At 48.5% G+C, this 70096-nt stretch overlaps 4 protein-coding genes across 5 annotated transcripts in view; 2 read left to right on the plus strand and 2 right to left on the minus strand.

Annotated features, from left to right (window-relative positions):
- The window catches only part of RPA2 (replication protein A2), a 17745-nt gene extending 16583 nt beyond the window's left edge, over positions 1-1162 (minus strand). Inside the window, exons 1-2 of the mRNA XM_026516908.4 lie at positions 849-1162; positions 504-610 (exon numbers count right to left, since the gene is read on the minus strand). Coding sequence (XP_026372693.2) covers positions 504-610; positions 849-858 — 117 coding nt within the window. The 5' untranslated portion in view covers positions 859-1162. The remainder of the gene's footprint in view (positions 1-503; positions 611-848) is intronic.
- Positions 1163-12557: 11395 nt separating this feature from the next.
- Positions 12558-36011, plus strand: SMPDL3B (sphingomyelin phosphodiesterase acid like 3B). Its single transcript, XM_026516540.4, has 8 exons — positions 12558-15722; positions 25109-25322; positions 27586-27683; positions 31259-31402; positions 32275-32447; positions 32850-33030; positions 33118-33251; positions 35640-36011. Exons 1-8 carry the CDS (start codon positions 15644-15646, stop codon positions 36009-36011), a joined length of 1395 nt encoding a protein of 464 aa, XP_026372325.2. The 5' UTR covers positions 12558-15643.
- A 759-nt stretch (positions 36012-36770) lies between these two features.
- On the plus strand, positions 36771-42723 carry XKR8 (XK related 8). Its single transcript, XM_026516906.4, has 3 exons — positions 36771-37184; positions 39353-39549; positions 41135-42723. Exons 1-3 carry the CDS (start codon positions 36892-36894, stop codon positions 41842-41844), a joined length of 1200 nt encoding a protein of 399 aa, XP_026372691.1. The 5' UTR covers positions 36771-36891; the 3' UTR covers positions 41845-42723.
- A 3181-nt stretch (positions 42724-45904) lies between these two features.
- Positions 45905-70096, minus strand: part of EYA3 (EYA transcriptional coactivator and phosphatase 3) — a 95560-nt gene continuing 71368 nt past the window's right edge. For both annotated transcript variants that reach the window (XM_026516905.4, XM_026516904.4), the window contains 8 exons: positions 68124-68207; positions 66637-66726; positions 64322-64380; positions 61869-62029; positions 59102-59216; positions 57932-58053; positions 51623-51723; positions 45905-49605 (listed from right to left, as the gene is read on the minus strand). In XM_026516905.4, coding sequence (XP_026372690.1) covers positions 49525-49605; positions 51623-51723; positions 57932-58053; positions 59102-59216; positions 61869-62029; positions 64322-64380; positions 66637-66726; positions 68124-68207 — 813 coding nt within the window. In that variant the 3' untranslated portion in view covers positions 45905-49524. The remainder of the gene's footprint in view (positions 49606-51622; positions 51724-57931; positions 58054-59101; positions 59217-61868; positions 62030-64321; positions 64381-66636; positions 66727-68123; positions 68208-70096) is intronic.

The following is a 70096-nucleotide window of genomic DNA, read 5'->3' on the forward strand; positions in this document are numbered from 1 at the left end:
ACAACCTTGTGAGGTCTGCATTATTAATCCCATTTAGTAGTAATCCCATTTGATTCCCGATGTTAAGAAATTTGTCCAACAAAACCCTGTGTGTCAGAGCAATGGCAGAACACAGATCTACCTGACTTCGAAGACCATTCTCTTTCCACTGCTTTTTATAACCTCATTACATTTAATTAAAAAAAAAAGATTTCGAATACATGAAGAATGCAAAATAGGCTAGTAACACAAGTCCAGTTTTTCCACAAGGCTGACTCATTAGCTATATTGGTAAATTTCAAAATAAATCTAATTCAACGGTGGAAGTGAAAGTAGGAGAAATTTCTTTTTTCTTTTTTTTTTTTTTAACTTACAGCACTTAATTCTAAGATTTGGTAAGGCAATACTTGGTAATTATCCAACCAGTTCATGTCTGACATCTTTGGTCGCATAAATTTTCTCTCAGGGACGAGTTAGGAACTTCAGGACAGAATGAAATAAAACAAAATACTCTTTCAACCTACTGATTTCTTTTCAGCCTGCGAAGGTGTCGGCGATCCAAAGCCCCCGGGGGACTGCGTGTAGCCGCCCGCTCCGCCAAAGGAGGAGCTGCTGTAGCTTTCAGATCCACCTGGTTTTAAACAACAGTATCAATGCCTGGGCTGCTTTCCAAGCCTCTGAACAAGCCACAGGCCCCCTCAGACTTCATCCCACGGCCAACCACTCCCAGCATCGCCCTAATCTTCCCCCCCCACCACTAGCCCCGGCCCCCGCCCCTTCTCCACCCCGTCCCTCCCCCACTCCCACCGCCACATGCTTCTCCGACCCCCGCCCTCTTGCTAAATCCTCCTTTCCACTCTCATCCATACCGAACCACATCTTTGTCCCTACTTCCCTCAGAAAAGAGGGCCAGGAGACGCCCGACTGGTGGGTTCGTGTAACTCCTCAGAACCCCGGTGCGGCCGCAGTGCTAAATCTACTTTTCTCTGGTGCCACAAACTCCTTCGCGCGAAGGACGGAGCCAATCAGCGTCCAGAACGCTTCCTGCTTCAGCCAATCAATGCTCACGAACTCTACGCTTTTTCCTGTCTTCTCGGGCCTTGCTTATGAAAACGCGCACTCGGCTTCCGATAGGGTTGGAAGGCTCTGCGGCCATTTTTACTAAGGGCAAAACAAGCCGCGCAAGCGGAAGCAAAGAGCGGCGAGCGGTTGATTGGGCCGTGTCTCAAGAAAATAACCAATCAAAATGATACTTCCGAATCTCAGGCTGTATAATCCCACCCCCCTCAGTGAGCGACACCTTACATCACTTCCTTTGTTTGGCGTCCTCCTGTTCCCGCCAAAGTCTCACCAATCAGACGACGCCTTAATGTACACAGCTACAGTAGGATTCTTGCTTCGGCGACTTCGCCTCGCCATCGTGCGGCGCTTGCGCACCCGGGGCCTCACCATGCAGTCTTCACCGCACGTCGTAAGATTAATAGTTCCTTTCCAAAAAAAGCCAGGTTCTCTTCTTCTATCCGCATTCCCTGGTCCTGATTTCCCCCAGCGAGGCTGTAAGGAGCACACATCCTCTTACCCAAGACATACTTTCAAAAGGTCTTGAGGGTGGCACCCCGCCCCTGTCCACCTCCTCTGCCCAGTCTAATACGGTTGCGCATCCCCGGTTCCGCATCCTCAATTGTTCAAACTGTTCCTCACATAACATTGTTCTGCCCCTCCTGTGGAGAGAACACGTCTGTCAGCATCTTCCTCTAAATATCGTTAGATTGTTAGGCTCCCTCACACCTCACTTATTTTGATGAAAAGTTTTTATTGCTGCCTCTTTTGCTCCAAGTTCTGTGCTGGCCACTGGGATTCAACAGTAAATAAGATAGATGTGGATCCTGGGTTCCCGGGCCATTTTATTTTTCTAAACTGCAGGCACTGTCTTAAATACATTTAGTAACTCAATCCGGTGAGGTCGGTGAATACCGTTGCTGTCTCAGTTTTACAAAGGAGGCAGCCTAAGCAAAGAGAGGCTAAGTGTGGAAGTCTGTATTCAAGCCCAGAAAGTCTGATTTCATCAACCAGTGTAGTTACTGTACCTTCTTGAACGTCCTGGAACTGGGGCACAAACTCAAGTTGACAACTGGGGTCAGGCAGGAAAATTGTAAATATAGTGGGCTGGATAATAGAGGGATTTTTATTTTATTTTATTTTATTTTATTTTATTTTATTTACTTTTTTCTCCACAGTGAGAAAAACCACCACACAAATATGATGGTAAATAGCAACTGAAAACGATTATGGGTCCAATATTGTCATCTATATATTTTTAGCAGATGCCAGAAATTTTGATTTTGTGTAAAAATTTCTGAATTTTAAGTGTTTTTAGGTAAATTTAAAATTTTAAAAACACCATGTGGGCCAGAGAAAAGGTATGTGAGTCAGACCTTGCCTGTTTGCCACCTCTTCCCTATGTAAATTCTGTAAGCCTCCAGATCATCACTGATGAATTAATAAGATACAGCCAAGGACAGAAACGTGAAGCATACCATGAGGACATTGTTATATTAAGCATAAGGTGATTAAAATTTACACAGTCTAACAAATAAGAGCATATTTATGATATATAAGATGAGATGTTTGAAATTAAGAGTATTCTGGGAAATTAAAGATGTGGATTTTCACTTGGGGCAATTGGGTTCATTTGGGGTTCAACTAGTTATAAATTCAGCTGAGGAGATCATACATTTAAAAATAAGGGAAATGGGGTGCTCAGTGGGTTAAGGGCCTTCACCTCAGGTCATGATCTCAGGGTCCTGGGATCAAGCCCCATGGGGGGCTCTCTGCTCAGTGGGGAGCCTGCTTCTCCCTCTTCTGTTCTCTCTCTCTGTGTCAAATAAATAAATAAAATCTTTAATAAATAAAAAAATAAAGGAAATGATGGCATGGCAGATATAAAGGGTGTGACCAAAGAGGTGGTAAGAAACTGCAGCCCACATTGACCTCTCTTTTCCATAGGGATTTGTATCGTCATGTTTGCATCAGCTCCTAGGGAGATCTTCTACTTGTGATCACACCTTCAGAGTCAGGGTTTCCTCTGTTCCCTGCTAAAGATACCCCTGGGAGTTGACAAGGATGTGTAACAATTTTCTTATATAGGCCTGCCAAGGCTGAACCTACCTGGTATCCAGGGTGGGAGTGCTGGTAGCCCTATGTATATGTTTGTTTGAGGTTTTAATAATAATAAAAAGTTTTCAAAGAGCAAAGGAGAAAAAAACACAAAAGAATATAAATGAAATGAAAATGTCCTAATTAAAATACTGCACAATGCAAAACATCAAAATAAGATTTTTTTTTTCACATCTTTTCAAGAGCTCCATGATCCAATATGTTGAGCAGAGTTCTCAATCAGCACTAAAATAGTGGGCATTCGCCTTTTGTGTGTGTGGTTTTTTGTTTTGTTTTGTCTTTTTTTTTTTTCCATAGCCCGGTGGTCATACTCTCTCTCTTTTAAATTTTTGGGAAGATTTTATTTATTTATGTGTCAGAGAGAAAGAGCACAATCAGGGGGAGCGGAAGGACAGAGGGAAAAGCAGGCTTCCTGCTGAGCAAGGAGCCTGATGTGGGACTTGATCCTAGGACCCTGGGATCATGACCTGTGCCAAAGGGAGACATTTAACCTGTGGAGCTACCAAGGTGTCCCTTTTGTGTACATTTGTGTTCGTGTTAATGATTTCATCTCTTAAGGTTTACTTTTGTCAAGATGAATTCTTCCTTTTCCCTCTCCAGGTTACTAGAGAAATCCATAACAAGACTGAGGAGAAATCACCCTTTAAAAACAACTTGGTGTTGGGGAGCCTGGGGGGCTCAGTCAGTTAAGCGTCTGACTCTCAATTTTGGCTCAGGTTATGATCTCGGGATTGTGAGATTGAGCCTGGCATCAAGCCCCGAGTTGGTCTTGGTGGGGAGTCTGCGTGGGATTCTCTCTCTCCTCCTTCTCCAACCCACCTCAAACAAACAAATAAAATCTTTTTAAAAATAAAAAATAAACAAAAGCTGGTGTCACATCCATTTGGATGGCTATCATTTAAAAAATAGAAAACTCCAAGTGTTGACGAGGATGTGGAGAAATTGAAATTCTTGTGCACTGTTAGTGGGAATGTCAAATGGTGCAGCCACTTTGGAAAACAGTATGGCAGTTCCTCAAAAAATGAAAAATAAAATTACCATATGATCCAGCAGTTCCATTTCTGGGGTATATACCCAGAAAGAGACCCCAAAGAACTGAAAGGGACTCGAAAAGATACTTGTGCACCCGTATTCATAGCAGCATCATTCACAGTGGCCAAAAGATGGAAGCAACCCACGTATCCATTGACAGACGAATGGATAAACCAAATGTGGTATGGATATACAATGGAATATTATTCAGCCTTAAAAAGGAAGGAAATTCTGACACCTGCTAAAATCCAGATGAACTTTGAACACATTATGCTATGTGAAATAAGCCAGTCACAATAGGACAGACATTGTACAACTCCACTTAAATGAGGGACCTAGAATAGTCTAATACATAGAGACCGTGGAATAGTGGTTTCCAGGAGCTGGGGGAAGGAGAAATTAGGAATTACTGTTTAATGGGTACAGAGTCTCAGCTTGGGAAGATGAAAGAGTTCTGCAGATGGATAGTGGTGAGGGTTGTAGCACAACATGAATGCTGTTAATAACTCTGAACTGTACATTCGAAAATGGTTAAAATGGTAAATATTCTGTTACGTTTTTTTGACCGCAAGTTAAAAAAAAAAAAAGCCCCGTCCTGGTGTTTAGTTATTTTGGGGAGGGGGCTAATCAGCTTTTATTTATTTAAAAATTTTTTTAATTTAAATTAAATTTGATTAACATATAGTGTATTATTAATTTCAGAGATAGACTCTAGTGATTCATCAGTTGTGTGCAAAATCCAGTACTCATTCCAAGTGCCCTCCTTAATGCCCATCACCCAGTGACCCCATCCCCCCACCTATGTCCCCTCCAATAACTCTCAGTCTGTTTCCTATAGTTAAGAGTCTCATATAATTTGTCTCTCTCTCTGTTTTCATCTTATTTTATTTTTCCTTCCCTTCCCTACGTTCATCTGTTTTGTTTCTTAAATTCCACATAGGAGTAAAATCATACATGTTTTTCTCTGACTTATTTCACTTAGCATGATACCTTCTAGTTCCATCCATGTCGTTGCAAATGGCAAGATTTCATTCTTTTTGATGTCTGAATAATATTCCATCGTGTATATATATACCACATCTTTTTTTTTTTTAAGATTTCATTTATTTGTCAGAAAGGGAGCACTCGCACGAATGAGAGCGTGAGCACAAGCAGAAGAAGCAGCGGGCAGAGGGAGAAGCTGGCTCCCTGCTGATCTAGGAGCCCGATGTGGGACTCGATCCCAGGACTCTGGGATCATGACCTGAGCCAAAGGCAGACACTTAACCAATTGAGCCACCCAGGCGTCCCTATATCACATCTTTATCCACTCATCTGTTGATGGACAGCTGGGTTCTTTCCATAGTTTGGCTATTGTGGACATTGCTGCTATAAGCACTGGGGTGCAGGTGCCCCTTTGAATCCCTCTGATTTTGTCTTTGGGGTGAATACCTAGCAGTACAATTGCTAGGTTGTAGGGTAGCTCTATTTTTAACTTTTTGAGGACCCTCCATACTGTTTTCCAGAGTGGCTGCACCAGCTTGCATTCCCACCAACAGTGTAAGAGGGTTTTCCTTTCTCCACATCCTCGCCAACATCTGTTGTTTCCCGTGTTGTTAATTTTAGCCATTCTGACAGGTGTGAGGTGGTAGCTCATCGTGGTTGTTATTTGTATTTCTCTGATGTATGATTGACCACATACCACATGCCAGGTACAAGTATTACCTCTGCTGAATGCTTAGTATGAATTATCTCCTCATTTTTAAAAAAGTTTTATTTATTTAGGTAATCTCTACACCCCATGTGGGGCTCGAACTCGCAACCCTGAGGTCAAGAGTCACATGCTCTACTGACAGAGCCAGCAGGTGCCCCCTATCAAATTATTTCAATATCTGAGAGGCTTTTAAATGTGGCAGAATACCCACAACTATTTCATGCTCAATCTATTCAAGTCTTACAGCTAATAAAACTCAAACTCGATCTTTGGAGTATTTAAACATTGTTTACAAACTTAAATATCCTTAAAATTTTAAACTGCAATTGAAGTTTTGGTGTGGCTGATTCTCAGGAGGACTTCAAATATCTTTTTTTTTTAAGATTTATTTATTTACTTATTTATTTATTTGAGAGAGGGAACACCGAGCAGGGGTGCAGAGGGAGCAGAGGGAGAGGGAGAAGCAGATTCCCCACTGAGCAGGGAGCCTGATGCGTGAATCAATCCCAGGACCCTACTTAACCGACTGAGCGACCCAGGTGCCCCCTTCAAATATCTTAAAGAACAGACAAAACATACAAAAATGATGTTTTATTGTGAAGCTAATGTTGTTTAAGCTTCAGGCCTCCTTACCTGTTCACCCTCATCCAGGGCCCCTTCTTTTGTCTAGATACGTGCTTACTTTCATACCTTACTTAGCCTTCTTCTTACATAGGGACACACAAATTGTATTTTATGTATTTTTTTAAACCTTTTTTTTTTTTTAAGTAATGTCTACACCCCACATGGGGCTCAGACTCAAGACCTGAGATCAAGAGTTTCATGCTCTTCCAACAGAACCATCCAGGTTCCCTGGGATCCTGGTAAAGTTCGGTAAAGCATGCCGCTCTTGATCTCAAGGTTGTGAGTTCAAACCCCATGTTGGGTGTCGAGCTTACTTAAAAGAGGGAAAAAAAAAAAGTAAGAAGTTACACATATGCTATAATAGTCACACTTCTTGTGCGTTTCAACCAGGTTTTGTGCTTTTCTATTTGGAACTTTCCTATTTGGGTTGTCATCATGAACTCATGGCCTTTCACAGATTCAACTTTTCCAGTAACTTTGACAGAAACCGTAATAAAATAATCATCACGTTCTTATGGCTGCCCCAGTTGTTGCGTCTTGGCCAGTGAAAGGTTGGTTCCTTTGGCCTGTCGGTGCTGCTAATGTTATTTATAGCCTTCTGGCTTTCTGGCAACAGGAGAGCATGTTCCAATGCTCTGCAGCCTCATTTTTTTTTCTTTCCCCAAGCTCTGGACTCAGTGCCCCTCCTCTGGGTGGAGAGAGCACACAGGAGCCTTTGAGAGGTGTCTGTGGGGAGGGGCCTGCAGGGGGTAGGGGGGGCTGCTGCTCTTGGAGCCCTCTTAGTAATCATTCAGCAATGACAATAGTTATTTTTTTTTTTAAAGATTTTATTTATTTATTTGACAGAGATAGAGACAGCCAGCGAGAGAGGGAACACAAGCAGGGGGAGTGGGAGAGGAAGAAGCAGGCTCATAACGGAGGAGCCTGATGTGGGGCTCAATCCCAGAACGCCGGGATCAAGCCCTAAGCCGAAGGCAGACGCTTAACCGCTGTGCCACCCAGGCGCCCCGACAATAGTTATTTTTTTTTAAGATTTTATTTATTCATTTGAGAGAGAGAGTGTGCACACAAGCAGGGGGAGGGGCAAAGGGAGAGGGAGAAGCAGACTCAGACTCCCCGCTGAGCAGGGAGCCCGATGTGGGACTCGATCCCAGGACCCTGGGATCATGACCGGAGCTGAAGGCAGATGCTTAACTGACTGAGCCACTCAGGCACCCTGACAATAGTTATTTTTTAAGGTTAGGAGTTTGCATTTATTTTTCCGATTTAACATGGAGTGCAACCTTACCTTACATTTGTTACACTGCCAGATAACTTGTGGATAGTTTTGCTTGTTGTAATCTTGGGGCAAGGAGCATCAGATTGGCAAAGACAGAGAATCTGGGTGTGCCTCTGGGTCGAAAGGGCAGGATCAAAAGTTCCTGCTTTATTCACCTCATCTTCGCAACAACCAAATGAGGGAAGCACTCTTGGCATCATGCTCCTTGTAAGATGAGGACACCGAGCCTCCCAACCTTTTCCATACCACAGGCACATGTACCAAATAATGCTTGTATGCCACCCTCGATTAAATACACGAGGCTGGCAGGGGCCACCGGTACGGGGTGACCACTGGTACCGGTTTGCCCAGGACTTTCCCAGTTTTAAAACCGAGCATACCTTGTCCTGGGACCCCTTCTAGTCCCAGTCAAACCAAGATGGTCAGTCACCCTTGCAGAGGTGTCTGGCCAGGGGTCTCTGGCTGCCCCACCCCCAGCCCACCTGGCTGACCTATGGACCAATACTTCCTTGCTCTTTTAAGCTTTTAGTGGTACACCGTGCGCCTGCCCATTTCAGGTGAGCCTGAGCAGTCAGACTGAGGTCACAGAGCTATAAAGAGAGGAGCCAGGGTTGAACCCAGGCCTGCGTGACTCCTGAGCCGAACGCTTAACCACGACGCTTTGTCCTTCTGTGTCTCCTTCATGCCCATCCCCTCAGCCTTGCCAGTACTGCTTCACCCTCCTCAGCACTTTGAGATGCACAGAAGTAAAAGGGGCTTCTATTCACTTTTCTCAAAAATATTTGCAACTTGAAGGGTGCCTCGGAAGGAGGGCGTGTGCCCAAGAAGATAGGTGGTAAGAGAGGGACCTACAAAGGGGTCAACGGTGCCCCGTCTGGATGTCCTGCTAAGGACCTGACTTTTCCCCTCGGCCTTGGGGAGCCACTGAAGGTTTTGGAGCAGAGGACTTACATGATCACTTCCAGGGTTTGAGATGATCTCACTGGCAGAGTGAGGGAGCAAGGACAGGCCCAGGGAAGCCAAGACTGGAGGCAGGGCAATCTGTTAGGAGGCTGGGAAAACCACCAAGATAGCAATGCTGTGGGCCTGCAGCAGGCCAGGGAGTGAGAAAGAGAGGCAGAGTTTAGGCAGAAGCCATAGGAAAGGAAAGGGTTTAAGAGGTCTGCCATTTATGAATTAGTTCTTCATTCAGTCTTAATTACTCCACCATTCCTTTATTCAACACATATTTATTTAGTGCCAATTAAGTGCCAAGAGCTATGCTAACCCTGAACTGACTCTAATTTTGAACCTGGGTGACAAGGAGAAACATCAGGAATTCAAGAGCAGAAGGAAGCCTCTTCAGTGAAGATTTGGCCATGCTGAGTTTGTCAGGTATGGCCAACTTCAGAATTTCTCTCTGGGATCTGTAAGAATCGACCATCACAAAAAGCTCAGCCTCGAGCAGACACAAATTAGACGGAGCACTTGGAGGCGTCTTGTGGTTCATTATGAGACGTTCATTCTTTTGGGCCAGTCACTGCTGCTGCCAAGGGAAAACTCAAGGAATTTTTCTATGATCTTTTCATGTTCTTGCTCCTAAACCTTCAGTGATCCCATGACCTACAGGAAAAAGTCTGAGGTCCTTTAGAATGGCATCCAGACCGGGTTCCATCAGAGTTATGATTTCACGTTCATCTGTATGAAGTTTACTAAAGCCTATTTCTTTCAGTTAACAGTAAACTATTTTTTTTAAAGATTTTTATTTATTTATTTGAGAGCTAACATGAGCGGGGGTGGGGAGGGGAAGAGGAGAGGCAGAGGGAGAGAGACAAGCAGACTCCCTGCTGAGCAGGGAGCTCGGCATGGCTCAATCCCAGGACCCTGGGATCATGACCTGAGCTGAAGGCAGCCGCTTAAACGACTGAGCCACCCAGGCACCCAAACTGTAACTATTTTTGTCCTTCATTGTATCACCAGCATTTGGCATTCAAATGAGTAAACGAAGGAATGTGTTTGCTCTAGAGTGACTGGACTGTCCACATTCATGGGTTCTATCATGGCCTCACTTTTTTTAAAATTTTAAATAAATATCATTTTATTACCTTACAGAAATACAGTAATAGTAATTCTTAATTCTAACAATGCATCCTTGATTTAATGAATAAAGAAGGTTCATTTTAATTTTATTTTTAAATAATATACGTATACTATTTAAATTCAATTAATTAACATATAATGTATTATTAGTTTCAGAGGTAGAGGTCACTGATTCATCAGTTACATAGAATGCCCAGTGCTCATTCCATCACGTGCCCTCATTAGTGCCCATCACCCAGTTACCCCATCCCCTCACCCCCTCCCCTCCAGCAACCCTCAGTTTGTTTCCTAAGATTAAGAGTCTCTTACGGTTTGCCTTCCTCTCTGATTTCGTCTTGTTTTATTTTTTCCTCTCTTCCCTTATGATCCTCTGTTTTTTTTCCTTAAATTCCACATATGAATGAGATCATATGATAATTGTCTTTCTCTGATTGACTTACTTCGCTTAGCATTATACCCTCTAATTCCATCCATGTAGTTGCAAATAGCAAGATTTCATTCCTTTTGATGGCTGAGTAGTATTGCATTGTATATATACACCACATCTTCATCCATTCATCTGTCAATGGACATCCGGGCTTTTTCCATAGTTTGGCTATTGTGGACAATAGCTGTTCTAAACATTGGGGTGCAGGTGCCCCTTCGGATCACTGCATTTGTATCTTTGGGGTAAACCCTGGTAGTGCAATTGCTGGGTCATAGGGTAGCTCTATTTTCAACTTTTTGAGGAACCTCCATACTGTTTTCCAGAGTTGCTGCACCAGTTTGCATTCCCACCAACCATGTAAGAGGGTTCCCCTTTCTCTGCATCCTTGCCAACATCTGTCATTTCCTGAGTGGTTAATCGTAGCCATTCTGACTGGTGCGAGGGGGTATCTCATTGTGGTTTTGATTTGTATTTCCCGATGTCAGTGATGTTGAGCACTTTTTCATGTGTCTGTTATCATGGCCTCACTCTTGACCTTCCTGGACTCTGTGGACTTGAACCCCAAGACAACCACAGATACAGCCTGGCTTCCCAGAAGCTCTGAGGCCTGGACAAAGGGCAGCAGTCACCTGAGGGCCACCCCCACACCCCTAAGGGCTTTGCTGTCGGGCTGTTTGTTTTATAGGCACTGCTGAGGTGAGCTTTTACACAGAAGGTTTTCCCTAAGAGCGATGGGGATTTTCTGGAAATCACAGTTGCCAAGAATTAAAAAAATGCTTTGGCCAATATGAATAAGTGGAGCTGTTTTGTACATCAGAAGGCAAAATCCTAACCGTTCAGTTTTCTCTGCCGCACTTACCTCTTCCAGCAAACCCAGGTCTAGCAGGGGCTGAGTGGGGGCTGAAATCCCTCCTGGCTCCACTCGCAGCCCTGGCCTCTGTCTGTGTCTGTCTGCGTCTGTCTGGGAGGGAGGCCTCTTTTTCTAATTCACACAAAGGCTTGGAGGGGGTGCCCCTTTCTACTTACACAGACATCTTATGGGTTAGCAGGGGGTGACAGCGATGAGGGTCTCCCGGGGAAAATGATCAAAATGCTGAGGTATTTAAAAGAAGCCTCTGTTGGGGCGCCTGGGTGGCTCAGTCGGTTAAGTGTCTGACTTGGGCTCAGGTCATGATCTTGGGTCCTGGGATGGAGCCCTGCCTCGGGCTCCCTGCTCAGCAGGGAGTCTGCTTCTCCCTCTCCCTCTCCCTCTCCCTCTCCCTCTCCCCCTTGTTCCAGTTTCAAGCTTAATCATTACCAGCTCCCTGCTCAGCCCTGGGGGGCCGCCTCCCATAACCCCTTGCCTGCCCTCCTTCCCCACCGGTCCCATGGGTTACCTTCCAAGCACGCCTCCATGTGGCCTAGACACCGTCCGGAGGTTTTGAATCAGGCCGTAGGCTCGGGTGCAAAAAGTCACAGCGCTTAATTTTTGTTAAGTCAACAGCGGTTGGTCTCTGAGCCCTCTTCCTTCAGCACCGGCAGAAAGTTCGCTCTTGGCGGTTACTGTGAGGCCCTCCTCCTCCTCGGGGTGACCCGGGACCTGAACCCAGGCTGGACTTGGCTGTTCAGTTGTTTGTGGACCCTCTTAAAAAATTCAACCCAGTCAACTTGAAGAACTGATTGGCTTCATGAAGCGACTCGTGAATTCGGCAGCATCCCATCGACCGAGGAGCTCAGAGGAGGCGTACAAAATGGAAGGTTTATAGGAAGGAGGGTAGGGCAAGGAAGTTATTAGCCAAAGAAAAGAAAGGATTATTGCAGGAAAGGTCATTTTCCCTTAGCGGGAAGGACAAGAGGTCTGATCACGCAGATTACCTCATCTTCCTTTGTGGGGAGGGATAGAGAGGGCCCCTGCGACATATGACCTCATTGGTGCTACCAGAAAATTCCTGCCTGACCGCTTTAGACTACCTTTCTGGGCGGCGCCTGGGTGGCTCAGCTGTTACGCGTCTGCCTTCTGCTCAGGTCATGATCCCAGGGTTCTGGGATTGAGCCCCACATCGAGCCCCACATCGGGCTCCCTGTTCAGTGGGAAGCCTGCTTCTTCCTCTCCCACTCCCCCTGCTTGTGTTCCCTCTCTCACTGGCTGTCTCTGTCAAATAAATAAATAAAATCTTTAGGGGGAAAAAAAAAGGAATACCTCTCTGGGGGAGGTTAAAACTGCAGTTAGGTTGGGTATTGAGTCCAACTTTGATGACTTGGCTTCATTTTGGGCCTGTGGGTTTTTTTTTGTTCTTTTTTTAAAGAGTTCATTTCTTTATTTAGAGAGAGAAAGTATGAGCAGGGTGAGGGGTAGGGGAAGAGGGAGAGAGAGAGAATCCTTAAGCAGACTCCGAGCTGAGCCGGAGGCAGGGCTCGATCCTACAACCCTGAGATCGTGACCTGAGCCGAAGTCAAGAGTCAGATGCTCAACCGACTGAGAAGCCCAGGTGCCCCCGTGGTTTTCTTTTTGAAAGCCCACTGGCTGAGCTCGTAGGGTTCCAAGGAGCCCGAGGCTCTGCTGCGGCTCTGGCCCCCGGGGCTTCGTCAGGCTGGGAGTCTTGTTGTCGGGTTTGTGCAATGTCCTCTTCTGCTCGATGTAAGCTCTATGGGAGCAGAGGCTTTGTTTTGTTCACCACAAACAGGGCCCGGAAGCTAAGAGACATCCGATACTGACCGAACCCAAGTAAATGTCCAAGGACGTCCTGTCTGAAGGACTGCTCCCTCCTGGAAACAGCCTGGACACGTTCGGTACCCAGCAGCCGGTGTCTGCCGTCGTGGCTGGGCCGGGCTCCGCTCTCTGAGAGGTGCTTCTCCTCCCCACTCCGCGGTCCCTTCTAGGACAGCAGAGGACAAAAGCCCGGAGGTGGCTGTCTTCAAGAAGCCGTGGCCTTCCTGCTGGCCACGTGCTCCCCCAAGGGAAGGGAACCTTTTCCAGCTGTTCGGAGCAGTGTTTTAAAAAAATACGGCGAGAATACAAATTAACACCTCAGCCAGTGCCTCAGCCACCATCTGTTTCATTCTTCCCTCTTACTACTTACTACTTCCCCAGTGTAGACCCTCGCAGCTTTTCACCAGGACTTCTCTGCTTCAGCCTCCTTGCTGGTCTCCCCCAAATCTACCTTCCACAGAGCCAGGGCAGTCTCTCTAAGATGTTAATTGGGCTGTGTCTCTCCCCTAGTGAAGACTCTTCCATGGCTCCCCACAACTCTCAGCTTGGCCTGGCTCCTCCCTGCTTCCCTCTCCCTGAACTCCCCAATCACCCGACACTGCTCCCTGGAATGTTTCAGCATCTCTGTCTTAGCAGGTGGTGCTCCTTCTCCTGGGTCACCTTCTGCCCTATTTCCCCCTTCTCCCGGCTACCTGCTGCTTATACGTCGAGGTCAACCATACAGTTCCTATGCCTCGGGATGCGGTGTAACAGGAACGACACAAGAGCACCCGAGAAGTCTCCTTGCCAACAGAGCAAACCTGAACGTCATCACACCTCTAGGTCTAGCCACCTGTTAATAGGAGATAGGCGGGACAGAGGAACACGTGAAATGACCATCACCAAGAAGCAACCAGCCAAACCCTCCTGATTGTGGGAAATGTAATAGGACAAACAACCAGGTTCCTTTGACAAGAACAAAGGGAAAGCAGGGAGGGAGAGGGTGGTACAGAGTAAGAGTAACTTAACAGACACATCCACGGATTGGAATGTGTGGACCTGAAGTAGGGAAGCTGCAGGGACTCCGTTTTACAAAGTCTCCGTCTCTGCTGTTTTCCTGTTGGGCCCCATTCACTGATATTCTGTGTTTTCCTCTGAATACGCCCAAGATGCTATATTCCCACTTCAAAAGGGAAGCAAGAAAGTTAATCATTCTCGGAGCTTTGTCCTAGGCCCTAAACACCTAATAACACCTAAGAAGAGCCAGATCCCAAACCTGTTCCAGAACATTAGCTTCAAACAAACCTCAGCTGACGCTGGCCTCAGTACTCCCTACCTTCGATAATTTCTGGAATCACACTATTCTTGTTCACCTGACACTTGCCTGTGATTGACCCTACCTTGGATTCCTGGAGGAACACGTACCCTAGACCCTTTTTTTAACAAGAACCCCTAACCCCAAGCAGTGACAAGACTCATCCTCCAATTCCTTTCTGAGTCTCCCAGACACTCTGTCTGCTACTCCCTACCTGTTATTTCATGATTCTGTTTTCACTTTCTCTGGCTCGCATTTGATTTCTATCCTGCGTGAAGCCAACGGTCCTTTTGGCTGGTCTGGTGGGGAAACTTCCCCTGGGTTCTCAGACTCAGCCTGCCTGTATCAGACCCAGTTTGGATCCTGATTTGAATGACCCAAGTGTAAAAAAAATATGAGACGATCGAGACTTGAAACATTGACCACGTTATCTACCTGGTGAGGGTAAGGAATTACTGTTTTACTATTTTGTTAGAAAAAAACCCAGAGTCCTTATCTTCTAGACTATTTGTGGGCAAAACAATATCATCTCTGGAATTTGCCTTAAAATAATCCAGTACAGTTGGGGAGGGGGTACAGGTGAAGTAGGTTGGCCATAAATTCCCAGTCGCTGTAACTAGAGGATGTGGGTGCTGAGGGTTCATGATCTATTCTCTCTACTTCTGTTTCTGTTTGGCAATTTCCATAATAAAAGTAGAGAATTGGCCCATCACCTCCCTTTCCTCAAGGGGTAGATTCCTCCTCCCGGCTTGCCGCCCAGCCTGCAAACGTGCAAACCCGCAAACCTGCAAACGCGCAAAGCCGCAAACCGCAGCCCCTCGGTTTCCCTGTCCCTCTTGAAGGCAGGGGCCGCCCCGAGTCCGCTCTGTCTCCTGGGGACATGGTTCCTGGCATAAATGCATGTGTGACCTTGTCTTGGTTTGCTAAGACAGAGATGCTTGGTTTCCCTTTGATAGCAAAGGCCACAGCCGTTTCATCCAGGCCAGTTTGTCCTGCGGGGGTGGGGCAACGTAAAAGCTCGAGGAAGGTAGATGGTGTTTGCCAGTCAGTGACGGGCTGGGCGAGTTTCCTGAAGAATCCAGTTACCGGCTGGACGGGCGTGCTCTGAGGAACAGGCAGGACGAGCGCTGCTTTCTACCGCAGAGTTCAAAGGCCTGGCTGATGCATCTCCTTGGGCAAGGCCAGCTCACACCCTGCGGGGCAAAGGAAGAAAAGTCAGAGGAGGCAGTGCCTCCGATCGCTGGGCGCACAGGGCAAGAGGCTGGAAAGTTCTTCTCAAGCCCATGGCCACCCGCACCCAGACAGGAAAGCTGCAGAGGCGGCCACAGCTCCAGGAGAAGCCCGTGGCTCCGGCGAAGTGAGCCCCAACGATGAGGCAAGTCCCGACGATGAGGCTGCTGAAGCTCCTCCTTTTCCTGGCCCCCTGGGGAGTCGCCGGAGCCGAACCAGGTAGGCCCCCAAGTGCCTTTGTTTCCTACTATGAACTCGGGACGGGGCTCCTGGAAGCGGCCCACGGAGAGCTGAAAGGGCTGCTAAAAATAGCCAGGCGGGAAGCTGGGGTGGGGGGGGAGCAGTGAGTCTGAAGATCTTAAGGGGAGGCCAGAGCGGGCCGGGGGAGGGGCACTGACTTCGCGAAGACGCGTGTACGTAAGAGCCAGCCTCCGGTAGAGGTTGAAGGTGGCGGGCAGATTCGTGACTTCATCCAGCAAACATTGGTTAAGCGCCTTCTGCATATCACACACTATTCTAAGAACCAGGAATGCGGCAGGAAAGAAAGGAGACAAAGCCCCAGTCCTAGTGAAGCATTCCTTCAACTAGGGAGGAGCAGACCGAAAGGCACTTGAACAAATAGATGGGTGTCACTTCAGGAGTGATAAGCGTTATGGAGAATAATAAAGCAGAAGAAAGGAGTGGGAGTGGGGAGGAGGAACTTACGGTGAGACCAGGGAGTGACATTTCAGTAGAGACCTGAGGCAGAGGGAGGGAGCTGGGTGGACATCCAGGAGAACATTCTAGTAAGAGAGTGCAGAAAGCACACAGGCCCTGTGCCTGACACTCGGAATGCAGGTGAGGACGAGCCCAGGGCCAGAGTGGCTGGAGCAGAGTAGGCAAGGTGAATGGGAGAGACGAAGTTGGGGACCATGGGGGTGGGGCTGGGGGCTGGTGCAGAGGGTGTAGGGACTCAGAGTGGAATGGGACATCATTAGAGGGTTTTAGGCAGAGCCGTGGGGTGATCTGACTCATGTAAGTTTTAAAAGGCCCGCTGAGCTGTGCATTGAGAAGAGACCACAGTGGGCTGAAGGTCAGTGTGCCCGAGACTTGCCTAATCGGAGCACTTGAAGTTCAGCGACCTGGGCGCACCGGGGTGGTTGGTCACCCTGGTAAAGGAGACGCAGCCAAACCCACGGGGGAGACTGTTGTCATCCTCCAGTGAGAGGAGATGGAGTCTCGCCGGGATGATAGGAGCAGGGCTGGTTGGAGACAGTCTGCTTCTGGACAAGACCTGCTGGCAGGTGTGCGGTGACAGGAGGACTCCAGGGTCTTTGCCTCCCGCTGGGAGGACAGAGTTGTCATTGGCTGAGGTGCAGGAGGAGGTGATTAGGGATATGTTCAGTTGGAGATGCCTGTTAGATTTCCATGCGGTGGAAGACGAGTCAGTGGGCAGGCTGGACCTCTGGTTCTCCTTAGAATGCTAGGTTGCCCTTTCCTGGAGTCCTGGGCTGGGACCTGACAGGGGACCCAGCACCGTTTCTGTAGCTGCAGAAATGAGGCTGAACAAGGGAGGGACAGGCTCAGGGCTCTGCTCGTTACTTGTTCTGTGGGGCTCAGTTCTCCCAGGCTGGAGCCCGAAGTGTTGGTGGCCTCTAGTCCTCCCCTGGACACTGCCCAGGAGTGGCTGGGAGCCCATGGCGTGGCCAGGCATCTCAGAGGCCATCGAGGGGGAGCACCGGTGCCTGGGGACAGGAGACAAGAGCATAATGGCCGAGAGGGACTGGGTTCCAAATGCTGTGACCCGAATGTGGAAATGTCACTGGGATGAGCCCTGAGAGTGTGTCTTTCTCCATGAGGGTGACCTGCCTGGCAGAAGGCTGAGTGGCGGTCCTTTCACCCGGGAGGCAGACCCTAGTCCCTGCGGGGGGCCTCCAGGCCCTGCCAGTCTGACTGGAGGGTGGGAATGGTTGAAAAGATCTCCCACCCTCTCACTCTTTCACTTTTAAATATGCTTTCTTGGAAATCCAAGTGCCAGTGGGCACCTGCAGCCCAGAGTCCTAATGGTTAAAAAGGGTCCCCCCTCCCCACAGACGCACTAAGCTGGTCATTGCAGCATTGTTTGTGGTAATAATGGACTAGCTCAGTGGGCTGTGGTACAACCACCTGGTGGAAAACCAAGAACAATGGTGACAATTATTTAGTACTTACTCTGTGCCAGGCACTGCTGAAATTTTTACATCGCACCCTTGCAACAACCTTGTCTAGTAGGGATTATCGAGGTCACTGAGAAGTAAGACACCTTACCCAAGGTTACACATGTAGAAAGTGTCTGAGTCGGGACATGAACCTAGGCTGTACAACTTCACCCTGTTTATAAAATAAATGTCAAAACAAACAAAAGAACGCTGAAGGAAAGAGCCAAGAAGAGCAAACATTTATTTTTGGAGACTTATGATGGGCCAGGCTGGGGCTCATTGCTTGACATCTGCTGTCCTTTCAAAACCCACTTGAAAAATGAAAGAAGAAAAACCTCATTTGTTTTCTATGGTCCCTGTAAAGCAGGCACTATTCCCATTATACCCATTTTGCGGATGAGGCAAATGAGAGTCGAGGAAGCCCAACCCTTGCCCAAGGCCCCCTGGCTAGGAAGTGGCAGGACCAGGTCTGTTCTCAGCTGCCTTACACAGTGTGCCCTTCGAAGGGTCATCTTGGGATGGTGGGGTTTATAGGTACTATTTTTTTCTCTTTTCTCCAAACTTTCTGGAATGTATACATCTATACCTTGAAAACAGAATGAAATTTATTTCTTTTTTTAAATTCAAATTCAATTAATTAAGATACAGTCTATTATTAGTTTCAGAGGTAGAGTTCCGTGATTCATCAGTTGCATGTCACACCCAGTGCTCATGACATCACATGCCCTCCTTCATGCCCTTCCCCCAGTGACCCCCTTTGCTTACCCTCTCCCCTGCAGGCACCCTCAGTTGGTTTCCTATGATTAAGAGTCTCTTATGGTTTGTCTCCCTCTCTGGTTTCATCTTGATAAAAACAAAATTAAATTTTAAAACAATTCCACGGCACCTGTAAGCTTTTCCAGACTCCCAGTCTCTCCTGAAGTGCAGGAGAAGGTTGAGACACCCCATCAGAGAGCAATCCACTTGCTCCGCCTTCAACTGTGGCGTTTCTACTTGCAGCTTCCTTAGCCAAGAGCTTGGGTGGGGTAGCAGCCTGCTGGCTCCCCCTCCGCCCGTCTATGCCCTACGCAGCGCCTGTTATCCTTCAGCTTCTAATTGCACACAGACATCCCTGTCCGTGCGGGTTAGCACGGTAGGCAAACATTTCCCTCAAGAAGAAGCCTAGAGCAGTCTCCGTACTTAACACGGGGGGTCCGTAAATGTTGGCTTGAACCCGGGAACCCTCTGTGTTTTGGAGGGGAGGGCCTCAGTTTGAAAAGGAGGAGGTTATCGCTTAGGGTCAAAAGCAAAGGAGTAAAATAGCGACCGAGCTCGTCTTGTGGTGTGGGTTACACACAACAATAGAGAAAAGTCATGGAATCACAGGGCGTTAGAACTGGCAGGGCCTTCAGATAACTGTGCAGGACTCTCATCTTTCGCTTGAGGAAACAGAGGCTCCCGAAGAGAAGAAAAACTGAGGCCTGGGGGGCAGAGTGGCCCAGGGAATAAGCACTCAGGCTGGCTTGTGAGATGCCACTGGCGCCATGATCCCCATTTTACAGATGAGGAAACTGAGACTCAGCTGGGGAAATCTCTCATTCGAGTTGCCAGTGCCAGTGTGGAGGAGCCAAGATTCAAAACCGAATTTCCCTTAGTCCACGTTCCATGCATGACCTTTCCAAAACGAGCCACTGCCTTAAGCCAGAAAACCTGGGTCCTACCTTTTAATATCTATGTGACCTTGAGTCTCTTTGTCACTATCTATAAAATAGGATAGGGGTAAAGTAAAGGAGAGTTTAAACATGATAGTCAAGTGAGATCACACACATACATTGTCATGTGCTGTAAAAATTTAAAGGACCTTTTTTTTTTTTTAATATCCTAGGTCACACTGCTAGCTAGCGGCAGAGTAAAGTGCATCGTGATCTTTTCTGTTCGGACACGATGTGAATCATGGTCTGCCACTAACTAGGTCACTTTCCTCCTCTGTAAAATGGTACGATACTAGAATGTATGTCATAACTTCGTAGTGAGTAGAGTGCATGGGTAGAGTGCTCGGCACAGCATCCGGCATTCAGTAGGTGCTAAATAAATGGCAGGTGTCTTCCTGCCTTCCTTTTCTTGTCTCCAATCATAAGTAGACTCAGTTTAAGACCTTCTTAGGTTCTAGGAATTATTTTTGCAAGTCTCCCCCCTCCCATCAGGAATCATAGTTAAAGAATCTCACATTATATGATTTTAATACATTTCTAAATGCATTATTGCTTTTAAAATGAATTATTGATTTTGATGGCATTGTTTTTTCCCTGAACTTGGGAGCCAATGCATTTTTTTATAGCTCTCAAAATTTCCATGGGCCTTACAAAGCTACAAGGCCATGGGCCCTATATTTGTTGTCCCTTAGTGGACAAGGGGGCCTGGTAACCTATTTGGTGATTGAAGAGGAAGACCGGGACACTGTTTTGCCTGCCCAGGGATGGGGAGCAGAACTGAGCTCTCAAAATTTAAACTAGAGGGTGGACTGTGCCCACCAGCCCTCTGCTCAGATGGCCATCCAGGAGGAGACAGGATCTGTCTTCACATCGTTCTCAAGTCCTAGCCCCTGGATCTGCACTTTCTCTGCAGAGGACAGCAGCTGAGAGGACGCTGGGGTGACAGGGGAAGGTTGCAGCCACTCCCCCCTTATTTCTTCTCCCTCCCATAGTGAAAGGGGAGCTTGCAGGACCCCGCGGGGATGGGCAGACCTGCTGCTTTGCAATGCTGAATGCCTTGGCGTCCTCTTCCGTTGTCTCAATTAACCCACTCATCGACCCTAAGAGGTAGGGGGCGCTGTTGTCCCCCTTTTGCAAATGAGTAAACTGAGGCTCCTGTTCCCACAGCTAGAGGGCAGTGGAGCTGGAATCCCAACCCAGGTCTGCGCTCTCAACTCCTCACTGTAATTGATACCAAATTTATTTATATTCTCAATAATTAATGAATGATAATGACGGCTAAGATTTGTGTACCTTTTCTTAAAACTGAAGGAACACATGAATACGTTCTTACTGAAAAAGATTCAAGCAGCATGAATATATACACTTTTAATTTAATTTTAAAGATTTTATTTATTTATTTGCCAGAGAGAGAGAGCACAAGCAGGGGGAGTGTCAGGCAGAGGGAGAAGAAGGCTCCCAGCTCAGCAAGGAGCCTGATGCCAGACTCGATCCCAGGACCTTAGGATCATGACCTGAGCTGAAGGCAGATGCTGAACCGACTGAGCCACCCAGGCGTCCCAAGACTCTTAATTTTAATGAGACCCCCAGGTGAGGCCTGCGCACAGGAATGCCTGGGGAAGTCTGGTCTGAGAGTAAAGTGTTGAACTGCCCGATGCCCCACACCTTCCCAGTCTCTCCTGGTCCCAGGGGTAGCTGGCAGGGACAGTGGTGTACTGGGATTCTTCTCTACCAGCCCTTTCTCTTCACTATCTTATTTGCTGCTCTCGGACAAGCAGGCCAGATGTCACACAAGGCTCAGCAAGGCTCAGCAAGGCTCAGCAAGGCTAACGGGCTTGCCAGAATCCTCAGCCAACACACGGAAAAGCCTGGGTTAGAAGCCAGATAACCCACCTCCCTCAGGGTCCTTATACTCACCTCCCTCTCCATGATGTTTTAGAGCTTAATTCCTCACAGTCTGTGACTAATTTCACAGAAGCCTGTGGCTCCCACTGTTTTATGGGAAACATATGTGTTTTATAAAAGCCGTCTTCTGGAGGATCTGAGTCAACACTGTGTCTCAGCTTTGGAGCCAGAGAGGGCTGGGTTTGAACCTCAGTTTCCGCATCTGTGAAATGGGCATAAGGATCCCACCTCACAGAATGGCTGCAAGGATGAAATGAGAGGAGCGTGAAAAGGGCACCTCGCTAACGTTCTTTGAGTGCTTATTAGTCCCATCACCCTCCCCACTGCCCTGCTCATTCACTGAATATATATTTGGGCATCTTTCACCTCCCAGGCACTGTTCTAGGTGCTGAGGACACAGAGATGAGCAAGACAGGCTACACACTCTCAGGGAACCCACATTGTAGACGGGGAAGATGGATGATAAGCAAGTCAACAAGATCATTTCATCATGTGAGAGCACTCTGAAGAAAATAAAACTGAGGGAGGTGATAGCGAGGGACCAGATGTGTGGTGGAGGGTGGAACCTGAGAAAAGGTAGTCAAGGAAGGCTTCTCTGAGGTGGTGACCTATGGGCTGAGGCCTGAATGAGGAGAAAGCAGCCATGCGATCAATGACCTGGGGAAGATCCGGGAAGGCAGCAGAGGAACCAGAAAGAGGCTGTGCAAGGCGGATGAGTGGGGTGAGTCTGTGTGAGGTCTGTGTCGTCTACCGCCACATGAAGACACCAGAGCCCAAGGAGGCCGAGTCCTCTGCTCTCCACGCCATTCTTTCCACTACCCTGGCCTCTCCTGGAGTCAGGACGCTGGGGCGCACACACACACACACACACACGCATACACACACACACACACACACACACACACACACGTCACTAGGAATCCCCGGGGACGCTGGGAGGAGTTTCAGTTCTATACTCTGACTACACTGGAGCTTGTGGGAAGAGAGAAACTGAGCGCCGACGTGTGAGCCCTTGCGCGGTCAAGGAGTTTCTAGAGTGAAGCAACGTTCTTAGAGGGCTGACGTCACAGGGGCAGAACTGCTCCCTCTTTATGGTTAGTTGAGGAAGAACCTGCTTGAAGCAGGGGAATGGTCTTCAGAGGAAGCCAGGGGACCGCACTCCAGAGAGAAGGGCCAAGGGCCTCTCACCCCCTCTGACCGGGTCAGCCGGCTCTCAGGCTTGGAAGCAGGTGCGGCCCCCTTCCAGTCTCCGGGCAGGGGCTCAGCAGAGCCCACCAGCTCGGCCCATATACTAGTTGAAGTGGGGCAGTTAGTTTCTTCGGCTTGGGATTTTGTCTCTGGAGGAGTAATTTCACATATATTGATGACAATTTGTATGACAAGTTTGAATTCCCCCAATTATAAACGAAGACTCTCAGTTTGGGTAAAAGAGAAACACGCAGGCATGGACTGTCTACAAAATGACATATCAAAAATAAAAAGGCACCGGCTTGGGGCCCCGGACTGGCTCAGTCAGTAGAACATCTGACTCTTGACACAGGGTCGTGAGTTCAAACCCTACACTGGGAGTGGAGCCTACTTTCAAAAAAAAAAAAAAAAGGCACTGGGTTTACCGCCTTAGCAATCCCATCTTCCCGGGAGGAAATCGAGAGCCACAGGACCTTCACCATTTACCGTGTGATCTCAGGCATGTTGACCTCCTAGCCTTAGTTTCCTTATCTGCAAAATGCGGATAATGATCAACACAGTTGACCCTTGAACGACACAAGTGTGAACCGCGCAGGTCCACTTATACACAGATTTTTTGATAAATACGGTACTGTGATGTATTTTCTCTTCCTTATGATTTTTTTCTTTTTTTAAAAGATTTTATTTATTTACTAGAGAGAGAGAGAGAGCACAAGCAGGGTGGAGGGGTAGAGGGAGAAGCTGACTCCCCGCTGAGCGGGGAGCCCGATGCAGGACTTGATCCCAGGACCCTGGGATCATGACCTGAACCGAGGGCAGAAGCTTAATCGGCTGAGCCACCCAGGCGCCCCTTTATGATTTTTCTTAATAACATTTTCCTCTAGCTTACTTTATTGTACACAGCATATAATACATATACAAAATATGTGTTAATCGACTATGTTATCAGTAAGAGCTCCGGCAGCAGTAGGCTATTAGTAGGTAAGTTTTGGGGGAGTCATAAGTTATGCACAAATTTTGACTGTGTGGGAGTCGGTGCCCCTGACCCGCATTGTCCGAGGGTCAACTGTACCTCCAAGGCTGCCGAGACTGTGTAACGACCTTGGGAAGGATCATGACTTAATCGGTCATTTGCACGTTAGTGTAATCAAGCTTCTGATCCTTTCCCGGGAGCAGATTTAAATAAGGAGAGGCGAGGAGAAAGAAGTCTTGGAGAGAGGATCGGGGCTGGACTTGAACTTCAGACCTCTTCTAGAGCGACACGATCCTGTGGCTTGGGTGGTGCCCTGGCTATCCACCCCTGAAAGCAACTCTGGGAAGCCGGGGGCTTCCAGACCCAGGTCAGGCTTCCTGGGCTGAGGGCGGGGCTGGGGGTAGGACTGTTGGCACTGAGCAAGACAGGAAAAGGGGGAGGAAGTGACAGCAGCGATGGAGGGTGAGGAAATCCCAGGCCTCACTCACCCTTGTCTTAGCCAAAAACATAGGATTTAGGGGAGAGGCCCAATCTGTTCAGTAAGGCTCGTTGAAACTACTTCTCCAAGGCCCCGTGCTGGGTCCAGATGACAAACCCACCTCATGTGGCCTCTTTCTTTGTTGAGATTCCTTTCTCTCGATCACACCAAGATATTTTTTTTTAAGATTTTATTTATTTATTTGACAGAGACAGCCAGTGAGAGAGGGAACACAAGCAGGGGGAGTGGGAGAGGAAGAAGCAGGCTCCTAGCGGAGGAGCCTGATGTGGGACTCGATCTCAGAACGCTGGGATCACGCCCTGAGCCGAAGGCAGACGCTTAACGACTGCGCCACCCAGGCGCCCCAAGAGATTTTTTTTTTTTTTAAGATTTTATTTTTAAGTAATCTTTACACCCAACATGGGGCTTGAACCCAAACCCTGAGATCAAGAGCGGCACACTCCTCCGACTGAGTCAGCCAGGTGCTCCTCATGCCAAGAGATTCTTGACGTTTCAGCCAGCCTTGGTTGGAAGCTGAGACCAGTTTCATGGACCACCTCGGCAAACAGGACGGCTCCCAGCTGCATCCAGAATCACCAGCCACTACACACAAGAAGTTCAGCCTCATCTGAAGTTGCATCCCCTCTTCCTGTCCAGTCCTCTTGAACCCCGTCTCCACACGTACTCCCCAGGCTTTTACTGGTGTTAATGCACAAGATCTTACAGTGCAATTGGTGGTGTAAGCTTCTCCCAGGTCAGATTGTTGTATGTATTTCCCTGGAGGCTGAGAAGCTCTGGGCTCAGAGAAGTGAAACAACTCACCCAAGGTCACACAGCCTGCATGTGGCTCCAGAGCCTGAGTGCTTAACCCTGACACTTCCCAAACTTTGCTTTCAAACAAGCATTCTGCTTAGAAATCTCCCCCGCTCCCACCCCCCTGCTGCTGCTGGGTCCCCTGAGGTGAGGAAATAGGGAGGGTCAAAGGTCACGGGTCAGGGACAGAGCCAAGCTTTTTCTCTGTTCCTCTCAGTGCCTCCCTGGGCAAAGTGAGACCTGTGGCTCGGTCTCTGTGAACCCTGGCTTCACATTTGCAGCCTGCTCTCTCCCAGCCCGGACTCCCCCTTCCCTGGGCTTCCTCCCCATCCCCGCTCAGGGAGGTACCAGCATCAAAGAGGGTCTCCTTTCTCCTGCAGGGAAGTTCTGGCACATCTCTGACCTGCACCTTGACCCTGACTACAAGGTATCTGAAGACCCCCTCCAGGTGTGCCCGTCAGCTGGCTCCCAGCCAGTGCCCAACGCAGGCCCCTGGGGCGACTACCTCTGCGACTCTCCCTGGGTCCTCATCAACTCCTCCATCTACGCCATGAAGGAGATCGAGCCGGAGCCAGACTTCATCCTCTGGACGGGGTGAGAGCAGTCACAAAAGCTCCCCTTCACTGGGCTGCTGCTGTGTCACCCGCGGACCTGGCACCGTCCCCACGCTAGCTCCCCTAGTCCTCACACTGGCCCTGATTCAGAGAGGAAGGACCTGAAGCTCCAGGGACACAACCTGCCCAAGGAGCTGTGCGCCTGGCTGGTCCCACAGTCTGGGCCCTTGACTCTGTGTCTCCTAGCCCTAGCAGAACACAGCTCTCTTTGAGCCTGGGGACACAGTCATGGCACGTCTGGGTATGTGGAGAACTCCCGGATTTTATTTTATTTTTAAAGATTTCTTTATTTATTTGAGAGAGAGAGAGAGGGAGAACAGGGGAGGGGCAGAGGCAGAGGAAGAGGGAGAAACCCCAGCAGACTCCCTGTTAAGTACAGAGCCCAACAAGGGGCTCGATCCCATGACCCTGAGCTGAAGTCAAGAGCCAGAGGCTTAACAGACTATGCCATCCAGATGCCCTGAGAACTCCCAGATTTTAAGTCAGGGGGATGAACACTGGGGCCACTCCCACCAGGGTCTAGGGTTCCACATGCAGGGAGGGAAGAAGGTAGGGGGGCGGAAAGTGGTCCTGGCTTTGGGACCCAGTGTCCTGGCTGCCCTGGCCCTGGGGAGTTCTCACAGGTCACAGCACTGCTCTGCCTGAGGATAGCCTGGGGGCAGGGGTGATTTCTATTCAGCCAGACGCCATGTCTGCTTCTCATCCAAGGATACTGCTGTGAGCCCTCTGACTTCCCCAGAACCGGCTGTCCTTGCCAGCCGTGGTCCACCCCTCACTCACGGGCTCCTTTCTCCCTCCCTCGGGGGAGCAGCATGTCTTGGGCTCAGCCCTGGGTAGACACTGGAGAACCAAGATGAGAGAAACCCAGACTGGCCTTCAGGGAGCTCCCCGTCTTGTGGGTGAGGCAGACGAGTCCACTGGCCAGTGTATCGCAAGCAGGAGAGAGGGTCACTGGGGGATGCGGGAGCCTTATAGGGTGCCTGACTCCATTTCACAGGAAGTGGTAACCAGGGAGCTGGTGAGGAGGGGGGCCAGCGCTCAGGCTTCCTGCTCCGTCTTCTTGCCTCAACCGACACATGCTTACGCAGACTCTGCCACCTCTGTGCCTTGTTTCTTTATCTGTCAAATAGGACTAACAACAGAACCCACGTTGGAGGCCTGTCAGGGAGAACAAATTAGGGAATGTGGGCACGACACACAGAAAGTCCCTGCGAGGGTGAGCTGCTAGTAACAGTATCGCTACCATTATGCTAATTAACTTCCCTGGGGAGTACTGAGGGAGCAGCCGCCTCACCCCATCACCCCATCGGGTCCAGCTTTAGATTCTTGGGGCTCCCACCCCTCCCCTAGCCCTGCCTTTCCCCTTTCTTCTGCCCTGCTCCCTGACCTTGCTGTGCATTTTTTAAAGTAGGCTGTATGCCCAGCGTGGAGCCCAACGTGGGACTTGAACTCATGACCCTGAGATCAAGACCTGAGCTGAGATCAAGAGTCAATGCTTAACTGACTGAGCCATCCAGGCGCCCCCTTTCTAAGTTGGATCCAGGAATTTAGGTCGGCCGAACGGGGGACTAAACGGTCCTAGGGCAGGTCCTGGATCTGCTGTAGAGATGAACTCTAAACTCCGATGCCAGCTCCCAACTCCTTGGAACCCTTGGGGAACGGAGCAGGACTCAGAGATGGCTCTTCGACCCCAAGTTCCCTGGGGACTTGCAGATGGGACTTGAACCCCCAAGCTTTCCTCTTAACATAATAATATTGGTTACGGCCTAGCAGCTACTATTCTGCCTCTTATTTTACTTTATTTTATTTTTATGTATTTTTTTAAAAAGAAAGGAGAAGAGTTTTATTGGAGCCCAAGTTAGGACAGCTGCCCAGGAAATATGCTCTTTATGAGGAAGAAAGTGGCCCCACTCGTCTACATTTTATGTATATAATTGTCCCCGCTTTGTTAAAGTCTCAGAAATACTCTAGGAGTTGGTACCATTATTTCCCTATTTTACAGAGGAGATAATGGAGGCTCAGAGAGGTTAAGCAGCCAGCCCAGGGACCCACAGCAGGTCACCGGCAGAGCCCAGGTTTCAACTCTGGCCTGTGTAACTCCCGGCTCCAGCCTGGCCCTTCCCACGCAGGGGATGTCGAGGGCCAGCTCCACGGCCTGTTTCCTCATGACTGAGCTGTCCCTTCCTTTTCTCGGGCCCCCTCCTGAGCTGCCCGCCCCAAACTGGCTCGGTGGTGTTTTGCAGGGATGACACACCTCACGTGCCCGACGAGAGGCTGGGAGAAGCCTCCGTGCTGGGGATCGTGGAGCGCCTGACCAGGCTTATCAGGGGGGTCTTTCCAGGTAAGCCTCTGCCCCCGGGCCCGGCAGCATTGCCTGAAGCCCAGGCCGTGTCTGGCCCCGGGGGTGGAACAGCAGCAGCAGCAAGATGTGGAGGAAACGACCTTGCACCATGGACGATGCTGGCTGCTGGCCAGGTCTCATAGCGCCGATCGATCGCGTCTTCCCTTCCAACAACCCCTGGAGGAACGCGAGCCATTGCTGGCCTGTTTACACTGAATCCTATTAACGGAAATGCCTGACATTTCGCTGCCTGTTTTACAGCCACTCACGGCCCCTTCTCGGGGCGTCTGCAGTTTATATACAGGCATCGTTCCCGGTAGGTCTCCCGGGGACTCGCCAGTAGCCCTCTGTCCTGCTGTGGCCCCAGAGCTGCCCTCCACCGCCCTCAAGCCATCCTGGCTACCAGGGCCTCTGGGAGAGGCTGATTTCCAGCCCAGGGGCTGTTCTTGGTGCTTCCAAGGCCTTGAGAGCCCCAGAGAGCAGGCAGAGCCCCTGAGTGGTTATGGCAGCAGTCCCATGGGACACGACAAGGAGAATGGGATCCGCAGACCCCACCTAACGGCCCCCAAAAATGTCTTTAAGCAGGCTGTGCCAAAACAAGGGGCTGGGGACCAAATCAGGCTCTCAGGCTGCCAGCTGGGGACCCGTCCGGGCAGCCCGCTAGCCCCCACCCCCACCTCCTTCGGGTTCTGGAACAGCTGCTTCCTCTACAGGTCTTAGACGCGGATCCCCAGGCTCCAGCTATGGATCGGTGATAATAACAATAAATATTAGCAATATTAGCAGCAGCAGTAACTGCACGTAGCTCTGTACCGAGGCGAAGTGTCAGGCCCTGCTCTGACCCGCGCCCTAGCTCACTCACTGCTGTGACACTCCTGGGGAGGAGTGAGTACTATTACTACTGCAATTCTGCTGGGGGGAGATGCGTGCCCTGGAGTCAGGGTAACCGGTCAAGGGCATGTGGAAGGGCGGGGACACAAATCCTGGTGTGAGCACCACTGTGACCCACCGCTCCCGACGCCACTCCAGGAGGGGCCGTCAGCTGCTGTCACAGTCTCACCTCTGTCCTCCAGGCAGCCTCCTTTCCCACCTCCTCCCCTCAGCGGGAGTCATTTCACGAACAGTTGTCTGGACGTGGAGATAAGGCACCCGATGGCTCAAAGCTAGTCAGTTCCTAGCGAGGGGATTCCAACTCAGATCCGACTCCGAGCACTCTTTCCTCTGCTCCACAGGGGCCTCTGGAATAAAAATGAAATAATGGACAAGAAAATGCTTTACAGGGGCGTCGGGGTGGCTCAGTTGGTTAGGCGTCTGCCTTTAGCTCAGGTCATGATCCCGGAGTCCTGGGATTGAGCCCCGCGTCAGGCTGCCTGCTCCGTGGGGAGCCTGCCTCTCCCTCTCCCTCTGCCACTCCCCCTACTTGTGCTCTCTCTCTGTCAAATAAATAAATAAAATATTTAAAAAAAGAGAAAATGCTTTACAACTATGAGCTCACATACCAGTGTAAATGAGAAGATCCCCTCGTTTGTAACACACTTGCGCATTTATTGAATTCCCTAATACCCGAGATGCCGTAGGCTGTGAGATGCATTATTTTCTGTATTGCTAAGAAAAAATGCTGTTGGAGTATGGCAGCGCTCTCTCATGGCCTCCATGATAAACCACACCCCACCCGGAAAGATGTGAAAATAAGAACATATTAGAAGAATTGAAAGGAGACACGAACTTAATATGAGAATTATAGCAACACAGGTCAAGCAGAACACTCTCCATTTTATAGATAAAAAAGCCGAAGCACAGAGAAGTCAGGCAAATTGCTGGAGAGGAGGAAGGGACCGAAGCTCGAGATTTTGGGTCCACATTATGTGTCATGTGTTCTTCCTGCTACGTGCCACCCGTGTTCCCCATCAGAGTCACTGTGAACGCTGGCTCGTCTTCTCCAGCACGGCTGAGCGGTGAACGCAGGTGAACGCAGGTGAACGCAGGTCCTGCTCCCAGCTCAGGCTCTGCCACTTCCGACTGGGCCACGCCCTGGAGACTTCACTTCCTGTCTGCACAAAATGACGAAAACCATGGTACCTGCCCAGAAGGTTGTTGTGAGGATTGAGTAAAGTAATCCACTCATCTAGTCAACAAATATTTATCGAGTATCTACTAGGAGTGAGATACCATTCTCAGAGTAGGGAGCTTGGCCGGGAACTAGACGCCAGCTGGTGTCCTCATGGAGCTTATGCTTGTAAGGGGCTTCTCCCAGTGCCCGGCACTAACAGGCAGCAGAAAAGGGGAGAAATTCCCTCCCTTCTCATCTGTCCTAGGAATTCCCAGGGGTTTGTGTTTTTTCTAAATGGATCTTTTTTTTTTTAAGATTTATTTATTTGTTTTAGGGAAGGAGGGGCAGAGGGAGAGGGAGAGAATCTCAAGCAGACTCCCCGTTGAGTGTGACCCCAAGATCATGACCTGAGCCTGAGCTGAATCAAGAGTCAAACTCTTAACCGACCGAGCCACCCAGCTGCCCCTCTAAAAGGATTCTTGATGACTGCCGGCATTTATGTTGAAGGGGTGAGGTTTTTCCAGGCAGTTACAGAGGTGGCTTCTGGTTGGCAAACAATTCCTGATGGGGATCTTACAACCTCCTCCTTCTGTGGAGCTTTCTTGTGGGCTCTACAGGGCAAAAAGTTTGTGAAAACATCTTCCCCAGTGGGAATCAGAGGCTCCCCCCTCCCCCCTCATTGGTTCAAGGTCACTCACTCCCTGGGGAATGCCAAGCTCCTGTAAGGGCAAAACCCTGCCCTGAGTTCAGAGGAGTTTTTGTTTCTCTAACACATTTATTGAGCAACTAGTACTTGTCAGACACAGACGTAAACTAAAAGCAGGAATGAGGCTACTCAAGAGGAGGAAACGCATCTGATGGGCTCCCTTCCCCAAGGAGTCATTCACAAGCCGCTTCCTCCTAGAACACCCCACCCCACCCCCATTGTACACTTCCACAGCAAGTGGCTCTTCCCTTTTTTTGTGGCAGTCCTCCCACCTCGAATTACTCAATACCTGTCAACCCCACTGCACTGCAAGGCCCCTGGGACTGGGACTGGACGCTCGGTTCCCGGGTCTACATGTTGGCCCACACGAGGCGTTCAATGCACACCTGTTGAATCACGGAATGCATGACTGCTAAGGCTCCCAGAGTGAACCAGACCCCTTCCCTAACAGTTAGTAGACCTGGAATGGACAAGAACAAGAAACACTACATTACCAAGGGCCTCATAAGGGATGGGAAGTTTATTTAGATCCTCTGGCTTTCTTCTTCTCGTCCTCGGATGCTTCCTTCCAACCAGGAAACTCTTTACTGGGAGTGGGGTTAGGAACTGGGATTGGAGAACTCGCTACTCTTCCTTCCCAGGTCTGAGCAATGTTCTACCAGATTCTATTGAATGCTGTTTTCTGCTTATCTCTGTATTTCCCTCATCCATGCTACAGCTCTTCCCCATGGGCTCTGACAGCCAGTGGCAGGCTGAAAGGTACCCACTCCGCCGAGTGCTTTCACATAAATATGTTTATATGTCTGTTTTTCCTCCCAGATACGAAAGTCTACGCTGCTTTGGGAAATCATGACTTTCACCCCAAAAACCAGTTACCGGCAGGGAGCAACAACATCTACAATCAGGTAGCAGAACTGTGGAGACCCTGGCTCAGTAACGATTCCATCGCTCTCTTCAAAGAAGGTACTAGCACCATTTAGCAAGTATAAGCTCTTCCTTGTGTGCCGAGGTCTGATCGAATTTTTGCCCTCACCACGACCCCAGGAAATAGTACTCATTTTATCCCCATTTTACAGATAAGGAGACAGAGGCTTGAAGATGTCGAGTCCCTTGGCCAAGATCAGCCAGCTTAGAGGTGGCCGACTTGAGAGCAGAATCCGGGGCTGACTCTACTGCCCATGCTCTCAACGGCTCTAATGGGAACCCTAAGTGACCGTTTCCTGAGCACTTACTGGGGTCCAGGCACTCCTGTCAGCACGCTCCAAGACTGAAACAAGAAAGGGGCAGTGACCTTGGCACCACTGGCCTCTTGGGCCGGATAGTTGCTCGTGGGGGCCGTGCCGTGCACTGTAGGGTGTCGGCCGCATCCACGGTCACACCCTCCATTGCCGTAACCCAGATGTCTCCAGACGCTGCCAAACGTTCCCCAGGGACAAAATCAGCGGCTGAGAACCGCTGATCCACAGACACAGCCAGCCCCTTGAAGGTGACCCTGGCCTACTCTCTTCCCTGTCCTCAGTCCCCACGGGTCACACCCAACCAGAAACCCACTGATTTAGTCCACAGAGCTCAGCTTCCGGGACAGACAGTTGAGTGAACAGGGTTGACAGTGGGTCTGGAGGAGCGAAGGCGTCTTGCCCTTCTTCACAGTCAAAATGCTCCCAAGCTGCACAGCCGATCAGCGCGGGGCCAGGCCCGGAGCCCTTGGTCGGCTCTCCAGGGCCCTCCTACGGGAAGGGGGGAAGGGAGGACGCAAGGGCAGGAGCAGGTGGGAGCGAGGGGGAGGGGCACGGAGGCAGGGGACCCTTCTGACGCTGCCTGGCTGTGCCCCTCAGGTGCCTTCTACTCGGAGAAGTTGCCGGGGCCGAGTGGGGCCGGGCGGATGGTGGTCCTCAACACCAATCTGTACTACAGCACCAACAATCGGACGGCCGGCGTGGCGGACCCCGGCCAGCAGTTCCGCTGGCTCGAGGACGTGCTGACCGGTGCATCCCGTGCGAAGGAGATGGTAAGGGCTCGACCTCCCCCACCTCTCTGGGGTCCCTTCCTGAACAAGGCTCCCACCTCGGCACAAACTCAGCCACTCGCTCGAGGGGCCCACATCACCAACGGTCCTTCATCACAGCCCCAGGAGGGGGCTTCTTCCATCCTCACCACAGTGGGGGAGAAAGAGGCGGGTTCTGGGGGGGGGGGACAGGCTTAGCACGCGCGAAGGCACGGAGGTGGGCAACACCTGGTAAAATCATCGCTGGTCCTCAGAGGGCTGGCATGTGCCTGGGGGGGGGGCTTGGCGGGGAGGGGGCTTGGATCCTGTCTGCTAGCCTCTGGGGAGAGGGGCAGGTGTTGAGAGGTGGAGGTGAGGGGTCAGGGAGGGCATCCTGAGCCCCTCCTGGGCACCCCTTCCTTGCAGGTGTACATTATTGGCCACGTGCCCCCGGGCTTCTTCGAGAAGACGCGGAACAAAGCGTGGTTCCGGAAGGGCTTCAATGAGGAGTACCTGAAGGTGGTCCGGAAGCACCATCGAGTCATCGCAGGGCAGTTCTTCGGACACCACCACACCGACAGCTTCCGGATGTTCTACGATGATGCAGGTACTCGCCGCGGAGGACAGCTGCCAGCCCACCCCCCTCCTCCTCTTGCCGGCCTCTCTCTCAGTCCCACGGTCTCTCTCTTGAAAGGTGCCCCCATCAGTGTCATGTTCCTGACACCTGGAGTCACCCCATGGAAAACCACCTTACCTGGAGTGGTCAACGGGGCCAACAATCCAGGCATCCGGGTATTTGAATACGACCGAGCCACACTGAGCCTGCAGGTCAGGAGCCCTGGGTCTGCTGGGGCCGGAGGGGGAGGGTGGGGAGGGACCTGAACGTATCGCCGCCTCACCTTGCAGCTAATCCACCCTCTTCTAGAGCTCAGGTTCCCGTGAGCCTCTCCAAGTCCTGCAACCAAGTCGGGTCAATTCTTTGTCCCCAAATCTCCCTTCGCCCTAGATCATAGCCTCCTGCCTGGCTTCCTACCTCTAGCCCTGACCTGCTGTAGCGCGTCTGCTATGTGCTGCGGAAGCATCACAAACCTTCAGTGGCTCCCCAGTGCCCACAAGATAAGCTGGATCTCTTTGGCCTGGTGTTCAAGGCCTCCCGCAGTGTGACCTCATGCCCATTGCCCACCTCATGCCTACACCAACTAGGCCTCAGCCAAAGCAGGCCCCTGACTCATCGAGCTACCCCTCATCTCCCGGGATGGGCTTGTGATTGTTGAAACAGCAAAGAAACGGTATTCCTTAATTTATTCAACAAAATGTACTAAGCACCTACCGTGAGCCGGGCCCTATGTTGAGCTCAGGAGATACGCAGGTCAACGGTGACAAAGTCACTTTTCTCCTGGAACTGACGTTCTCACAGGAGACACACAATAAATAATAAGGAACGTTAAGTATGGCGTGGCGAGAAGAGGTAAGGACAAAGCAGGGTGAGGGGACAGGTGTGCCCGTTGTCTGGTGTGTGTGCACATGCACGTACATGCTGTGAGGTAGGCGGGACAGAAGTGTCGCTGATAGGGTGACATCTGATTTCTGAGTAAATTGAGGGAGGGAGCCACGCGGGCATCCGGGGAGGGCGGAGGACAGAGCACGTCAGAGGCCCTGGGCGGGACTGTGCTTGGCATGTCAGGGAAGAGCAAGGAGGTCCTCAGAGGCCCTGGGCAGGACTGTGCTTGGCATGTCAGGGAAGAGCAAGGAGGTCCGTGGCTGCAGAGGAAGGCCCAAGGGGAGGGGGAGGGTGGAAGGGACGAGGTCAGATCGCGTCAGCTGTGATTCGACTCTGGATCTGGAGGGTTTGGGGCAGAAGAATTAAATATTCTGACTCTGAATTTTACAACACCCCACCTGCTATGCAGAGAACAGGCTGTAGGGGGCAAGGGCAGAAACGGGGATGGGGGAGGGTGAGTGAGGAGGTGACCATGATAACCACTGAGAGGTGACGGTGTCGTGGCCCAGGGTGTGGCAGAGGCCCCAGATCCTGGATGTCTGCTGAAGGCGGAGAAGACAGGATATCTGCTGGGCTGGATGGGGAGGGTGTGAGAGAAAGAGAGGAGTCAAGGCTTTGGCCTCAGTGCCTAGAGCGGTGAAGCTGCCCTTGACTGAACTTGGACCATGTGGGAGGAGCGGGTTTCAGAGGGAAGATCAGAGGTCTGGTTTGGGACCTGTAAACTTGGGGAGTCTGAATGGTTGTCCTAGTGAAATGCCCAGGGACGAGGCAGCTGGGTATTCACGTTGGAGGCCCAGGGAGAGGTGAGTGTAGAGATTGAATCGGTGATGGAGAGAGGACATTTAAAACCAGCGACTGGACGAGATAACCTAGGTCCTTGACTCTAGAGTAAGTGTGCACGGAGAGGAGGTCTGAGGTTTTTCAAGAGGGTGGCCTGTTGTCCACATGGACACTCAGAGGGCCTTAGCAGAGGAATGATCGGCTGGCTCCCTACAGCCTCCCCCCCCCCAACATGCCTTCTCAGGGAAGGAGTCAGACAGGCCTGGGTTTGAATCTGGCTCCATCACTCACGAGATTTTTGATCCCTTCCCGCCTCTGCTCCTCTGTCAAATGGGAGTAACAGTCCGTCACAGGGGTTTAAGAGGACCAAATGAAATCACATAACGTGCCTGGGGGGAAGCTGCCCTCCATCCACAGCGGCTCCTCCTGCCCCACTTCCAGTGACCTGAGGCAGGTCCACAGATTAAAGTGGAAAGCATGGGACAGATAAGCCTTTCCAGATTCTAGTTCTGAAGATGCATCTGATCCTAGGAGTTTTGGTGTATCCCAAACCCTCGTCAACCACAATTCCATAACCTCTTTCAGCCAGCACTCCATGCCACTTCTTTAAGTCGCTTTTTATCCTGGGACAGAAGATTCATAGGGTTGACAACCTGGATTCCAAACCCGCCTCTGCCACTAAACACGTGTAGGACCCTGGACAATGAATTAACCTCTTTAGGACTCAGTGTCCTCATCTGTGCAATGGGGGTAATAAGTGCAGTTACCTCATGAGCCTACCAGGCACACTCCGTAAGCAGGAAACGCTCACGAATCGCAGTCATTGCTAGAGCTATAAAGAATCTGGGGGGGCAAATGCAAGGTGTAGAATGCGGGGGAGGGGGGTGGAAGCTGCCGGCCGCTCACGGCCTGCTCTCCTCGTGCGCTCTCTCCAGGACATGGTGACCTACTTCGTGAACCTGAGCCAGGCGAACGCGCAGGGGACCCCGCTTTGGGAGCTCGAGTACCGGCTCACCGAGGCCTACGGGGTGCCCGACGCAGGCCCCCGCTCCCTGCACGCGGCGCTGGGCCGCATCGCCGACGACCCCCGCGCGCTGCAGCGCTACTACGTCTACAACTCGGTCAGCTACGACCGCGAGGCCTGCGGCCAGGCTTGCCGCGCCGAGCACGTGTGCGCGCTGCGCGAGGTGGCCTTCGACGCGTACGCCTCCTGCCTGCGCGCCCCCGGCGCCGCGCCCGCGCCCGCGCCCGGGCTCGCGCTCCTGCTCGCGCCGCTGCTGGGCCTGCGCGCGCTGCTCGCGCCCTGAGCTCGGGCGCCCGCGGGCGCTTCCCCGCGGAGACGCGCCGCCGCAGCTGCCCGGCGTCCGCAGCGGGAACCGGCGTGGAGCGGCGGGATCAGGAAATGAAGCACCACTTTCCCGCACCCCAGCGCATTTTCTCCCCCAAGTTTCATCCAAAACACAAAGCTCCTCGAGCATCTTATTCTGTGCGTTTCTCCTTTTCATACGTAAATAATGTTTACTACAACTCCCGCACGGAGTCACTGAACAGTTATTAAACGTCCTCCCCCACCCGGGCCTCTGCATTTGGAGTAAAACGAGCCGCCAGGAAGAGGCGCCGTGTAGATCCCGTGCCCTCGTTCACCCCTGCCCTCGCCCGCACTCGAGGCACACTGAGCGCGAAGTCCCGCAATCGGGGATCAGAACGGGCCTTTTTGGTTTGCAACAACGCGGATGTGAGGAGCTGTGATCCTATAGCCCCGGCGCTACTCCCTGGGCCATTTCCGTCGTCGCGGGCCTTCTTTTGCCTCAATTGCCAAGCGAGGCAATCAGAGGTCAGCCGAGCTAAGTAAGGGCAGTGTGGCCGCGCCGGTCCGTCGTCGGGCCTAGCGGTCCCCGGGGCTCAGCGCGGCTGCGTGCGGGGACCCTGCGCGGTTGCGGGGCCGCAGCCGGGGGTGGCCGTCAGGGGCGCAGACGGACGGGGTGTGCGGACCGCGGGCGCCCCCAGCCGCGGGGTCCGTGGGCCTTGCTCCTCCCCGGACAGGGCGGGACGGGGAAGTCCCGCCCAGGAGGCCCGGGCCCTGGGCGGCCCCTGGGGCTGCGCCCGCCTCCTTCCTGCCGCGGCGACCCCGGGCCCAGAGGGCGGGTCGGAGCCTGGAGGAGAAGGAGAGGGAGAGGCTGGCGGGTCATGCCCTGGTTGCCCCGCGCCGCGCTCCTTTGGGACGTGGTCCTGGGCTTTTTGGGCACCGCCGCCTTCCTGATCGACCTGGGCGCCGACCTGTGGGCCGCGGGCCAGTATGTGCTCAGCGGCCGCTACCTGTGGGCGGCGCTGGTGCTGGCGCTGCTGGGCCTCGCCTCGGTTGCGCTGCAGCTCTTCAGCTGGGTCTGGTTGCGCGCCGACCCCGCCGGCTTGCACGCGCCACAGCCCCCGGGCCGCTGCCTGGCGCTGCTGCACGTCCTGCAGCTGGGCTACCTGTACAGGTGAGCACCACGCCCTCGGGCAGTGCTAAGGGGAACGCAGCCCAGCGGCACCTGCAGCTGGGCTCCTAGCACGGGGGAGAGCCCTGACGCCGGGAAGGGGGTGGGAAGGGGAGGATGGGGCCCCAGAGTGTGGGCACTTCTGCTTACAGGTGAGCTCCCCGCCCCTGAAGGAGGAGAGGCCGGCTTGAGAGCCCTCGGAGCTCATCTAACCCTGCCCTCCCTGGCACTGGGGAAGAAACTGAAGCCCAGAGAAGAGGAGGCACATGATTTGGAATCAGACCTGTCTGGGCTCCAATGCTAGCTAAATTTACCGTCTGTGGCCTCATTCCTGCGTTCTGTAAGCCTCAGTTGCCTCCTCTGTGTAAAGGCGGCAGGAATGTAGAGGCAGGTCTGGTAGATGGCCCGTTGTGGGGAGTGAAGGCAGGAGCCAAGGTGCCTAGCTTGGTGCTTGGCTCCTGGTGGACTGTAGTGTAATGGCAGACCCCTGAAGTTCCCTACAAAAAAATGCTCCTTTTTGCTGCGGGTGGAGCCTTGGGCAAGTCACTTGAGCCCTCTGGGTCTCAGTTTATTCATTGTTCCAGTGGGGGTGGTTGTAGCACCTGCCTGTGTTGGGTAGGGATTAAATGAAATGAAATAAGACCTGTAACTTCCTTTGGCGCAAGTAAGCCTTCAAGAAATGTCAGCTGGCTGGATGACCCGGGTTACCAGGGCGCTTCAGCAGCCCTGACCCCCAGACCGGAGCTTGTTCTCTCAACCCCTCCTTCCCAGCTTCATTCTCCCCTGCCCCACCCTCTCTCCCCCAGAGCGAGCAAGAGCGAGGCGATGGGGTCTGACTCATCCCTGTCCCTTGAGCCAGCCGGGGCTGGGCACAGGCTGGGTTCCAGAAAATCCGTGTGGGTTGTACTCCTTTGCAGAACCGGCAGGGCCCTCTAGAGATGAAGCAGCCGAACCCAAGGGATCAGAGTCATGCGATGGAGTCAGGACACCATGTGGTCCGGGTTGGGATGAGGTGGCTGGAGCCAGGATCTGCTCTTGAATCCATTTTGCAGATTCTCTCCAGATCTTTCTTGACGAAGCTGCATTGAGTCCCCAGGAGTGGCCAGGAGGAGCTTTGAATATTGCCGTTTTGCCTGAGAGACTGCGCAGGCATCGAGAACATGCCGGGCGGGCAGGCACGAAGGAGAGCAGTTGCTCTAGTCCTGGTGGGCCTCGAGGAGCCCCGAACCCGTAACCGCGCCGTGCATCTTCTCGGCTCCTATTTCTGCCGAGCACGAGGCAGGCAGGCTTTACTGAACTTTGGTTTTGAAAAGGGTGTCTCTGTTCCTGCTTTTGACTAGACTGAGGCAGGGGCCTTGGGGGAGCAGGGGCAGAGGCTCCCGCTGAGGGAGAGCCCCAGTCTGGGCCTGCCCCCTGCTCCGCTAGTGTGGGGGAGTGACAGCAAGTGAGGAATGAATTGGCAGTGAGTGAATGGGCTCACCTCCCGGTAGCCGGCCGAGACCAGCTCCGGGTAGGGGAGATCGTGGTGCATCCTCCACTACGCCCCTCGTGCCAGTGGGTCAGCCAGGCCTGTCTGCCAGCCTCTGGACTCCCTTAACCCTGTGTCTATCTCCATGCCCATCAGTCTGGACGGTCGTCTTAAATGCATCTGTCCTTCCTGCCTAACCCCCCTCCCCTTCCACTTCTCCATAGCCAGAGAGATCTTGCGACAGCACCATCCAACCAATCTTGCCTGTGCTCAGAAGCTCTCAGTGGCTCCCCTTCCCCCACAGGGTCCTAAGAAAATCTTAGGCTTGCTAACATTTGAGAACTATCCCCTGAGACGATTTCATAGCTTGCCTGTGGAATTCACACAACTTTGGGTCCAAATCCTGTTTCCACCCTTCGTTAGCTCTTTGGTCCTATTTTCCTATCTCCGAAGCGGGGATGCTGGAAGGAGTGAACGGGGCAGGGTTTGTGATGACCTTGAGACATCCTGGCCAGCCCGAGCGCGGTAGTCGGTACGGATCCCCATGTTGCGACGAGGAATGAGTTCGGCAAGGTGACGTCACTCGTGCCGGTGCGATGAGCTCGGACTGGAGCGCACCTGCGTCTCCGCGGTGGGTGAGGGACGGTGGAACGCCAGCAGACACTAACCCGGCCCCTTGGGGCATCCGCACCCGCCCCGCCAGGTGTGTGCAGGGGCTGCAGCAGGGGCTCCTGGTGTGGCAGCAGGAGGCGCCCTCCGAGTTTGACCTGGCTTACGCCGACTTCCTAACGCTGGACATCAGCATGCTGCGGCTCTTCGAGACCTTCCTGGAGACGACTCCCCAGCTCACGCTGGTGCTGGCCATCGTGTTGCAGAGCGGCCGGGCCGAGTCCTACCAGTGTGAGTGATGGGCCGTGGCCAGTCCCCCTCTTATGGCGTGGGGGGAGCTTCCGACCAACGTCAGGAGTGTTCGCGGTCTTGTATAAAGGCTGCTTAGAAAACGGGAGGCTGTCCCTTAGGCAGGTCTGCATTCAATTCGGCAGTTACTCCTTAGCCTTTGGAGTGAGGACAAATGACGGTCATGACGGCCGGGCGGCTGAGAGCTTCCCTGCCGACACTGCTCACAGGCGCAGAGGTCCTGGGGTGGTGCCATTTCTCTCCGATTGACCCGAGAGGAAGGAGGTGCGGAAAGGTGAAGTGATCTGCTCCGGGGCACACAGCACTCACGGGGCACATGTTTCTGTTTGAGGGCCGCGGGTGTCTAGGGTCAGGGCTGCCTGGGGACAGTCTCCACTGTATGTACACGGGAGGCAGGGAGCGAGGGAAGAGACAGATTCGCCTTTTTATTTAGCCAACATTTATTCAGCTGCTATTCTGTGCCGCGTCCTGGGCTGCTGGGGACCCCAAGGGAGCGGAATGTTTTGTACCCGGGAGGAGCACAGAGACAAGGCAATAGATAACTACTGTGTGCTAAGACTCCAGACAGAAGCGGGTGCGGTGTTACCCGGTCACCTGCGGGTGGGATGGGGTGGGGATGGGATGGGTGACTCGAAGGGAAGTTCTGGCTGGAGCTCACAGGGCACGTGCTCCAGGCCTCCCCGATGTTGTGGGCTGAGCTTGTCCGGTCGGCGAATGCAGCGTGCTAGGCGGGCTGCAAGGATATCGGCCGTGCTGAGACCTGGGGTGGGGTACTTGGAAGGGATGTTGCCCACATCTGCTCCCAGGGCGAGCGCGTGGCTACCTGGCCTGCAACAGATTTCCAGTAAACATCTGTTGATGGCCTGTGGTGGGAAAGGGGCGGGGAGGAGGCATTCTAGAGACATTCCAGTGCTGCTTTCACCCCTCCCTGGAGGTCCTGGTGCCTCTAGTCCAGGATGGGCAGCCAGGAGGTGGGAGAGGATCTCCACCAAAGTAAACTTCGAGTGTTGAAAAATCAAGACAAAGGCCCAGTCTGAGCTGGGACGTTCTATCTGTATGGCAGGGCTGGCCCCCCTGGCCTGGAGGGCAGCTTCCACCCCGGGCCTGTTGCCACCCCTGGGATTTCCTGCGTCCATTTCTGAGACTACTAAAGCGGGAACTGGGATTACTGATTTTCAGTGCCAAGAAAGGCTTGCGCTCTTCTGGGTAAGGAAGGGTTACAGGGCCCTAGGAGATGCTCAGGGTGTGGCCAGGGGCCCGGGGCGCCAGGTGCTGGGTGACAGGGGTGCAGATGGGGGTATGTAAGTCACACAGCCCTCCCCCCAGTCCTGGAAGAATATCACCGTGGTAGCACCGGAAAAGTAAAGCCTTGCGGCGAAGGGCAGACTCCATATCTGAGCCCTCGCTCTGTTTGTGGTTGTGTGAACAGATCTTCTCCAGCTGTAGTTTCCCTTCAGCCACCAGGGGCTCTCCCACCCGCTTCTGGGGCCCCGTGGCATCCGTGACCTCTAGGGAGGGCCCGGCAGGCTGCCCGCGGGGCTCACCTGTTTCCGCATCCTCTCCACAGGGGTCGGCATCTGCACGTCCTTCGTGGGCATCTCGTGGGCGCTGCTTGACTACCACCGGGCCTTGCGCGCCTGCCTCCCCTCCAAGTCGCTCCTGGGGCTGGGCTCGTCCGTGGTCTACTTCCTGTGGAACCTGCTGCTGCTGTGGCCCCGAGTCCTGGCCGTGGCCCTCTTCTCCGCTCTCTTCCCCCGCTACGTGGCCCTGCACTTCGTGGGCCTGTGGCTGGTGCTGCTGTTCTGGGTCTGGCTGCAGGGCACGGACTTCATGCCAGGTGCCTGCTCGGAGTGGCTCTACCGGGCCACCGTGGCCACCATTCTTTACTTCTGCTGGTTCAACGTGGCCGAGGGCCGCACCCGAGGCCGCGCCGCCATCCACCTGGCGTTCCTCCTGGGTGACAGCGTCCTCATGGTGGTCGCCTGGTGGACTCACATCCCCTGGCTGCCCAGTGGGATCCCCGTGCGGATGCTGCTGCCCGCGAGCGGCATCTGCTTCCTTTTGGGGCTGGCTCTGCGGCTTGCGTACTACCACTGGCTGCACCCGAGCTGCCGCTGGGAGCCTGACCGGGTGGATGGGACCCAGGGCCTCCACCCCGTCGAGCGGCGTCGGCTGCCTCACAACAGGCGCATGGCCCAGTTGGCGCGGCGCTTCTTCCCCAGGGTGAGGGATGAGGCTGCTTTGCCGTGGAAGGGAGACGTGAATGGGGTCCTTTGAGGCAAGGCCAGACCCCGCAGGCACGGAGCAGATGGAATCTGGTAGAATGCAGAAGATAAGCTGCTGCTGCTGCTGCGGGCCCTGATGCCCTCAAGAGGCGCTTGACGCCTCACGGGCCAGGCGCTGGACACCAGAGTTGAGTGAAGACACAGGCCTGCCTTGGAGGATGAGAACAGATGAGAGCAGCAGGGCCCTGGGGAGGCGAGGGCTCCAGTTATGGTACAAGGCACTTCGGGAGGAAAGAAGAGACCCCCTCCTTCCCCCCCCCACCCCTCAGCACCAGTAGAGCCTGTGCCCCGAAGCTCCAGAGATGGTATTTTCACCTCCCTGGCCACCTCTGCAATAGTTGGTGGAGGTGCCGTCCCACCACTTGGTCCCCCGACCCTGGGCTAGAAGGTTTGGGTCTCCAGGGTGTGTTCACGGTTCTTCCTCTCCGCCTTGCCTGCCATCCGTTCATCTGACAGATGTTGGCTGAGAGCACTTTTTGTGCCGGGAATATTGGAGGCTGGAGGCTGGGACAAGACCAGCTGCCACCGGAGGTTTATCCCTCACCCTCTCCAGCTACTCCTGAGCGGCGGTCCTGCCGGAAGCCGGGGATGTCCGGCTCGTGGCCCTGCCAGCCTCCCCGAGGCCTCCGTGCAGCCGGCCCGGCCTCCGGCCCTGCTCTCAAGCGGCCTCCTTTCAACCAAGTGTTGGAGCCTGTGATCTGGGCCTGGCTCAGCCCGTTATTTTTCTACCGTAGGCAGTACACTTTCTACCTCAGAGTCCGTGTGAGAGGAAGAGAGGGCGTGTGCATATGTGTCTCAGCAGGTGAGGGACACGTGTGTGTGGTTCTTGTGTCACAGTATTAGATGATTATTAAAACCCCGTGAAAACTTCCAACCTGGTGTGTCATTAAATCTAGAGTTTAAAGACACCTGGAAAGAAGGGTCAGGGACATGAAGTCCACCCTTAAAACTGGTAAGGGCCCTGGGACCAGAGAAGAGGGCTGGTTCTCAACCTGGTTTTCCAAGTTTCGGGGGCTGGTAAGCCACCGTGGGGTTGATCGCCGCCAGGTGGGCTTCCGAACCCAGATCGGGGCCGACTGCAGTGTGTGCTGTTGACCAGCTTTGCTGAGAGGCCCGGCAGGAGGAGCCGCGGCGCCTCTGGGACCAGGACGTGAATCCCAGAGCCGGGTGAAGAAAGGTACGTGTGCGGGAGCTCAGGGAGGGCGTCAGTGAAGCGGCAGCTTAGGGGATGTGGATGTGGGCCACGATGCCAGGGAGGTGGAACTTTGGTTGCTCTGGAAGATCTGTGGTTTGCGGAAACCAGGGCATAGGAAAGGGCACTGGAGACAGAAGGAAAAGGTACAATCATCCATGTGAGGGGAGCCAGGATAGTCTGGGTTCTGTTATTCATTTTAGCGGAGACAGAATAAACAGGATAAGTACAACTGTTCGAGATAGTGTAAAAGGTGAAAGTGGGGAAAGCACAGGGAGTGGGTGAACGCGTGCTGGGGGTGGGAATTCCAGTTCTGAATAGCATGGCCCGGGAAGGCCTCCCTGAGAAACCGATCAGCCCTAAAGGAGGGAGGGGAAGAGCCGTGAAGATGTGCTCTATTCCAGGGACCAAATCAGCAGGGCCTGGCGGGAGGCTTGCGCAGCTATGCTGGTCTGGAGCCAAGGATGACAGAGCTGGGCCGGGTGGGGGTGTGTGTGTGTGGAGGGAGCCCTGGGGAGATGATACTGGTGCTTTCCGACATACAGAGAAAGATAAGGCCGGAAGGATCTCCAGGATCGTCCCGTCCAGTGATTTCCAGACTTGAATTTCACGGACCAGTAAAACGGCCAACATGGCTGCTGACTTAATTTTAACAAAAAGAGGCAGAAAAACTACCATTATCTTCATCATCTCTTAATAGGATATAATGGCCTTAGAAAAAGGATCATTTCCGCCCCCGCACCTGGCTGTTGTTTTAATTAATTGAGGTAGAATTGACATACAGTATTATAAAAGGACCATTCTTTTAATTGAATACATTTAAACCCACATAAACACATCCATAAGTGAAATCATTATAATTTCTCTCAAGTCACTGAGAATATCAAGGGTTGAGACCCCAGAGGGTGGGCTTAGTGCCCAGCCTAGCCTCGGACATAGATAGGTCCCTAAGGCTTTCGCTAAAACAAATACTGGTGCTATTTACTTTTCCAAGTTTCCTGTCATATGTAGAGATTAGGTTCAGGGGAGATGCCATATTTGTCCAAATAGAGGACACAGTGCTTTAGGCAATTCCCTACTTTCTCCTGAGAAAAATCCCAAAGTTGTGTGTTTTTAATGTTTTGGCTAAACTCTCATCTGTAATTGCTAAATGAAATTGTCAAATGATGGTAATATGTAATTAAATTGAAACAACATACAGGGGCGCCTGGGTGGCTCAGATGTTTAAGCGTCTGCCTTCTGCCTTTGGCTTGGGTCATGATACCAGGGTCCTGGGATCGAGCCCGACATCTGGCTCCCTGCTCAGTGGGGAAGTTCCTTTCCCCTCTCCCTGTACTGTTCCCCCTGCTTGTGCTCTGTCAACTAAATGAATAAAATCTTAAAAAAAAAAAAAACAAAACCCAACATACAAGGTATACCACCTAAAATCTGTGGAATGAAGCAGTCACTTCATTTGTATATAAAATTTATAGAATAAAGAGTTAGCTGGCAGTGACATTATTTGCAATTAGAAATTTTCAAGATTCCCATGAAGAACTTTTTTTTTTTTTTTAAGATTTTATTTATTTATTTGACAGAGAGAGAGACAGCCAGCGAGAGAGGGAACACAAGCAGGGGGAGTGGGAGAGGAAGCAGGCTCACAGCAGAGGAGGCTGATGCGGGGCTCGATCCCAGGGATCCAGGATCACGCCCTGAGCCGAAGGCAGGTGCTTAACGACTGAGCCACCCAGGCGCCTCTCCCATCAAGAACTTCTTTTAAAGGTCAAGAAAGTTGCTTTTGAAGAATAAAACCATCCTGAATTACTGATTTTTACCTGCCAGCAAAAGGTTTTTGAGAAATGCGCATATATTTACTAGAGGGGAGATGGAGATGTTTACTCCTAGGGCTTGAAAAGCAGCTAACACTCCAGTATTTGTACTTATGACCAAGTAAAGATGTAACAACTAACAAGTTTGCTTCAGCTAGGATGTTGTTCAAAATGTGTACCTTCTGATGAAAAAAATTAATGCCTAGAATACAAGGCAACCCCCTTTTCTTTTTTTTTTTTTTTTAAAGATTTTATTTATTTATTTGACAGAGAGACAGCCAGCGAGAGAGGGAACACAAGCAGGGGGAGTGGGAGAGGAAGAAGCAGGCTCCCAGCAGAGAAGCCCGATGTGGGGCTCGATCCCAGGACCCCGGGATCATGCCCTGGGCCGAAGGCAGACGCTTAACGCCTGAGCCACCCAGACGCCCCAAGGCAACCCCCTTTCTAAGGGGGAATCAATTTGGAGAAAAATACATCTTATAGTCTGACACATGTGGTACTTGGAAGCTAGATCGGAGTTCCGGCCTCCTTCATTGGAAGAAAAGGCAAAGGGATTCTCGACCGTCCTCCAGAGCAGTGAGGGCAGTCAGACCCAAAGCTGAAGAAACGAGCAAAAATAGTTGATATGACAGGAAACCAAGCCAAATCGAGCGAGGTTTGATATCAGTTTGTCAGTTTTATTGCTTTTGCATTTTTAAGCTCATCACAGCAAGGTACTGATTTCTCTTTAATAATCAAATTTCAGCACATTTGACAGCAAATGAAACCTCTATCATTCCAGTCCTAAACTTTAAAAAGCAATAGATTTTAGAAACAATTAAGAAATAAAATTTCCCTTGCAAGTTATTCTAAAATATTTTTTATTTCCCCATATACATTTGTTTATACCAAATGGTTGGTTTGTCTTTATTTTTGCTGAAATTAATGACTAGGTTACTGAAGGGTGCCATCTAGTGAGCTCTTCAGATTTTTTTACAAAGCCCTACTTAGGAGCCTACTTAGCTGGGCAACTGGGCTGATCCTACTCAGAAAAGACACAGGAGCAAACTGTATAGAAAATAAAAACTTTATTTTTTCAAGTTTATAAGATAGTTCCCATTACATATAACATTATGGTCAAGGACTACACAGCCACGAATGCCCGCAGTCACATAAATATATCCGATCCACTCAATGCCTTTTCCTGCCCAACGAGGCATCTGGAGTCCAGAGGGTCGTGTTTTGAGTAGAAGTTGTCCTTAATGAGATGCTCCCGTCAGTGCATCAGGAATTAGCCGCGGAGCCTTGCTTGCTGGAGCGGTCTGAATCAGAGGAGAGGAAGGGACAGAGGGCCTGCAAATCGGGGGTGGGACAGAACTAGATTTTCTCTCGTAGTTTAAGATATTTTAGAATCCCAGAATTCAGATTTGGCTTCTTCGTAAGTGTGAACATCTGGGGAGTTCCAAGTTTTGGATGAAAAAGGAAGCCAGTTTAGTGGTAAGAAGTAGAAGCCTGCTTAAGAAGGGCCCTAGCTGTCCCTCTTCTCCAGGAGTGAGGAGAGGAGGCCCAAGCTCACCACCCTTGGCTTAGACCGTCGTTCTCCCAGAAAGAGGGAGAATGTGGCCCTGCCCCTCCCCCACGGTTCAGCGGCACCGACCCCCATTCAAGGTAGTCAACGTCTCGGAGCTCGGCAGGCTGCAGCTAGAGTCTGCCAATCCGGTTCTACTCGGAGCTTTACAGTGAGTTTGTATAACCTGCGAACAAGCTGTGGCACAAGTCTCCTGGGACACCAGCTTTGCCGCTCAACTTGCAGAGCAGAAGACAGGGACATCCCAAACCAAATACAAGCCCAAACAGGCAGCTGAGTCTGGCACAGCCGTCTATTCTGGACACGGCCAGCCGCCCCGGGGCACTGGACAGGGTGACGCTAAGGCACAGTCAGTTTTACATTCGAAAGTCAAGCCACCTCTCAATCCCAGGACCCGTCTGACAACTCCAGACCCCGCCGTAGAGACAGTCCTCACCACGTATGGACCCATCTTAGAGACCCACAGTGCTCGGCTGGGGGAGAGACTCATCATGCGGCGAATTTCGTGGGGACACCTTCTAGTAAAGAGGGCTTCCCCTTGAGGAAATGACCCACAGTATCCTTTTGCCCTCAGCTTCCAAGAGCTCTTGGTGCTACCCTCTTACTTTCCTTTCCAGATCTTTGTGCTGGGGAGGAAGAAAACACAGGGTAAAAGAACACTGTGTTCCCTGGACAACTCATATTGGCGAAGAGGAACCGGGAGGCTCTCATTTTCTGTCTGTCCTACAATGAGGACAGCCCCAAGCAGGAGAGAGCAGAGGGGCTCTGCTTCGGTAGAGCTTCCTCACCTCTCTTAGCCAATTTCAAGTTCCTTTTGCTGGGCAGTCAGGGTGGGGGTGGGGGAGTGGGGGAAAAGCCACTGAAAGAGGAGTCCAACTCATAGGGATAAAGAGCTTCTCCCAAAGGGCAGGGAGAGGGAAGTGTTTGTGTGGCCCTGTGTGCATGACGGGGGTACCACTCCACAGCCTCACAAGCCTGAAGGACAGCACCAACCAGGTGGCCTATGTCCAGCGCAGGGAACCAGCAGTTATACTGCCAAGTATGGGGAGAGCTTGGGCCTGGAAGAAAGGCCCAGCATAGAGCTTTCTAAGATCAATTATCACGCAAGGCAGAGCAGCATGTGAACAACTGTGCTGAACACAGACCACGGAGGGTTGGCCTCAGACCACACGCCCCAACTCTTCCCCACCTGCTACAAGAGACGAGGTCAGAGAGCCAGCTAAGTAAAGAGCACTGACTTCAGCTCCTCCCCAAAACTGCTTCCCTAAAATTGAGGAATGGAGCACTTTCCCAATCAGTTCTGAAGGAATGTGTCTATCTGTCTTTCTCTGCTGCCATTTGGGTGGCCTGGCATCGGAAGGAGCCTGGCCCCTTTGTGCCGCAACATCTCTGGAAATGGATTCGAAGACTCTCTGGGGGCGAGCAGTTACAGCTGGGGTTGGTCAAGGGATGCCTCCCGCCAAGGACCCAGACCGCACAGCTGAGGTGCTTAGGCGATCGCCTGTCCAGGCAGCCTGGGAGAGGCTCAACTTCCTCGGCGCCAGGAAGTTCGTCCTGCTTGAGCAGATGCCCGTCTGTCTTGGAGGGACGGAGCACCCACAGACACAGCCGGGCTGTAAGGCTGGGATTAGTTGCCTGGCACCCACCAATCTTCCTAGAGGTCAGGGTGAGAGATGTTCCTGCATTTAGCCCAGGATTAAATTTTCAGGCATGGAGTAAGGTTCCAGCACCCTCATTTAAATCAGGAAAGTCTTTCTGGCCTTCTGGCTCCCCATTTTAGAATGGGATTTGAGAAGCAGGAAGGGTGTTCCATGGGAAAAGTGGGTTTCGATCACAGCAATCTGTTCTTCAGTTTCAGGCAAAGATTTGGGTAAATAGATGCCCAAAATACCTTTCTTGGCTTAAGGGCTTCAAAGGAAGTCAAACGCAGTTACGAGTCTGTTCTTAGACTTGATTTAACTTCTTGGGTCCAAAGCTGAGGGACTGGCCAGAGCTGCACGGAGATGGATGTGACGTACAGAGGGCAGGAAAGGGCCAAGAGTCTAGTACTGATGACTAAGAAGTAAGAGAAGGCTGTAGGGGTGAGCATCTGCTGGGGAAGGGTGCTTCTCTGCAGGAGGAAAAAGTGGAATCTTCTTGTTTCAAGAGCCAAAGAAGCAGAAATTCCGAAGAAGCCTTAGTCCTTTCCCTTCAGTTGGGAGGTAAGCCCTCTGGGATATAGTCTTTGAATAAAAGTCAAGCTGAAGGCTTTGAATTCACTGTCTTAAGAGGGGGAGTTTCTCGGGTTGTGCCATTCGGTTGAAGGGGGACAGGGATTGCGAAGGGGACTAAGGCTTCTGGGATGGGAAATACCGAAGTCTAAGTTCATCAGTGTCCAGCGCCCCACAGTTTAGCAAACTAGGAGACGGAAGAACGGGAAGGAAACCACCCCAGAGAGCAGACCATGGGAGCAGGTGAAGAGGTGCTCCTGCCACAGAGAGGTATTTTAGATATTTCAACCGCTATTTTCCAAGGAAACTTTACACACCCCTTTCTTGCTAGAAACAGAAAGGAGGGAAAACCTGCTTCAGAGACCAGACCCTTAACTATAAAAATAACATATACATTCCCTGGGAATATGTTCTAGAGCTAAGGAGATTACAAAGACTGCAAGAGATGGTATCACGAAAGTCTGCCACATTAATCCTGTTACCGCAAGTTCAGAGCAGTTCTCAAACTGGGCACGAACTAAGAGTGCAACTCTGCCCCCCAGATTTCCTTTTCTTTTCTTCATTTTTTGAAACAAAATAAAACAAAAAACCAGAAGAATTAAAAGCACTGTAGCTGCGGTGAGTCTACTGTTCTCTCAATCCAACCGTCCCCTGCCTGTGTACCAGGACGGACACGGCTGCAGCTCACTCTTAGCAGAAATGAGCTTCGTCCCTTGCAGCTGTTGGCTCTGATTGTGTTCTCGCCAGCATTCCACAGAGAGAGAGAGACACACACACACAGAGACAGAGACAGAAATGGAGACAGAGACAGAGACAGAGTTCCCAGATGGTTCCGGTCTCTAGCTCCCTTCAGGAGTGAAAAGGAGCTCACGGGGAAGGGTCTTCATTCCAGTTCTCAGAGAAAATCAAGCTCCAAAGCCTGGTGGAGGGACACTAGGTCTCCATGGTTGGTGATTCTCCAGAAAGGCATGTTGTGCTAGAGGAGAGGGAGACAATTGATAGCTGATTAGCCCAACTTCTTTTGGGAGCTTGTATTCACCTACATACCTCTTCCTCTCCCCAAGATACCTGGTAACACTCCCTACGCCTGCCCACCTTATAGGGCTGCTGTAAGGGTCAAGTAAGTCATATGTATAAGGACTTTGTACACGACAGGACGCTTAACAAATGCGACAGATTTTTATCAGGTCTTTTGTGGTTAACTGTGCTTTTATGATCTACACTTGTTCTAGCCATTGTATCGGGTCTTCAGGATCAAATAAAATGACCCACGTAAGAAATTACTATTAACATATTACATTTTCTTACAGATGGTTAGTTTTCTTTAAGTTTCAGATAAAGTTTCTATCAGTTTCTACAAAGCCCAAATCTCGTTCAAGACTAAGATGCAGAATACAGATCTAAGAAATAATCCCATTTACCATGTTGTCAAAATCATGTCCAGAATACCATGTGCTGCTGTGGAAGCCACATTTTAAAGAAAGGATCTGAAAAAAAATCTAAGCGTTGGAAACCATGTTCAGTGAAGCTGAAGGGGATTCACGTTACTGATCCCCGATGCTTAGACTGCTCGCGAGTTATTCCAAAATACTGTAGTCTTACAGCAGTTCTTCTGGCAGCAGGCTCAGTGTTTCTCAAGCATGCTGCTCACACATAATATTTAAAAGGCTTCTAATATACAGAATAGGACACAGACTTGTTACGTCGTACTCAGGACTCAGACCAGGATGTGAAAGTTAGAGATACAAGTTTTAGTCCAGTGGAAGGAGGGACATCTTACAGGTTGGAAGACCCCACAAGAGTACACGACATACAGGAAGCAGTCTCCCCATCCTGGGTTTATTCAAGCAAGGACGAGAAAGTCTTCCATGAAAGGGGCTGCAGAAAAGGTCCCTCACACGGTAGAGGCTGAACTGGATGGAGCTCTGAGGCCTCTCCCAATGGCTATATTCTATGGTAGATGATTACAGGCATCAGCTTCCAGCCACCAACTCTGCTAATGACTGAACTGTTCTTTAACCCCCCGACTCCCTTCTTCAAACCAAGCAGCACTGCTGCCTCCATCCACTGCTGTCTTCCCCCCAGAGGCACCAAGCACTTCAGAATCAAAGCCTCAAAGCTAACACATGAAAAAAAATAAAGGTCCTTGAATTGCTACATAAAATAGTAAATGAAAATATATGAGGTAATAATGCCACCCGATTACCAATCTCAGTTTATTAACAGTTGAAGTTTTTACATTAACTGGATGAAGAAAATCAGGACAGCTGGTCCTAGCTGGCAACCCTCCGCCTCCAAACGTAAGAAACAGAGTTGCTGGAAGGGAACTAGGGCAGAGGAAAAGAACTTCTGCAGATCTATTTAATAAACGCAGATGAGGAAACTCAAAGAGAAGTAAATTGTCCAAAGTCACACAGCTAATCAATGGAGGAGAGCGGACCCAATTAATTTTAGATTCCACAGCCAAGACTCTTTCATGTACTGTTTCCTGGAGTGAGATGAGATGGCCTGGAGTTGGGAGCTGCACAGTGAGGAGGTTAACAGCAGAACAATCCTTTCCCGGCTCGAAAACAGGAAGGACTTTATCTAAGTAACTTTCACTTGATTGTACTGGCTTTTTGAGAATCTAAAACCTGGAAAAGTCAGACTGATTTGCCTTTTTCTGGTTAAGTCCCATGCTCTTGGGAAGGAACTGCCCTCTAAGATGAAGATGGAAGATGGGGCCCGTATCACATTTAATGATGGGGGTCCCTACAACAGGGCTGAAAGATTTTAAGATTTCTGAGTGGCAGGGAGGAGGGGGAAAGGAAGTATCTAACAACTTGTAGGGAAAAATCTATTTGGGGGGAAAACAAACATTCTTCTTTAAAGAAAAATGGGGCAGAGAAGAGAAAACATTATAAAAGCACAAGATTGCTAAGATTTCTGACTTTTACCATTTTTCTAATCGCTTGATGCATTCCCACATGGACCATTCTCTTTACCATGGTTACCTGTTTGGCTGCAATTTCTTCATCTCGTCCATCTCCAATCACTACGTATGTGACTTTTTTTCCAAACCTAGACACAATTCTCTCGAAGCAGCTCTCCTTACCTGATAAGAAAAAGAAATTTCCCATTAGGACATTCTCCCTACCTTTTTTTTCAACACCAAAGATGATGGCTGCTGCTGGTTCACCTGCCTAGGCTTAGACAAAACAAGTGGCAGCCCATGTAGTTTGGTGGGGAGTGGGGCTGGCAGCTAGACATCCAGCAGGCCCGCTGCCCAAAGAATGTGAAATTGTGCTATTAAGGCAACAGGCTTTCTAGGCATTGTGCTTTTTAGGTTCTTATTTTTAAAAGTGTGGAGAATTTTCTTTTTTTTTTTTTAAGTAGGCTCCATGCCCAGCGGGCGCTTGAACTCACAACCCTGAGATCAAGACCTGAGCTGAGATCAAGAGTCAGACGCATAACTGAATGAGCCACCCAGGCGCCCCTTAGTTAAGGTGGGGAAGCAAAGGGCCTAGGCAGTGTGAGAGCTGGGATACCACCTCCCTCCTCCGTATCTCCCGTACTTTACAGCTTACAAAGCAGTTCTCAAGGTATTCCCTTAATGAACTCTCAAAATACTCCAGTGAGATGAGTATCATTCCCTATTGTAAAGATGAAAATGGCGTGAAAGGATTAGTTACTCATCCCAGATCACAAACAAGCTAGTAGCTACACTCTGGGCTCCAGGCTCCAATCTAGGCCCTGGCTATCTTGCCACGATGAAAGGATGATTTCGGAAGGAAACCGTTTCGGCGTAGAAAAAAAAAAAGTGGAAGCATAAGGTCTTGATTTCTTGTTAGAAACAAGCAATAGGAAACAGCCATCTTCCTCCAATTCTCCATTTTCCAGAAATAGTCCCGGGCCTGGGTGTTATGTCTTTCAGTGGGGGGAACAGCCCCAGAGTATGGATGAACATGGCAGTAAACCTGTCACATCCAGAATATCTATCACATGCTGTCACTGCAGCTGAGATAGTTTATCTCTGAAGTTGACCTTGGGAAAGGGTGATTTCAATCCACTGCAGACAACTGTTGAGAAACATGGCAGTGTATCAAAATTCAAATCCCATCTGGAACAAACCAGAAACATGCACAGATGATACTGCTGTGGGAAAGGTACTTTATTTGCATAAATAAAGGAAATTCTTTCCCTTGCTCTTTCTTCACCTTCTTATACTCTATTTCCCTGTTTCTGCCACCTTCTTCAGTTAAGCAAGGTCCTAACCCTGCTTCCTCCTTCATCTTGCTCCATTAACCTTCCTTGTTGCAGATCCAGGGACTTAGCACCAGGGTTCCTGTGTGGTTAAGAAAAAGGTGCCTCTTCCTCAAGGCACTTGACTGCCATCTGCTGGAGAATTGTTGTAATAAAGACATAAACGCATGCATCCGAGCCGACGACGCCATAACTGACAAGAAGCTATCCACGCATTTTCAGAAGTCCTGTTTGGCACCTCTGGGCAATTACAAGTCTCTGAAATCCCTAGCCCAACTGGCACCTCAACTCAGGTGAAGCAGTCACCTGGACCAAACACCTAGTCCACTTTGGGCTTCAGTCTCCCACTTCTAATAAAAAGCCTGGCTCCGGTGCACTTAGGTCCCTTTCAGCACTTCATTTTACAATAGCACTGTCAGCCGACATTCAAGTCAGGCAATGCAGCCAGTGTTTGCAGAACACCGCGTATTAATCTCATAAAGGATTCAGTAAATGATTGTAGTCCATGTCTGGAGCCCCAGTTCAAATATTAAATAGTTCAACTAATAGATTCCTGTTATGTTCAAAGTGTTGAAGAGTTGTCTAATTCCATGGCAAATATTACATCCTTACAACCTAAGCCAACCTCTGCCAGACCCAGTCCACTTTATGATCTGCCTATAGAAAAGAACCTTAAGTCAGTCAGATTTTAGACTTTTTTCCTAAGACTTAACAAAGGGAATGTCTCGTATTTATTTATTTAAAAAAGATTTTATGCATTCATTTGACAGAGAGAGAGTGAGAGAGCACAAGCAGGAGGAGTGGGAGAGGGAGAAGCAGGCTCCCCGATGAGCAGGGAGCCCAATTCGGGGAACGATCCCAGGACCCCGAGACCATGACCCGAGCTGAAGGCAGACACCTCACCGACTGAGTCACCCAGGCACCCGGGAATGTCTCATATTTAGAGGACAAGGACATAAAAAGTTTTTCATTGTCATGGCATGTAATGATCAAGGACGATATACATTTTAGGAATGTCTCGTCTCAAAGGATTAAGAGACAGAATTATTAACAACTCAGTGAAGAAGTAGCCACATAAAAAAATGGCTCCCATACCGTTGGTAAATATACTTCCTCCACTTTACACTCTCAAGACAATCCTGAAGATGAGCTTTTCATTCAGGAGGATATGGCCAACGATCACTCAGCTTACCAAATGTCAAACTGAGTCTAACTGTGAGATCAACTAGCCTTTGGAGAATACTAGGTTTCTGGGCTTCCCCTATCAAAAACACTTCCGAAATTTTCAGTAACAATTTTGAGAATTCTTTTGAATGTCCAAGATAACTAAGAGAACCATAATTCTATCTATCTATCTATCTATCTATCTATCTATCTATCTATCTATTTAACAGAGAGAGAGACAGCCAGCGAGAGAGGAACCACAAGCAGGGGGAATGGGAGAGGAAGAAGCAGGCTCCTCCAGCGGAGGAGCCCGATGTGGGGCTCGATCATGCCCTGAGCCGAAGGCAGACGCTTAACAACTGAGCCACCCAGGAGCCCCAAGAACCATAATTCTGAAATCAAATATTTCTTCTCCTTGCTCCCATTCACAGTTCTATCAAGGAAAGTCTCAAGTCTCTCACTGTGGTTACCAAGGTGCCAGGTACCCACAGCTTTGCAAATTAGCTCTGGATGAAATGAGATTGAGAAAAATTACCAACTAAACATGCATACTGTCAAAGGGAATAAGATCATTCCCATTAGTTTGATGAGCCTTTGGGTGTCAGGACTCACTAACAGGCACTAAAGAAAATCTACCTTTCGGGTGTGAAAGGCTTAGTGAGTGCTCTGGGTTCTTATGAAATGCATAGTGAAGCAGAGGCAGCGAGAGCAAAACCTTCATGAAGGGGGATGGGTTTCCCTCAATCCCTTGTAAACCTACCGTCAACACACTTCTGTCAAATCATAACACTTTATAGCTGCTTTAAATAAAAAAATAAGAATAATGAGATACCACAGATTTATGTGATTTCCTGTGTAGCCCTACCTGTTGACACTTCCTTTCTCTCTGTGAGTATATGTCCATAAACAATATATGGCATATGGCTGTGACCATTTTGGACCTTTAGATAAATGATACACACTGTACATATCTATCTGCACTGTGGTTTTTGTGCTGAACATTGTTTTTCATATTAATCCTTATGGATGTATGTAGTTTTAGTTCATTCACTTTTAACTGCCATATAGCATTCCATTGTTTGGATACATCTATCAATTTTCTTTTCATGGAAAGGTTTACAAAGAGGCTGTTTCCAATTACATTCTATTATGAACAATGTAGCATCAAAAAAATCCTCACACGTCTCCTTGTGCACATGAGAATTACTCAAGGGCAGGGGTGGGCCAACTTTTTGTGTAAAGAGTGAGGCAGTAAATATTCCAGGCTTTGCAGGTTCTATGATCTCTGCTACTACAGTGTGAAAGTAGCTATGGAAATGATCTGACGTGGCTATGATTCAATGAAACTACACAAACAGGCAGTGGGCAGAATCTGGCACATGGGTTACAGTCTGCAGACCCCTGCACCAAAGTGTACTGATCTAAAAGTAGAGTTGCTTGATCATAGGGTTATGCATCTCAGACTACTAGACATTGACAAACTATTCAAGGGCTATATCCAGGGGCACATGGCTGGCTCAGCTGGTAGAGCATGCAAATCTTGATCTTGGGGTTGTGGGTTCAAGCCCCACGTTGGGTGTAGAGATTTCTTAAAAATAGAATCTTTTAAAAACGGAATCTTAAAAAGAAACAAATGGCTATCTCCATTTTTAATCCCATAGGCAGAGTAAGTGTTCTCATTTCCTTGACAACCCTTGGGGCTGTCAGACTCAAATTTCTGTTAATCTGATAAATAGGAAATGCATCACACTTTAATCTGCATATCCTTAATTGGTGAGGTTTATATTTACTGGTGATCTGATTTTCCTCTTTTGCAAACAGGCTGTTTTTTCTGCCCACTTTTCTAGTATTTTGTTTGATGCTTAATAGTTTACAGTTCTTTACAGATTTGTGTATGAATTAACAAGTAAGAGTTGCAAATATCTCTTGGGAGATAAAGTAATTTGCCTAAGGTGAGAACTAGTAAGTGGGGGGAGACAGGACTTGAATTCGAGTCCTTTTTCTCTTTTTTAAAGATTTTTTTTTTTTTTCATGGGAGGGAGAGGGCGAGAGAGAGCACAAGCAGGGGGAGGGGCAGAGAGAGAGGAAGAAGCAGGTCCCGATGTGGATGCAGGGCTTGATCCCAGAAATCGGGATTTGAGCTGAAGGCAGACGCTTAACTGACTGAGCCACCCAGGCGCCCTGAATTCTAGTCCTTATTACTGTTTTTTTTTCCTTTTCAAAAAATTGTACTAAAAAACATAAAATCTGCCATCTTAGCCATTTTAAAATGTACATTTCAGCAGTGTTTGGTATACTCACATTGTTGTTTCAGAACTTTCATGGCGCAAAGCTGAAATTCTATGCCCATTAAACAATAACTCCCTATTTCCCTTTCCTCCAAGCTTGTTAATCACCATTCTATTTTCTGTTTCTATGAGTTTGACTACTCTAAGAAACACACAGTATTTGCCTTTTTGTGACTGGCTAACTCAATTAGCATGTCTTCAAGGCTGATACATGTGGTAGTATATGACAAGATTTTTTCCCCTTTTATGGCGTAATGATATCCTACTGTATGTATGTTATCCATTTATTGATGGACATCTGAGTCACTTCCACCTCTTCTTGGCTATTGTAAATAACGGTACTATGAACATGGGTGTGCAACTATTTTTTTGAGATCCTGCTTTCAATTCTTTTGGATATATACCCAGAAGTGGGATTGCTGGTCATGTAATAGTTCTATTTTTAATTTTTTTGAGGAACCACCATACTGTTTTTCATCATAGTCATTCCATTTTATATTCCTACCAACAGTGCAGAAGGGCTCCAATTTATCCAAATCCTTGTCAACACTCGTTATTCTTTTTCTTTTCGTTTTTTTTTTTTTTTTTTAAATTTTATTTTTAAGTAAACTCTATGCCCAGTGTGGGGCTTGAACTCACAACTCTGAGATCAAGAGTTGCATGCTCGGGGACGCCTGGGTGGCACAGTAGTTATGCGTCTGCCTTCGGCTCAGGGCATGATCCCGGCGTTCTGGGATCGAGCCCCACATCAGGCTTCTCTGCTAGGAGCCTGCTTCTTCCTCTCCCACTCCCCCTGCTTGTGTTCCCTCTCTCGCTGGCTGTCTCTCTCTCTCTCTGTCAAATAAATAAATAAAATCTTAAAAAAAAAAAAAAAAAAAAGGAGTTGCATGCTCCACTGACTGAGTCAGCCAGGCACCCCAGCTATTTTTTTTTTCCAAGATTTTATTTATTTATTTGACAGAGAGGGAATGAGAGAGCACAAGCAGGGAGAGCACAGGCAGAGGGAGAGGGAGAAGCAGGCTTTCCTGCTGAGCAGAGAGCCTGATGCAGGGCTCGATCCCAGGACCCTGGGATCATGACCTGAGCCAAAGGCAGACACTTAACCGACTGAGTCACCCAGGTGCCCCTATTTTTCTTTCTTTTTTTGACAGCAGCCATCTGAATGGGTGTGAGGGATTTCACCAGTTTTAAGTATACAGCTTAGTTTTTGATTTTCAGTCTAGTGCTTTTTCTATTAGACTATACTACACCGCTCTCTCTGTGAAAAAGAAAAATCAATCTGGAATGAGGAAAAATAGATAGATTTCCAAGCTACATATTATATTTTCTCAATTATTATAAAAGGAACGAACATGATAAACTTTAAGTCCTACAAACCTGGATTTGAACCCAGTTTATGTAACTTACTGGCTGCGAAGCCTTGAGGAAGCTACAACTGTTAAGCCTGAACTGGCCCATCACTAATACTAGGAAAAGACTGTTGTGAGGATTAGAGATATATATATATATATAAAGTGTCTAATTAAGGGATTGGTAAATAACTTAAGTACGTCATAATTATGAAGTATTACGTAAGGCAAGCGGCAAGAAACAGAAGGGAAACCATACCAATTTTGGTAGCACTATAGATGTTTTCAATGGGAAATATTTCTCCTAGCCCGTATAGGAGAACCTTGGCCAGGGCTGGAACCAGCTGGGTTGTAGTGATCAGAACATTCACACAATTCTTTCTAGAAGGGAGAAAAAAGAAAAAGAAAAGAATAGGAAAAGGTGAAACTCAACCAACCTGAGAGCAAGAATTCAAATGGGTCTTCTCTTTAGAATCTACTTATTAAAAACTAACCTCAAAGGGCCTGATCCTTGTTCAGTGCCATGTTCGGTTATTGCTCTAATTACCCCAGGGTTATTTATTTTCCATATTAAAGGACAGAGATTCAAATATACGTGGGCACAGAGCAGCAACTTGCTTCTGGCCCCATTTCCCTTCTGGCCATTCTAGCTCACTGCACTGGTTAGCAAACAAACCAACAACCCATGTCACTGACAGCACACGCTAGAAAACCAGCAACGAAGACTTTCAGTCACAGTGCTCTTTCATCTGAATGCAACTCAGCCCTTAAATAAGATATGATTTAAGTCCTCTCTGCCTTTCACACAGTAGCAACACAGATTCCAGAATACCCATTAATTTCACATGTCCTTTACCTGCACAGATATCCTCCCCTTGGTGTCAGTTTTACTGTTTGCTCTACTAGATTGTAGATCTGGAATTCCTGCTTCGAGGGAGGGAGCAATGCGGTACCGGCGTAGACTGTATTTGACTATATTTATTTTCCATTGCAAGCTTCAAGCTGAAATCTCCTTAAACTGCTTAATTTTTCCTTTTCTTTTGAATGTTGCCTTCCTGAGTGGGTTTTGATACCTTTCTTTGGAGCTTCCTGTACTTGGGGTATGTGATGTGTCTCCTACAGGGATTCTTTGATGTGACCAGGCCCATTCCTGGGCTGGAGATTATGGGTTACTGAGCTTTAATTCTGTGAGCAAAAAGTAAGGGAAAAGAAAAAGGCTTTCATATATAAATATTCTCTGAAAATCTGAACATGTGCTGTCAGCATAGAATGACCTAGCCTCCCACCTAGCCTAAATGTTTGCCTGCATCCTTTCAACTCCTCTCACCCCTATCCCAAACCGGTGTTAGGGAGTGGCCTATCCTGGACTGGGGTAGGAAAGAGTGCGCCTAGGAGAGGATGAGAACTAAGAGAACCAAATTTTCCATACCTGGATTGGATGAGAAGTAAGGACTTTAATGCTGTTCCTAACCAGGAATCTGTTAAAACTTCAATTTCCGCTCTGAGTCTCTGCAGTGCTTCCTTTCTCTGGGGACTGAGTAGGCCTTTGGGAATAAAAGCAGACACATTTATCATCTGACAACATATCCTTGCTGACATTGAGGACGCAACTTCTAAATTCAATTTAGAAATAGTGAAGAGTTACTGACATATTCTAATGAGCTAACAAGTTTCTCTTCTTGGTAAAACCCTGGAGTAGCCTAATTAAGATGTCTTTTTGACTTTCTTCAACAGAATGTTTTGCTGGGGGGGGGGGCATAAACCACCGCCACAAAATCAGCTGAAAGAGATACTGTGATTAGATTCTGCCAAAGCTCACTCCTTTCTCACCAGCCAGTAACCTAACTGGCAGCTGGTGGACCATACTGAGAAGCACTGCTTTAGATGTGATAGCAAGAATCAAAGAGGGGGTTACAGTTCAAAGAGTCTGCAGCATTTCCAATCTCTATAAAGAAACCAAAGCCCAGGGAGGAAAGGGGGGCTGCCTAAGACCACACAGCAAGTTAATGGCTTTTGGCTTCAGAAGTCTTTGCGCTGCCACGCACTGCTCCCACGGTGGCTGTGCTCTCAGCCCTTCACGACACATTGACCCGAGACTCCGTGCTGAATGACCAACTTCACGAACGTCATTTACTTGTACTGCACTCCCTTCTGCAACAACTACAGCCAAGAAGAGACTAAAACACTGCGTAAGATCAGACAATTAAGTACAGACTTCCTCTGATGGGAGCATGTTATCAGACATTTGAATTATAATGTCCAAATAATAAATTTGGCCCTGTATTTTCTGTAGTGAAGGTAAAAGGAGAAATCCTATGTTCTATCACAAATATTTCACAAAAACAGAAGGCATTTCTCTGAGGAGAAGGGTCTATAATTTGTTTTCAGATTGATGGTTTCACAATGCAAGCCTAGAATTACATGACTCTCAAGGTCTCTGATAAAACAACAACAAAACCAGTACCTATATGTCATGTGTGGAATACACGTAAGTACACATGTCACATACTTCCTTAATAATATGATGTGGCACTTCTGTTCATTCCTGTTTTACAAAATACAGGTGGACATTACTTTTAATATGTTCCCCAGAAGAGGCTCAGGGGATTCTCACAGAGGGTTATGTCACTTTCTTCAGGAAACCAGGTCCTGGCACTCAACGAACAGAAAAAGGATCAGATACTTAGGTTGTACATGAAAACGAACAAAAGAAAGGCTAATGTGTGGAGAGAGTAAAAGCAAAAAGATGGAGCTGCCAAAATAAAGTACTGGCTCTGAGTCATGAGAAGAAAATAGGCCATAAAAAGGGGAATCTAAAAAAAGCAAATTCAATTCCCAAAGCCCAGATGCCTGTGCTTTTTATCTGGTACTGGGGCTCTCACAGAAATGAACCAAATTATCTTTGAAGCCCTGTCTTTACTTTCTGCGCCACAGCGTAAGGCCGCATGGTGCGGCAGGAGGATCTGGGGTAATACACCTCTGCACAGTCTACCGAACCCCTGAAACTTGAGGCAACATTTTGTATTAGATCTTTGAGGGTGATGGTTCACAGCTTAAAAAATTTTTTAAAAAGGTTTTATTTATTTATTTGACACAGAGAGAGAGAGAGACAGAGAGAGCAGAAGTAGGGGGAGAGGCAGGCAGAGGGAGAGGGAGAAGCAGGTTCCCCGCTGAGCAGGGACCCCCCACCCCCACACACACGAGGGGCTCGATCCCAGGACCCTGGGATCATGAGCTGAGCTGAAGGCAGCCACTTAACCAACTGAGCCACCCAGGCACCCCCAGAGCTTAAAATTTTTTTCTCATAAGGGTACATCACTAAAAAAGGAACTGCACTGGGGCACTTGGCTGTCTCAGTCAGTAAGCACCCGACTCTTGATCTAGAGTTCAAGCTCCATACTGGGCACAGAGCTTACTTTAAAAATAAATAAATACATATATACATCTTTCATACTTAAAAAAAAAAGAAAAGAAAAGAAAGGGCCCGCATGAATGTAAAGTGCACTGGAACAAGAGTTAGGGGACTGGATTCCAGCTGTGACCGTGGGTAAGCTGTCCTCAGCACCCTCATGATAAACGTGTTTTCTCAAATGCAAAATGAGGGACTCAAGATTAGATTTCTAATGTCTCTTCTAATTTGAACAATCTACGGCTAATTTATTAATTTCAAATAACAGAATTTTAGGCATAGTGACACCTGATATTTGAGATACTTCTGGGCAGAAATTCCAAGGTCCAACACATGGCTACTGCCAACCTTTAATTCTGGACCGAGTTTTCCATCCATTACAAATCTAGTCACTCGTTCTACCTGAGTTGCTCTGATAGTTACATAAATCAGTCAAAAAACATGGCAACTTATTAACTACTATTGACAATAGTTGTGACTCCAGAATAAAACATATGTCAAACATAATCTTTGGAACACGTTTCTTTAAAAAGGTATTTGTCTAAAAAGAACAAGAGAACTCTGCAAAGTTATGCTAAGAGAAGTCCATGAGAAACACAGAGCTTCCTCCTCAAAGAGTTTCAATCAAACTTCAATTTTTTTATACAAAGTTAAAATGTTATCGTGGCAAATGTTATCGTGGCCCCAATTCCTAAGCAGTTGCTAGGGAGTTCTAAGGAATCCCTGGAAAAGAACACAGGAAGTAAGAGGGAAACAGAATACCAGACTGGTTGTATGCCACACTTACCACCCACGTTGCTTTTATGCTTATCATAGATTTCTCTCACTTTTCGGTAGCGGAAAGCCAGTTTTCTCATCCAGTCCACACCTCCCTGGACGCCCACAGAGGAACCATGGCTGCCACCGCCTCCTGATCCACTGAAACCATCTGTTGAGAAACTGTAGTTGCTGCAGAGAGAGGGGATGATGAAAATTAATATCTACACCGTATGCGGTTTTGTGCTGAACCCCACCTGGGGTTCTCTGTCCTATTCCTGGCATCTGACATCAAGTTTAAAGGCTGTGAGAACCTTCTCCCTTAATCTCTGTGTGTCAGAATCTATCTTCCATTAGTTGTCTACTTCACCCCTATTACTGCCATCAAAGAAAGGAGGGAGAGAGAGGGAAAGAGAGGCAGGGCCCATTCAAGCACCAGCATCCCCTAGAGGTTGTCTTGGGAGTAGAGCATCTTTTCATTAATGACAGAGTATCTTGTAATGAAAAAAACAAAAACAAACCCAGAATATAACATTTTCGTGTACACACACACACACACACACACACACGATGGCAACTATGTAAAGTGAAGAAACATGTGAAGAAAAAATGGAAGGGAATAACCCCCCAATATTAGTAAGTGCAAGGTACAACGGAGATGTTCTTCAGAGATGTTAGCTGGTATATTAAGTTCAGGGGTCATAGTCGTGACTTTAAAAATGTCCACAAATTCTTCAATACTCCTCTCTTCTAATTCTTCTCCCTATGGGTATGGAGTGCATTTAAATGTAAACAGGATGTGGCAGAAGTGATGGTGTCAGAACGCAGACACAGGCTTCTCTTGCTCTCTCTCAGAGCACTGGCTCTGAAAGAAGTCAGCTGTCACGTGAGAACACCTGGGCTGCCCCAGAAGAGGCATACGTAGTGAGGAACTGAGGCGTCCTGTTACCACGTGTGAGAGGCTGCAGGCAGGTCTTCCAGCTCCCATCAAGCCTTCACATGCTTTAAGCTCCAGCCAATATCTTGATTTTAATCTCAGAGACCCTGCTTCAAAACTACTTCGCTAAGTCCCTTTCAAGTTCCTGTCCTATAGAAATTATGAGATGATAAATGTTTACTGCTTTAAGCTACTAAGTTTTGGGGTGATTTGTTACAGAGCCAATACATAAGTAATACAGTTAAATAGGCTGGGAGAGATGAACACTTCTAAGTAAAAATTTAAAAAAATGACTGACAGAATTAGAGACAACTTGGTTCAATCAGAAGTCAAAATTGAGTTCAATAAGTATGAGACTCTATTTCTAAGAAAATAAAGCTGTCAAGACATTTAGGTGATTACTGGTTAGCCTCATGTATAAGAGGGAAAAAACACTAGGCTTCAGAGTAGATCATAAACTGCTCTGGACCAGGCACTTTCCTAAAATCTCATTAGAATGGTGCGCGCCACGGCTGTGCAAGCACAACACACACGACTGACGCTGCTCCTCACATGGGGCCTCGTAATCTTTCTCAGCCCCACAGCATTAGGTCCTTCCTGAGTGATCTGTCCAGCTCTACTCTATCTTTTTTTTTCTAAAGATTTTATTTATTTATTTGACAGAGATAGAGACAGCCAGTGAGAGAGGGAACACAAGCAGGGGAAGTGGGAGAGGAAGAAGCAGGCTCATAGCGGAGGAGCCTGATGTGGGGCTCGATCCCGTAACGCCGGGATCACACCCTGAGCCGAAGGCAGACGCCCAACCGCTGTGCCACCCAGGCGCCCCCAGCTCTGCTCTATCTTTGAGAATTCATGGATGAAACAATTTTAGGGCAGACACAGGGAAGAACCTACGAAAGGGACAAACATGAAAACAAGTTAACATGAAAAAAATGTGACAGTCTTTTTTTCTCAAAGTCTTTAAATAGAAGCTAAATAAATTTTCGGATTATTCGCTAAGACTACTGGGTGAGAAGACAGTAGCCAAGAGAGAAATGAGGAGACAGAGCAAGCATTTGCCACTGAGATCCCAACAGGGTTATTCCTGACACCAAGAGACCCCCAACAAGTAGTTTCCCTGGTAAAATTCCTGATGCTTATTTGTATCTGAAACTACCAGTCTGGAAGCACACTCCTCCTGACTGAAAATCTGGCCAAAGAGAAACTAGTGTATCCTTTACTTTGAAATGCTTTTTCCTCACCCGGTCATGGCTACCCATTCTTCACGGCCATATTCAAATTCCACTGCACTGAGAAGGCCGCTCCAATGCTGGCAACCAGCTGCTCCCACAGCCACCAGAATTATTTTCTTTTCTATGTTCTGTCACATTCCCTGCTGTCACCTCTGCACACCGCAGTCCATTGTGAACTCTGTTTATCTGTCTCCACTAATAGACCGTGAGATCTTTTAGGGCCATGTCTTACTCGTCTTTGTTTTCCTCTGAACCTAGACAGTGTCTCGTGCCTAACAGGTATACTGATGTTTAAGACATCACTGTTTCTATCACCTCAAGTCCTGGCCATTGTCATCGGAAGCCACATCTTCCACGTGCACCTGGTCACACTCCTGTTAAAAGACAAAACCACACACTATTTCAGTCCAGGGAGTAGAAGTGCTACCACCACCATGACATACTTAAAAAGACCACAAACAATGGCAGATGATGAAATACCTTCCAGTCTCTCTTGCGTGTGGAGGAGCACTCTTACCCCCCTGCTGTCCAACTTCTTTTAAGGCCTAATTCACGTCCCACAGTCTTCATGAAATCTCCTCACCCAGCCCGACCCTCAGGTATGCTCTTCTCGCAGTGGTCATGGGTATAACACAACAGCTCATGGGTATAAACACAAGCTCCCTTACGCAGTCAGGGATGTCTGTGTCCTACACTAGACTGTGAAGCTCTGTTATACACTGTAGCCCTCCTGTGGCACAAGCTGTATCCTACAGCTCCTCTGTACCCCTCCAGTCTAGCCCTACATACATGTGCATGTAGCATGAACCCAGTACATTTCTGCAGATGAAACAGATGCTGGTAGAGTATGGTATCAAAATGGAGAACGACTGAAACAGAAATCTGTAAATCCAAACTTAGGAATTAGAAGTGGTCACCTGAGTTAATCTCTTCATGTTCTAAAAGTGAGGTGAAATGAATGACCCACGGTCATACAACTAGTGAGTGATAGAAAGAAACCAGGAAGAGCCTGGGCCTTCCAATTTGAATCCAAGGTTCTTTCCACCAAGCCCGTGCTACTACGGACGGAAAATGCCACCCACTGCCTAACTCTGAGATTCACTCCTCTGACACCACCTAAGGCAATGTTGTGAGGTTTGCCTGCATCAGAATCCCCTGGGGAAGTTTTTTAAAAATGCATATTCTTGGGTCCACCCCAGACCTACTTGAATCAGAATTTCTGGGTGTGAAGTCCTAGAATCTTCATTTTTAACAAGCTCCCCAGGTGATTCTTATGCCCCCTAAAGTTGAGAACCACTGACCTGGGGGGCAGGAACACATTCAGGTCAAATTCTTCACAGAACTTTCAGTCCTGAGTGAGGTCTATGTCTAGAAAATCATTACAAATACAATTTGGCAATAATTATTGGCACAAAGTACGTTTTCAGTATATGTTTGCTGACTAAAAACTATGATGTCCTAACGTATCAACATGTGAAGTTGGGGAAGATTAAAGCATTGTGGAGGTTAGACAAAGGTACTGGAGTTTAGAGCCCTGGTAATTCAATTTGTTGGAGAACTGTCCAATGAGTAGAACTACACTGTATTTAAAAAGAAACAGGATTACTCTCCGTGTTTATAAAATGCTATCTTATTTTTAATTAATTAATTATATTTATTTTAAGTAATCTTTACACCCCATGTGGGGCTGGAACTCACAATCCTGAGATCAAGAGTCACACGCTCTTCCTACTGAGCCAGCCAGGTGCCCCACTATCTTATTTTTTAACTTATAATTTTCACTGTTTTTAAAAACTAGGTTATATAAGTAGTACATAGTTTGAAACTCAAAAGGGCATGAAGTGACAAGTCTGCTCCTACCCACCTGTGTGTCCCAGCAACACATCCTCTCCCCCAGACAGAACAACTGTTACTAGTTTCTTGTGTAAGATAACTGCTTAACTGAGGTCCAGAATGGGGAGGTAACTTTCCTAACCTGGAACTCACACTCTGGTCTTCTGACTTCCCAGTCTTGTGCTCTTGCCACTACACCATGGTCACCTCAAAGGTGAACTCAAATGTCAAAGCCAAAAAAATTCACCAAGAAGCTCTCAGTGTTCCTGGTTTTCCTTGCATCTAACTATAAAATGATTCTGGACATCAAGGTTAACCTATATGTGGATAATAAGCATGTATAAATTATAATGAGTTAGAGCAGCCATTTATAGATCTGACACATCAAGAGATTATATTTTAAGAAGGTAAAGTCGAAAAATAGTCAAAATATAATTAAGAGTACAAAGAATCAAACCCACCTTATTAAATGTTATTTAAGACAGCTGAATAAATAGGAATGTTGGTTTACATTTCACTGTTTTGCCTGAAGGGCTGGCATTTCCACTAGAGCTAGATTACCTCCAAATAAGCTAACAAAAATCAAATTTTTGAACCAATAAAATTAAGGGCCAGTACCAAGACTGGTGACCTAGCTAAGGCACTGTTCTTATAAGACTATATAAGCCTAAGTGGCCAGCTGGCCTCTCCACAACCACCCCTTCTCACCACACTTCCTCTAAATACAATAAGCAGAGGCTAGATAGTTACTGAACGAAATGCTTCACTGAAGCACAGAAACAATTTAAAGTGCTTACCTCTAAGTCATTGAAAAATAGATGTGTATCAGCCACTTCAAAAATCATCTCTTCCATTGTTAAACCTGAGCCAATCACTACTGTTGGATCCTAGAAGACAATAAGAGAAATTTTTTTTTAAATTTGGTACTAACAGCACTGGTTCCAATCTTTAAATATTTCGGAGTTATTCTGGGTCAAGGCCAAAACAACACAGGCCTACAAAAGTGCTTCTATTACTTATGCAATTTCATTCACAGTTAGAAGAATCTGGGATTGTGCAAGTTAAAAGTATCCAGATTTAGTTTTCAGAAAACAAAACTCACTTAAAAAACCAATTTGGGCGGAAATTCCCTGTTTTGTGAGAAATGCTAACTATTGCTAAAATATTACTATTGTAATACTCATTATCTCCCTTTAGCCTCCCCGTTGCATGTGAGCACACACACAGACACACACACAGTATAACACCAGAAGTCAGTTATCTGACAATCTCAACAGCCAGGAAATAAGTGAAGAAGGCTGAAGAGTCTAAATATTTGTAGGAAAACCAATGCATTTAGCTTTAAAGTGAACCATCAGGTCTTCACGTGGAGGATGTGTGCTCTTATTGTATATGCTTCTATAATCAGCTTATGTAGCATATGAACTTACGTCAGCTCACCAGCCTAGATACTAAAAGCCTGTGGAAAGTATTTCTAACAGAAACATTAATGACAATAAGAAATAAATGGGAATAGTAAGAAAGCAAAGGAGGCAGGTATTTTTATAAAATTTACTCATAGGAACTGAAAAATAGAAGCCTAGAGATAATTTAGTGTAGAAATATATAGCTTATCCCTCTATTAAAGCTGATGTTCGGGGGCGCCTGGATGCTAACAGTTGGTTAAATGTCCAACTCTTGGTGTGGAGTCTGCTTGGGATTTTCTCTCCCTCTCCCCTTGCCCCTCCTGTGTGCTTTCTTTCTTACTCTCTCTCTCTCAAAATAAATCTTAAAAAAACATCCCCCCCCAACAAACTCTGATGTTTGTATTGATGACTCAATAAGTTAAATTCTGTTTGGTATATTTAGTTTAAGAAGGTACGTAATCCGCTTGAGAAAAATATTTTATGTTTTATGTATGTTTTAAAATTACATATTTGGCACATACTCAGCTAAATAAAATGCTCAGTTTGGGCTGTTAAAAGTGACTTAAGGTTAACAGATCAGTCTTTGGGATATATAATCCTGAGACTCCACTCTGTTTTGAGCTTCATTCCCATATTTAGTCTTTATAAAACAGTACTCTTGAACAACTTCAGCTTATAATACTGGTCCTAGGTATAATATCCAGCTTTATCAAAACTGCCTAACCATGTAGCCTGCCTGGTACAAGCCATCAGGTGAAGTTTTACATGGAAAGTGAAAGGGCAACAGGGTAAGAAAGAGGTAGCAGAGAAAGTGATTTTGGCTACCTACCCATATCAGGAGGGGACAGTTACAACAAAGAAAGAAAGACTCAAATTACCTTTCCATACTTCTGGGCATAGGATCCAGTAAGAAGAGAGTGAAAGATGATGATGGTTTCATCCAAGTCCCATAGAAATACCCGCTGAGAAAGGAAAACATAAAAAATAATGAGTGAGCATCTTTTCTAAATACAATGGAATGAAACAAGAAATACTAACAGAAAGAAAACTAAAAAATTCACAAATACGTGAAAATTTAAACAACACAATTTTAAACAACCAACAGATCAAGAAAAAAGCCCAAGTAAAATTAGGGAATACTTTGAGAATAATGAAAACTAAAACACAACATACCATAATTTATAGTGAAAGCAGTACAAAGTGGAGAATTTATAGCTGTAAAATGCATGCCTTAAAAAAGAAGATCTCAATCAATAACATAACTGTACAATTTAAGGAACTGAAAAGAGCCAGCAGAAGGAAGGAAAGACTAAAGGTTAGAATGGAGATAAATAAATCAGAGAGTAGAAAAATAACAGAGAAAAATCAATGAAACCAAAAGTTGGTTCTTTGAAAAGATCTACAAAATTGACAACTTTCAGCTAGATTTAACTAAGAAAAAAAAGAAGACTCAAATTAGTAAAATCAGAAATAAAAGCGGGGATGTTATTATCAATTTTACAGAAATAAAAAGAATTATAAGAGAATACTATGAACAGCTGTATACTAACAAATAACCTAGATGGACATGGACAAATTCCTAGAAATACCCAAAATGCCAAAACTGACTCAAGAAGAAATGGAAAATCTGAATAGACCTTTAATAGAGGTTGAAATCAGTAATCAAAAAGATAACAAGAAAGAAAAGTCCAGGACCCCATGCTTTCACTATTAAATTCTACCAAACATTTAAAGAAGCATTAATACTAATCCTTCTTTAACTCTTCCAAAAAGTTGAAGATGAAGGAATACTTCCTAAATCATTCTATGAAGCCAGCATTACAGATACTGAAGTCATATAAAGACACTACAAGAAAACTGCAGACCACTATCTCTTATGAACATCAATGCAAAAAAATCCTCCACAAAAATACTATCAAACAAAATTCAAGCAGCATATTAAAAGCCTTGTACATCATGACCCTGCGGGATTTGTTTAGAATGCAAGGATGGACCAACATACAAAAATTAGTAAGTGTAACATGCTACCTTAAGAAAACGGGAAAAAACCCAATGGTCATTTCAATTGATGCAGGAGAAGTATCTGACAAAATTCAACACACTGTCATGATAAAAACACTCAATAAACTAGGAGTAGAAGTGAATTTCCTCATATGATAAAGACTGTGTGTAAAAAACCCAGAACTAATATCTTACTCAATGGTGCAAGACTGAAAGCTTTATCCCTGAAATCAGGAATAGGACAAGTATGCCTGTTTTCATCACTCCTATTCAACATAAGTACGAGAAATTCTAGCCAGAATAATTTTGCAAGAACTGGGGTGGGGGGTGGGGATGGGGGTTAGGGGTGGGGGAGGTACCCAAACTGGAAAGGAAAAAGTAAAATTATCTCTGTTCACAAGCAACATGATCTCATATCTAGAAAACCCTAAAGAATCCACAAAAATTGTTAGAGCTAATGAATCAGCAATGAGCTGTATTTCTATATACTTGCAATGACTAATCCTCAAAGAAATTTAAAAAATAATTCCATTTACAATAGCAGCAAAAATAATAAAATACTTAAGCATAAATTTAACTGAGGGATGGCTGGGTGGCTCAGTAAGTTAAGCATCCGACTCTTGATTTTGGCTAAGGTCATGATCTCAGGGTGGTGAGCTCAAGCCCCACACTGGGCTCTGTGATGGGCATGGAGACTGCTTAAGATTCTCACTCTCCCTCTGCCCCTCCCTGCCACTCACTCACTCACTCTCTCTCTCTCAAAAAACAAAACAAAAAAAGAATAAATTTGAGAGGTAAAACACTTGTATACTGAAAACTATAAAACACTGCTGAAGGAAATTAGACGGAC

The sequence above is a fragment of the Ursus arctos genome, unplaced genomic scaffold (genome assembly GCF_023065955.2).
Source record: "Ursus arctos isolate Adak ecotype North America unplaced genomic scaffold, UrsArc2.0 scaffold_32, whole genome shotgun sequence".
Lineage (NCBI taxonomy): Eukaryota > Metazoa > Chordata > Mammalia > Carnivora > Ursidae > Ursus > Ursus arctos.

Coding starts and splice junctions, on each gene's coding strand:
- SMPDL3B (XM_026516540.4), top strand. CDS start 15,644: ATGAGGCAAGTCCCGACGATGAGGCTGCTGAAGCTCCTCCTTTTCCTG. Junction 15,723..25,108: donor AGTCGCCGGAGCCGAACCAG/GTAGGCCCCCAA, acceptor TTTCTCCTGCAG/GGAAGTTCTGGCACATCTCT. Junction 33,252..35,639: donor GAGCCACACTGAGCCTGCAG/GTCAGGAGCCCT, acceptor CGCTCTCTCCAG/GACATGGTGACCTACTTCGT.
- XKR8 (XM_026516906.4), top strand. CDS start 36,892: ATGCCCTGGTTGCCCCGCGCCGCGCTCCTTTGGGACGTGGTCCTGGGC. Junction 37,185..39,352: donor CAGCTGGGCTACCTGTACAG/GTGAGCACCACG, acceptor CCGCCCCGCCAG/GTGTGTGCAGGGGCTGCAGC. Junction 39,550..41,134: donor CCGGGCCGAGTCCTACCAGT/GTGAGTGATGGG, acceptor TCCTCTCCACAG/GGGTCGGCATCTGCACGTCC.